The sequence below is a fragment of the Polypterus senegalus genome, chromosome 2 (assembly GCF_016835505.1).
Source record: "Polypterus senegalus isolate Bchr_013 chromosome 2, ASM1683550v1, whole genome shotgun sequence".
Taxonomy (NCBI): Eukaryota; Metazoa; Chordata; class Cladistia; order Polypteriformes; family Polypteridae; genus Polypterus; species Polypterus senegalus.
The window spans coordinates 230,942,018-231,014,106 of NC_053155.1; positions in this window are offsets into that span (position 1 = coordinate 230,942,018).

Here is a 72,089-nt window from a genome sequence, read left to right on the forward strand (position 1 = left end):
TTGGTGTGCAATTAATCCGTCACTGACCAATCAGTACTGCCACTCCCTATACACAGTTTGCGCGATCGCAAAGTGAAAGTAAAAAACAAGTGTGCATTCAAACGCGATTTTAATATTTCACATATTGACAGTGGCTCATCAATGCCCGAAAATAACATAATTACCCAGCTACATTTGCGAAAGAATGCAAAAGCATTGACATATATTTTTCCTTCCTATGATAGCCCGACGGGCAGGGCTGAGATAGATTTTGGTAGCCCGACTGGAAGACACAATAGCATCAGGACATCGGGCTAGCGATTTTGCGAGCCCTGTATTATAGTAATAATAATAGCAGCTTACTACTCAAAATGTGGAACACATGGCCTCGAACTGAGAATTTTAGGATTATAAGGCAGCAGTTCTTACCTCTGCACCATTCAAGAATACATATCAACTTCCTGTCAAATGACATTTGAGCTTGGGTTTTTTAACACATTGACAGCAACATGTAAATCGAATGATTTTTTTTCTTCGGTTATATTCTTGAATAAAAGTGCATGTGTTTATTTGATATTTGGACTAAAGTCTTCATACATTATACACTTCATGTCATTGTTAGTATAACATGGAAAATGTTCCGACTTTAGGTATGTGTTCAGCATTTCCTGCCTCACATTTCCTGCCATCCTCACTTACACAGATCATTGTGTATACACGAAACACACAAGAAATGTATGCATTCCAAATAACGATATATTATTTACCCTATACAACTCCAGGCACCTCACTGGCAGATAAAGAGACTTCAGCTCTGAGAATTTTATGACAGACTCAGCTCCGTCGGTGGTGGGGATGGGATAGCAGGCTGCTTACTGCTTGTGCTGATCGACAAATTTGCAAAACAAAAGATGTTGATGGAGAGGTGCGATGGAATTTAAGGTGGCCCGGGATTACAAGTATTTTTGTAGGCTTCAGGGATTCTAGTGTTATATCATTGAAAATTCATAAATGTTATGTAAAGGGTGTGATGGATGGCCACGGCCATTACCTGGCCAGGATGCCACCTGGATGAAAGTTCTGGTGGAGAAAGCAACCACGATACCTTACCTTCCCCAAGATGCTAGAGGACAGCCCCCATGGGTGACTGTGGCACCACGAATTCCCACAGGGCACGCTGGGAATTGGAGGTTTAATACATCCCTGTTAGAGTCCTTGGGGGTCATGAGGGGGAGCTGCTAAGACAGCAGAGCCCTGCTATATTGGGTTTCCATTACACCTTGCAGTAATTCCAATTAACCTTGATGAGCCACCTGGAGCACTCCCAGGTGTAACTTAAAAGGAGCCAGAGTCAGGGGAAGACGGGTAAAGCTTGCCTGTGGAGGAGTGGGGCTGGATCAAGGAAGAGAAAGAGATGGAAAGAAAGTGCTTTGGAACTGTAAATTGACACTTTATGCTGTACTGGGGAGCAAGGGAAAAGCAAAACAGTATTAAATTGGTCACCTAAATTATTAACATTCTACAGTATTTAAATGCTTATATATTTTGTGAAGATACATTATATCGAGTATTGACTAATAGCTTGTAATTCTATTTTAAAAAGTCACTTTTAAATTAATTACTGCATGTCACTACTTCAGCATCAATCCTTAAATTAAACTGTATGCAGCGTTATCTGTGCAATAATGCATATTCCACATCTTCCCAAAATTCTATAATTTTAATCGGGCATATTCTTGCCATTTATGCACCCAAATGGTCTCTGCAAATGAAAATACAGTAGTTGATGCACAATGAAAACAGGACGGGAATTATATCTTGAAGCACTTGTTTGTTGCAAACTTTCTTCCAGCATATTTTGCTGAAGTCCTATATAAGCATTTCATTATCCATCTCTATAATCTTAGGTGTTGTGCTGCCTAAGCTAATTTTACTTCATTGGAAAAGCTTCTAATATGAGCAATGTTTTCATATTAAGTTAGGACAGCTGCCTAGTTTAATCTTATTTTTGGTTCACAGGCTAATGGAACATACTGTGCAAGGGGCACCAGTCCATTGTAGGGCAAATTAATTTGCATATCTTCTCTCAGTCACCGTGGATGAATTTCATCTAGTGATTCATTTAAAAGGCATGCCTTTGGGATGTGAGAGGGAAACTAAGGTGCCCAGTCAAAATCTAATACAGGCATGGGGACAGCGTGCAATCTTCACAGCAACAATGGCCAGGCTGGAATTCCAGAGCTTACGACAGTAGGACTACTGGTAGTACATTAAAAATGTAAGCATTTAACCAGTAGACATGTTCCAATTAATGTGGGTAGATCTCTTGTGAGGCAGAATATTTCAATTGCTTTCTTTAAACATCTTAATTGTACAAGTTTGCTTATTTTATTTACAGTATATCCAAGAATCAAACACAAATTATACTACACTTTATTATAATGTTAAGATAAAACAACATCTTTGTGGCCCATTAGTTTAAATTAATATTTAAAATGAACATATCCCAACATTAGTTTAAATTAATTATTAAAATGAACATGTCCCAATGGCTTTGTATAATATCTTTGAAAATATTACATTTTAAGCTTTAAATTTAAAATGAACGACATGTTCTTTCCCAGATGCTACTTTAATATCTTTTAACATTTCTTTATTTATTTCTACTTTATAGTTCATTGAATATTCATATGGTTCCAGATGTAATTATTCATTTTACCATCTGTTGAACATTTGGTTGTAACTTCCATTGTTGGCACCTTTGCTTCCACTGAGACATCCAGCCAAGTGACCAGCTTTGTACTGAAACCTTGATGATTTCACTAAATGTTTGTATAACTTAATTTTACTTCAAATATATAATTCATTTTGAAAGCAGTAAATTGTTTAAGCAACTACAGTAACTCTTTGAAGCAATATCCCTTTACAATTTCATAAGTTTCTGAAGAATAAACTTTTCCAATTTTTCAGATATTTTTGGCATAAAATAGGTGATGAGCTATAATTCATTTTCTAGTATTGTCATACATGGAACATATAGTATATATTTTTAATACATGCAAGACTTTCTGCCCTAAGTAGCCTTTTGTTTTAGTTCATACTAATACTTTGTATTCAATAAACATAAATGGTAATATTTAAAAGGGATCAAGTCCTGAACATGTTTTTATTTATAAAAATCAGGTACTGATATGCATAATAAATAAAGGGAATAAATTAAAAACACAATTTATTAACTTGATTCATTAGCTCTTTTAATCAATTTAGAGTAAAATACAGTAATTTGCATGTAATACTGTAATTTAAATTAATGTGTACCTCTAGTGTTCTTTTGAAAATTGCCTTTTGGTCCTGTGTGTGAAGCAGAATATTTTATTTATATTAAAAATGTAAATTTGTACATTTTCTGTTAGACAGTTTGTTCTAAAAGAACAAGTAGCAGCATTTACTTTCAAATGTGCCACTATGCCCTTTTTTCTTCATTCACAGGAATATCATTTACAAACGGTAATATTTTTTTGAAGAAATCAAATATAATTTCACATTTTGTTCCATGATTTTTTAAAGCTGACAAATATCATTACATATTACCTTAAATAGCATAGTTCAGGATTTTCAGTTAGAGGTATGACATTATTACACAATGGGCACTCAATGCAATTTAACCTTCCTTTATTGTAGAAGCTCTTTCCTACTTTTCTGCTTGCCTTACAACTTTTGAACCCACTAGAAACATAAAACCATTATTAGATTATTGTCATTAAAACAATAAATGGATTAACATGAGCTGCCAGCTGCAGAAGTTACTAATGAGAAGTAAGAGTTAACATTAGAGTCAAACTGAACTGAAATCTTTTTTAAGTGGTCATGTGTTGTTGTGTAGGTACTCTATGTACTTTGTTACAAATGCCTATTTATTTATCATTACAAATTTTAGAATATACATATACTAGATTTTCCATGTGCACTGTACAATGATCTAAATGTTATTAAAAGACAGGCAGTAGCTTGTCAGAAACTAACAACTAACTAGAAGTTACACAAAATACTTTGCCTTCCATAAACTCAATAAGAGTAATTCTATACCCTGTAAATCTGTAATGTTAGAGTTTTCAATACTTCCGTCTCCTAATACATTTTCTTTCTTATTTTCAGCAATTGGAGTGTGCTCTCGTTTCTTAGCCTTCATGTGCATTTTCTACTTGGCACTCCATATGCCTGTAGCTAACATTAATTTTTTATTATTGTCATTTTTGCTGTTGAGATTCACTTGGGAACGCACCCTACAATTTGTAAAAACTTTGGTATGTCACACCCAGAAACAACAAATTCATACTTAAAAAATTGAAACTATCCTCTAGGAAATGTGAATTTTTAAGATTTAGGATGCCTAAATAAAAGGCATATTTGTCAAATTAATTCCCCATAGAGTTGTGTGGTTGGACAGAACAGTGAAGCATTTTTCAGGAACTGCTATTAGATGATTTTAAAAATAGTTTGATAGGAAATGTTGCAGTGTAACATAACATTTCTGCCTCATAACAATGTTCCATTATTTTCCTGAATGTAGTATCCTTGGGGGTGTTTTCTATATGTAGGCGGAAGTTACCACAAAGGGTAATGGTCTCCTTTCATAATGTAATGATAATACTGTCAGGTTAAATGATTATTCCAGATTGGTGAGGCATGAGTAAATGGTGGGATGGCTAGGAGCTTATATAAGAATGTTCATACCTTAGATCTAGCTCTGCCAGGAGAGACTCTGGTCCCTCACAACTTCATAATCAATATGAAAATGTTGAAAATGAAAAAGCTACAGAAAATGTGTATATACTAATTTTCTTTTTCTCATATAATATATATATATATATATATATATATATATATATATATATATATATATATATATATATATATACAGTATATATAAACTGCTCAAAAAAATTAAAGGAACACTTTGAAAACACATCAGATCTCAATGGGAAAAAGAAATCCTCCTGGTTATCTATACTGATATAGACTGGGTAATGTGTTAGGAACGAAAGGATGCCACATCGTTTGATGGAAATGAAAATGATCAACCTACAGAGCCCATAATTCAAAGACGCCCCAAAAATCAGAGTGAAAAAATTATGTGGCAGGCTAGTCCATTTTGCCAAAATTTAATTGCAGCAACTCAAAATTGTACGCAGCACTTTGTATGGCCCCTGTGTTCTTGTATACATGCTTGACAACATCGGTGCAATGCTTCTAATGAGATGACAGATGGTGTTGTGGAGGATCTCCTCCCAGATCTGGACCAGGGCATCACTGAGCTCCTGGACAGTCTGAGGTGCAACCTGGTGGCATTGGATGGACCAAAACATAATGTCCCAGAGGTGTTCTGTTGGATTTAGGTCAGGAAAGAGTGGTGGCCAGTCAATGGTATCAATTCCTTCATCCTCCAGGAACTGCCTGCATACTCTCACCACATGAGGCCAGGAATTGTCGTGCACCAGGAGCCACTGTACCAGCATAGGGTCTGACAATGGGTCCAAGGATTTCATCCTGATACCTAATGGCATCCAAGGTGCCTTTGTCAAGCCTGTAACGGTCTGTGTGACCCTCCATGGATATGCCTCCCCTTCTTCATCCTGGCGTTATGTCCCGCTTGATCGCAGGGTCCGCTCTCTTGCAACATCGTCTCCATTTGGCTCGGTCTAAAGCGTCTTCTGGGGTGACATTGGTGATTTTCATGTCTTCGCTGATCCGGTCCATCCACCGCTTCTTTGGTCTTCCTCGTGGTCGTCGTCCTGCGGGGTCGAGCCGCATTGCCGTTCAGCGCCACGAGTTCTGGTCACCGGGTGACATGCCCGTACCACCGCAGCCTTGCCTCTCGCATCTTTTCTACAATTGGCGCTATGCCCATTCGCCTTCGGATGTCGGCGTTCATGATACAGTCCCATCTTGTTAGGCCCAGGCTCCAGCGAAGCATACGCATCTCCATGGTGCTTAGGGCTTGTTCGTGCTTCGCAGAGGCTGGCCAGCACTCTGATCCATATAGGGCAACTGGGCGGACCACTGATTTGTAGATTTTTGACTTCAGGCTGTCCGGCATGCGGCGGTCGCAGAGCACGCCAGTGACTTGGCGCCACTTGGCCCATGCGGCGTTGATTCTTGCGCGGACGTCGGGTGACAGGTCACCGTCATGGCTGATGACAGCGCCAAGGTACTTGAATTCGGTAGTCTTCTTCAGGTCTTCCTCCCCGATCTTGATGGTACCATCGGTTTGCAGGCCACATTCCATGTATTCGGTCTTTTTAATATTCAACTTCATGCCGTTGGTGTCTAACCGGTCCTTCCACCGTTGGGCCTGTTGCTGTAGGGCTTGGCGTGTCTCGTCCGAGAGGAAGACGTCGTCCGCATACAGCAGCGCCCATGGGTGGGGGGTCTGGAGGTCCGCCGTTGCTGTGTCCATACACAAAATGAACAGGAGCGGCGATAGCGCTGATCCCTGGTGCACGCCCATTGATGGCGAAGGGCGGTGATGTTCCCACTGGGCACCTGACCATGCTGGTGACGTTGCGGTACAGGAGCTTGACCCAGTTGGCGTATACTTCTGGTACACCGTCGCCGTAACGCATGCCAGATGAGGTCATGAGGCACTCTATCAAACGCTTTCTCCAGGTCCAGGAAGGCCATATGGACACCTTTGTTCTTTTCTCGATGTTTCTCCAGTAGAAGGCGGGCGGCATGGATTGCATCGGTTGTTCCACAGCCTTTGACAAAGCCGCATTGATTTGGCGTGATGGTGGCGATATGGCGGAGGCGGGCGTCCAAGATCCGCTCGAATATCTTCATTGTGTGGCATAGGAGGCGGATTGGGCGATAGTTGGAGCACTCGGCCACGTCGCCTTTGCCTTTCCAAATGGGCACTGTTATGCTGGTGGTCCAGGCCTTGGGGACTTCGCCTTCTCTGACGATTTGGTTGAAGAGGTCGCATAGCGTCGCGGCTCCACGCTGCCCAAGCAGCTTCCACACTTCAGCAGGAATGTCATCAGGTCCGGTCGCCTTCCCGTTCTTCATCTTCTTGACAGCAGTTGTGACTTCTGCGATGGTAATTGGCGGGACGGGGCCAGAGACGGGGTCGGCACTGCTGATCGGCGGTGTGGGAATTCTTCGTTGCTCACTCTGGAGTAGTAATCGCCCAACGCTGGAGGATGGCGGGCGGGTCCGTAAGACTTGGTGTTGGTCGTCCTGAATGCTTGACCTGGCCGATATCCTGGGTCGAGCGATGGCATATTGGCAAGGCGATAGATCTTGTTCGCCCCTCCAGGCGTGTCCAACTCCTCGTAGAGCTTGCTATAGTGAGCGCTTTGCTTTGCGACAGCACTCTTCGCCACCAACTTGGATGTTCTGTATTGTTGGTAGTCTTCATCGTCTCTGGACTGGAGCCACTTCTTCAGGGCTTTCTTCTTCGCTTTGATGGGTTCTTGCACTTCTTCGTTCCACCACCATGTTTGTTTATCGATGAATTTTCTTCCCGGTTTCGTCCGTCCAAGGGTTGCGGACGCAGCTTCGGAGATCTGGCTGGAGATGGTATCCCAGGTGTCCGCTACTGGCTGGTCAGGGTCCACGTCCATGCGGGCGAGCTCTTTTGTAAGCTCTTGCTTCCACTCGCCGAGTCTCCACCATTTGATCTTTTCGGCGGTTGTTGTTCGTACCATTCGACGCTGGCCAAGGTCTAGGTGTAGGTCCATGACTAGCAGCGGTGTTGGGGGCGACGTTTGTTGATGGGATCACTTTTACGTCACGGACCAAGTTGAAGTGACACCTCCGAAAGAGCCAGTAGTCGATCTGGGTGTCTCGGCCGCCGCTGGAGTATGTTATCTGATGCATTTGCTTCTTTTTGAAGAAAGTGTTGACTATGGCGAAATCATGGGCCTCTGCGCAGTCCAGCGCTCGTGTGCCATCGTCGTTACGGGCTCCTCGTCCTTGGCCCCCATGGACCCGTTCGTATCCGGTTCGCTCTTGACCCACGTGGCCGTTGAGGTCGCCACCGACAGCTACGTGTTCTTCGGGGGCAAATGATCGTAGGTGGGCGTCGAGGCTTTCCCAGAATCGGTCTTTCTCGTCGTCGGGGCAATTGGTTTGGGGCGCGTAGCACGATACAACTCGGAACACGGCTGAGCCAGTGTCGATCTTGAGTGACATGAGGCGGTCTGAGACTCGGCTGACTTCTCGACGTTGTCTTGTAGCTTCTGGCAGATCACGATTCCCACGCCGTTTTGTGCTTGTGCGCCGCTGTAATACAGTTTGAAGCCTTCGCCGATGTCTCTGGCGTTTGATCCTTTCCATTTCGTCTCTTGAATACAGGCGATGTCGACACGACGGGTCTTGAGTGCGTCGGCCAACTTCGCGGCTTCTTCCGGTCATGGTGCCGATGTTGAGGGTCCCACACCGTAATCGTAGTCGTGGTCGGACTTGCTTCTTTAGCCTGTCCCGTCCTTGGGCAGGTAGCCTTCGTCCACTTCTCACGTCGCTCAGGCGAGGGCGCCGTCGCCTGCAGGGGACGCCCTAGCATCATCGTCCAAATGTTGAGCCGTTGTTGCATATGATGCGACTGAGGAGGGGTCCGTCGATCGGCGCGTCGCTCCGCCTGACGTCGACGACCCTCACCGTTGGCCAACTTCCCATAGGGTCGTTGTTTCCAGCCGGCACCGCGAGGAGGTGGTGATGGGATTTTGCCAGCCCATGGATATGCCTCCCCAGACAATCATTAACCCACCACCAAACTGCTCATGCTGAATGATGTTACAGGCAGCATAATGTTCTCCATGGCTTCTCCAGACCCTTTCACTTCTGTCACGTGCTCAGGGTGAACCTGCTCTCATCTGTAAAAAGCATATAGCCTCGTGCTACCAGTAGTGACACTGACTGTAGCCAAATGCAAAACTAGTGAAGAAACAGTCAGAAAAGATGAGGAGGGAAAAATGTCAGTGGCCTCCACCTGTTAAACCATTCCTGTTTTGGGGGTCATCTTATTGTTGCCCCTCTAGTGCATCTGTTGTTAATTTCATTAACACCACAGCAGCTGAAACTGATTAACAATCCCCTCTGCTAATTAAATGACAAGAATAATATCCCATAAGTTTCATTGACTTTATGCTATACTCTGATTAAAAAGTGTTCCTTTAATTCTTTTGGGCAGTATATATATATATATATATATATATATATATATATATATATATATATATATATATATATATATATATATATATATATATATATGTGGCGGGTGGCTGGGGGTGGTACCCAGCTGGGACACCCACGAGGACCGGAGGAGGGCTTGCGCCTCCTCCAGACCACGAGGGGGCGACGACCCTGGTTGTGTTTTGGGCCATGGGTAAAGGGCTTCGAAGCCCAACCCTGTAGGGGCCCGTGGCCACCGCCAGGGGGCGCCCTGGTGCCTGAAGAGCCCTGGACCTCAGCACTTCCGCCACATCAGGAAGTGCTGGGGGGAAAAAGCCTGGGGACACCCGGAGGGTCTCCGGGTGCGCAGCCGGCACTTACGCCACATGGGGGTGTGTCCTTGGAGGACTGCCAGGAAGCAGCTGGAGCCCATCCGGGCTGGTATATAAGGGGTCGCCTCCCTTCATTCGGGGGCAAATGTTGGGTGGAAGAGGATGGAGCTCAGAGAGAGGAGTGGAGACGGCCAGAAGGAAGGTACTGTGAAGAGTGGTCTAGACTTTGGGGGATCGGTGCTGGAGGCGATGGGTTGTGCACTGGACTATATTGTAGATAATTGTAAATAATAAATATGATTGTGTTGGGTGCAAAACCGTTGTCCGTCTGTCTGCGTGCTTCTTGCACAAGTTTTAGAATTTTTAAAACACTGAGCTCTGGCCAACCTAACAGCTTACTCTCCTGTCCTGTCTCCATCAGACTGTGTCTGTCCCAATTGCTGCTTCCGAACTGCTGAACCTGCTTGATGAAGAAGACTTTGTGTTCTTTTGACATGGAGAGTATAGCTGCACCACCATGTTTGGCAGTTGCTACCTGTGTGCTTATATGCTGATGATAATAACTTTGTGTCTGTACCTACCAGTTCTGTGATAAAGATTTTGTACCTTGGAAACCTGATCCCTTTTTTCAGTCTCTAATATACAGTATATATTGTAAGGTTTCTAAACTCTTTTGGGACAGCACACCGAAGAGTGCCCCGATGCATCTGTGGAAGACAGTCTATAAATGCCTGTCATTGATGGGTGATGCAAGGATCATTATAAATGCAGGGAACAGTGTTACTTGGTCACTAACCTGGCTACGACCCTGCCTGATTGTTGTGACTGTGTATAGGAGAGTGATAGATCCCGCTACAGTAAATATCTGTGCTGTTTCTGTTTCAAGCTGAATAAAGCTAGTTTTGCTAAAGTACTAAGACACACGTTACATCATAATATATATATATATATAAAATGCTCAAAAAAATTAAAGGAACACTTTGAAAACACATCAGATCTCAATGGGAAAAAAAATCATGCTGGCTATCTATACTAATATGGACTAGGTAATAATAATTCTATATTTATTTATCACATACATACTTACACAAACACGCAGAAAGTTAAGGGCCTTGCTCAAGGACCCAGCAGAGTAGCTTCTCTTTTGGCAGTGATGGGGATTCGAACCAGCAACCTTTGGGATGCCAGTGCAGTTCCTTAGCCTCAGAGCCTCCACTCCACCCACTGTGTTAGGAATGAAAGGATGCCATATTGTTTGATGTAAATGAAAATTACAGAGGGCTGAATTCAAAGACACCCCAAATATCAAAGTGAAAAAATGATGCGGCAGGCTAGTCCATTTTGCCGAAATTTCATTGTAGCAACTCAAAATTGTACTCAGTAGTTTGTATGACCCCCATGTGTTTGTATGCATGCCTAACAAAGTCAGGTCATGCTCTTAATAAGATGACAGACGGTGTCCTGGGGGATCTTCTCCCAGATCTGGACCAGGGCATCACTGAGCTCCTGGACAGTCTGAGGTGCAACCTGGCGGTGTCGGATGGATCAAAACATAATGTCCCAGAGGTGTTCTAGTGGATTTTGGTCAGGCGAGCGTGGGGCCAGTCAAAGGTATCAGTTGTTTCATCCTCCAGGCATTGCCTGCATACTCTCGCCACATGAGGCCATGCATTGTCATGCACCAGGAGGAACCCAGGATCCACTGCACCAGCATAGGGTTTAACAATGGGTCTAAGGATTTCATCCCGACACCTAATGGCAGTCAAGGTGCTGTTGTCTAGCCTGTAGAGGTCTGTGCTTCCCTCCATGGATATGCTTCCCCAGACCATCACTGACCCACTGCTAAACCAGTCATGCTGAACGATGTTATAGGCAGGTCACATAACGTTTTCCATGGCTTCTTCACACCCTTTCACATCTGTCACATGTGCTCAGGGTGAACCTGCTCTCATCTGTGAAAAGCATAGGGTGCCAGTGATGGACCTGTTAATTCTGGTATTCTATGGCAAATGCCAATGAAGCTCCACTGTGCCAGGCAGTGAGCTCAGCGCCCACTAGAGGATGTCAGGCCCACAAGCCACCCTCATGAAATAAGTTTCTGATTGTTTGGTCAGAGACATTCACACCAGTGGCCTGCTGGAGGTAATTTTGGACTTTCACGATTCTCAGGTAGACCTTCAATTCTAATATTATTCCTTCTGCATCCATCTTCCAGAGCAGCAAATCTGTCTCCGAGTTTCTTGCATTCAGAATTCACAGCTGTAGCTTTTCCATCTGCGTTAGATGCCAATTGTTCCGCTGTTTCAATTCAGGCTGTGAATGTCTGCTTAACGTCATCCAACTGATCGGCAGGTTTATTCAGTTTAGACGTATTTTCTTGGATGTGTTCCTCAATTTTCCCCAGCATACCTTTAAAGGTTGCGTTAAAACTATTGTATAGATGCATTTCCAGGTCTTTATTATCTTTCTTCATATTTTTATGCCTGTCTTTCTTAAGCTCACTTATGGCTGTGGCCGTGGCCGATGTGATCATTTCCTTCAGTTTGGAGAAATCGTTTTAGCTTTCGTGCTCTGCAGGTGGAGTGGCAACCCCGGTTACAGCCGATGTTTACGGCTCACAAGGAATGAATGAAAGCACGGGCGGCAAGGCTATTTCTGGCTTCAAGTGATCTGCTGGAATCGGCGAGCTCTCGTGACCTGCATTACTTGCAACTTTGCTCCCATTTTCACTCTTGACTGGAGAATTTGCAGTGGAGCAGGGTCCTGGGAAGTGTGTGCATTCGCCTGCCTGTTCTAGGTCAGCCTCTGAAAGGCCGTACCTCACACTTGGGCTTGATGTCTGTCTAGACTTGGATGTAGCTTTAAGTTTCCTTTCTGGTTCTTTCTGACCCCCTTTCTTGTTACTCATGTTTATATGTTGTAGTGGAAACAACTTGGGTCGGGTAAATACAGGATACCTCAAAATAATAAGTAATAAGTGAAAAAAATAAACCCGCTGCTAACGGAGCTCCGCTTCAGATATCCATCTCCCGTAACGGACGAGACCAATTCGTCTGGAGGTAATTTTGTAGACCTCCGGGAGTGCTCATCCTGTTACTCCTTGCCCAAAGGAGCACATACCGGTCCTGCTGATAGGATAAGGACATTCAACGGCCCTGTCCAGCTCTCCTAGAGTAACTGCCTGTCTCCTGGAATCTCCTCAGTGCGCTTGAGACTGTGCTGGGAGACACAGCAAACCTTCTGGCAATGGCACGTATTGATATGCCATCCTGGAAAAGGACTACCTGTGCAACCTCTGTAGGGTCCAGGTAACGCCTCATGCTACCAGTAGTGACGCTGGCCGTAGCCAAATGCAAAACTAGTGAAAAAACATTCAGAAAAGATGAGGAGGGAAAAATGTCAGTGGCCTCCACCTGTTAAAAATCATTAGTGCTTTGGGGGCCATTGTTGCTCCTCTAGTGCACCTGCTGTTAATTTCATTAACACCAAAGAAGATGAAACTGATTAACAACCCCTACTGCTGCTTAACTGACCAGATCAATATCCTAGAAGTTTTATTGACTTGATGCTATACTCTGATTTAAAAATGTTCCTTTAGCTTAAAATTTGCTCATATTAAAGACAGAAATACAGTTATTTAAATTTCACTCATACTCAAATTTTTGTATTTTAATGTTCTCAGCCATACAGTTACAATTCTAGAATGAAGCCAGATCTGAAGCCAGATCTTTTGATATTGTTTGAAACACAGATTCATTCTAAGTTCAAAGAATGGAGATCTTTACAATGTGCACACCTGATATTTTCACAGGCCAAGAATCACACAGACCCATATGTTTCTGGAGAGCTTCTTTTAGCAGGCAGCAGATGTCAGGTGTGCTTATTCAAATGTATCCACTTTATAAATTGTCTGCCTGACTCAAAAAAGGAAAAAAAAACACTGCAGTTATGGCTTAGAATTTACCAATAGGTTTTAAAACAGCCATTCCCATCACTGTTTTAATGTAATAATATCAGGATCCTGTGTTTAGAAATCTGAAATATTATCAGATATGTTAGTTTTAACACCTCTACATTTACAAATTCTTTGTTTTTATTACTGAGAGACAAATTATGACACACATAAAATGACACTGCAGTGATTATCAACAAAAGTTACATTTTTTTATTGTAATGAGCAATTAATTAATTAGAATTACTGTCTCACTGTTTTAGATTCAAGATTCAAATTTTGTCCTCTCTGGAGTTGTGCGTTCACCTTGCATTTGTGGTGTTTTATCCTGATACCCTGGTTTTCTTCCTTATAATAAAAATGTGCACAGTGTGCAACAACATTGTGCAAACAGTTGCTGGGAAAGAATGTGGAATTCCAATTTTTGGTAATGGAATGGGCTGTGATAGAAAAGCTAAAAAAGGAATGAATGACCAAAATAGTTAGTTCTCCTTAGCAAGCCATAGTTGTCATGAATATGGAATTCATCTGCAGTTGTTTACAATATTTTTTCTCATTCAATAAAGTTTTCTTATGGATGGTTTAATTTTTAATGTAATTTGTGCATTTTTGCACGGGCATGCTGACAAAATACATGTGCAATTCCACTCCTTATTCAGGAAAAGATTTTAGTCATCCCACGGGAGAAAGACTTTCCAAGACTAAGTTCAAAAAGATTATGGAGCCAATACTGGACAAAGGCAGAAATGTAACAACAGTTGCGTAAAGTGGAAGAGGAGCTTCCACCTGCAACTAAAGTCATTCAGATACTGAAGTAGCTTTGCACATGTACTTTGTCAGCATGCCCATGTCGATCAAACACAGGAAGCTGTGCCGTCTTGTTGGGACTTTACACTGTAGGAAGATAAGTAAATAAATAAACAACATATACATGTTTTTCATATAAAGACCATAACAAAACATAATCACAAACATAACTTTGCACGATACCTTGGCGAGCTCTGTAAGCCCTGCTGTTTCGTTGAAGGACATGTGGGGGGCAGACTGACTAGCAGGATGATGCCCAATCTCTTGCCGAATCCAAACGGTGCCATCTTTCGCCTTTATGCCTGGTGCAGCTGCGTTGTTCTTATGTGTGAGTGGACGTTTCCTGCAGGGAGGGCTTCTGTTTACTTTCTCTGATGTAGAGTGTGAAGGTGACTAAGAGCATAAAACTGAATAATAAAAAGAAAATGATAACTTTCAAAGTACCATAAATTTACATCAGCTGTTACAGACTTAAATCAAATGTAGGTGTTCATTGTACAATAGTAACAATAAGAGCAGCTCACTACTCAAAATGGTAATTCTGGGAGGCTCCCAGAATCGATCCTGCGACCTCTTGATTATGAGTCAGCAGTTCTTACCAGTACACCACCTAAGTGGTCACATCAGGGTTGTACCCTAACCAAATTTGCTCTTCTTCAGTTATACTCTTGAATAAAAGCGCAGTTGTTTTGTTATACGTTCATCTGTTGTTAAAGTGTTTATTGATATTTGGACTTCAGTCTTCACACATTATACACTTCATGTCAAAATTTTGTCATTAGCACTATAAAATGAAAAAAGTTTGTTTTAGGTTTGTATTCAACACATTTCTCACATTTCCTTTCATCCTAATTTACATAGATCGTTGTAGACCCTATATAACTCCAGGCACCTCACACCCAGATAAACAAGACTTGAACTGCAGTGGGGAGGATGGGATAGCAGGCTGCTTGCTGCTTGTACTGATTGAGACATTTACAAAACAAAAGATGCTACTGGAGAGGTGTGAAGGAATTGAAGGGATTAGAGTGTTAATAATAATAAAACAAACAGCTTGATCTGATTTGGCCTGAAATAAGGATGATTAAAAATCACCAGTGTGAGTCAGCATCAGATGTAACTGGAACAAAGGTCAAAAAGGTCTCTGAATTATACGGTCTTGCCACTTGTATATGGAGTTGACCACAAAATGGTAGTTGATCACATATGCCAGTCATTATTTCTCCCTCCAGTGTTCATCGATGAGTCTTATATCTGTTCATAGTGGCTGACTTAATATAAAGCAATGCCAAGAAGGCAGATAATTGCAGAGCAGCCATTGTGAATGCTGCTGAATGTAACAGAAGCCTTGACAACCAATCTGGATGAGATATTTGGAACAAACGGGCATAATTGACTGAATAATCTCTCTCTTGTCAAATTTCTCATATACTTAAAAACTTTTTAACTGGAGGTGGTACTTTAAATATTGGTAACCTGGAATGACCAAAAGAAATGAAAATGGTTTTGAGGTGTTTTCTTTACTAGAATTATTAAAAATGCCAAGAAATGAGGAAACAAAAAACAAAAGGTAAGTCTGTTAGGTTTTTAATTTTCGTAACTTTGATGTGTAGACTGTAATGGTTTCATGGTTTCTGTCTCATGAGAGCCAAATGTTCTGAACAACTTATCTGATTGACACAGTCTAACCTATGAAGCAATCTCATTATCTGAGTTTTGAATTTTTGAGATAATGGGCCATGACCTATCTGCACTTATTTTGATTAATACTGATTGCCAGGTTCAATAACATATTTAACTGACATCAGAATTGCAAATATGAAGCTTTCCTGTTGATGAATATTCTTTCATTTATGCCCATCAGGAACAGCTGAATATAAGAAATTAGAAATAAGGAAAACATGCAACACGCAGATATGATAAAGCATATTTTACTTGTTGATACCAGTCACAGAAGTGAAAAATGGGAACTGTTGTGATTTCTTGGTTTTACAGACAAGAGAGATAGGGAAAGCATGACATCAATGAATTAAAGAATAACTCCAAGAAATCAAAATACACAAGAAAATAATAATAAGTATTTCACATAATTTTCAAAAAAATATCAAAAGTGATAAACATGTAACAGGTATGAATGCTCAAAAATGGCTTAAACTAAAAAAACATTCAAAAAAAGGTTTAAGTATCCAATCCAAGAGCCCAAAAAGGACCACAGGATACAAATCTACAATAGCAAATTTAACTTGAGAGAAGAACAGAAAGGGAGCCAACAACACAGGGTACATATGTCAGTGCTTTAGCAGTTTGCCTGGGGCCTGCTAAGTCCTTAAACAGGTCCGCTGGTAGCAACATTGTTAGCTGCTCATCAGCATGCTGGGAGGTGCTGCCCCCTGGGCTCAATCTGAAAAGCAAAAAGAGAACAACAAGATAAAGGACACTTACAAACCGAGGAAGAATAGCTTTCAAAATGATAAACAGGAATCAGAAAATATCACAAATAAAATTTGGTAATTAACAAACACGGGTTCATTAACAATATACAAAAAGTAATACAAAAGATAGCAGAATAAACAAATGATAAGAAACAAAACAAAAATCTAGGGATAGAACCCCTGAAAAACCAAAGCTGGAACAAATGTATAAAAACATTTTCAGCATTTATACAACATAGTAAACATCTGAGGCCTCATGTATAAAACCAAAACGTGCATAAGCCATTTCATATACAATAGTTGGGATTTAGAAAACATGAACTTGGCATAAAAGTTGCCTTACAGTCACAACAAGTTTTGACCATCCATAAGTCCCATACAGATTTTTTGGTGTTGGCAAAATCATTGCACATTGCAATAACGTAATTTGGCAATAATGGATTCAATGAGGTTATCAGAAATAAGCTTGATGCATTAGGATTAAAAATTAAGACGGAAGTAAAAAACTTAGGGGTAACTGTTGACTGTAATCTGAATTTTAAATTGCATAATTATCAGACCACTAGGACAGCATTTTTTCACTTAAGAAACATAGCAAAAGTTAGACCTCTTATATCATTGAAAGATGCTGAGAAATTAATTCACGCTTTTGTTTTCAGTAGACTAGATTACTGTAATGCATTCCTCTCAGGACTACCCGAAAAAGACATAAATCACTTGCAACGAGTGCAGAATGCAGCAGCTAGAATCCTAACTAGGAAAAGAAAATCCAAACACATCTCTCCAGTTTTGATGTCTCTACACTGGTTGCCTGTGTCATTCAGGATTGACTTTAAAATACTGCTTATGGTTTATAAAGCCTTAAATAATCTCGATCCATTTTATATATCGGAATGTCTGACACCCTATATTCCAAATCGTAACCTTAGATCCTCAAATGAGTGTCTCCTTATAATTCCAAAAGCTAAACTTAAAAGAAGTGGTGAGGCGACCTTCTGCTGCTATGCACCTAAAATCTGGAATAGCCTGCCAATAGGAATTCGCCAGGCAAATACAGTAGAGCACTTTAAAAAACTGCTGAAAACACATTACTTTAACATGGCCTTTTTATAACTTCACTTTAACTTAATACTGATACTCTGTATGTTCAATTCATCATAATAACTATTCATAGTGGCTCCAAAATCCGTACTGACCCCAACTCTCTCTTCTGTTTCTTTTTCCGGTTTCTTTGTGGTACTCAAAGCATCATAATGCACCAGCATTGTTGGACTGAAAGCCAGAAGTCTACGTGACCATCATCATCAAGTCCTTCCATGAGAACCCTAAATACAAAGAGGACTGTTTGATTTATGCTAGGTAGATTGCCCAGAGGGGACTGGGCGGTCTCTTGGTCTGGAATCCCTACAGATTTTATTTTTTTTCTCCAGCCTCTGGAGTTTTTTTTGTTTTTTCTGTCCACCCTGGCCATCGGACCTTACTTATTCTATGTTAATTAATGTTGACTTATTTTTATTTTTTATTGTGTCTTCTATTTTTCTATTCTTCATTTTGTAAAGCACTTTGAGCTACATTTTTTTGTATGAATATGTGCTATATAAATAAATGTTGTTGTTGTTGTAACGTGTCAGTCACATTGCGATGTTCTTGAACTAAATTTATCACATACTGTATAACTGACATATTCTCTCAATACAACTGTCTTCAGTGTCGGTAGTAATGCGTAATGCATGTGCTTAATGTCAGTTGCTTTTACTGTGCAGCCTGTCTATTCTTTCTGTAAAAAAAGGATGTGCTGTGTGTTTTACAACATAATCGGCAATGGCAACATTAGCTGTTTTGGAGGATATCGCCAATGACAGGGTACTTAGGGACCACAATGATTTTTTGGTTCATGATGAAGACTGACATATAAGCCAGTATAGACTTCCTACAGCAATCCTCTTATAGTTAAATGCTGAAACTACAATATACAGTGACCATCATGCAGAAAGGTGTTAATCCTATTTACAGGGTTTTTTTTTTTTTTTTTTTTTTTTATTAATTTTATTGCAATCTATACAAATCAATCAAGTTTTTACAAAAAGAAAAATTGAGTTAAGGACAAATCGATCCCCACCCCTGAGAGAGAGAGCAAGCCAAACGGCGTGAAATTTAAGGCTTGTAAACATACCTAAATTAATAAATTCTCTGTGCTTTATGAGCTTATCTTAAAATATTACTGATTAAATCCTGCCATATTTTGAAAAAAGTCTGTACAGATCCTCTAACTGAGCATTTGATTTTTTCCAGTTTCAAATAATATAACACATCAGTTTCCCACTGACTTAAAAGAGGAGAGTTTGGGTTCTTCCAGTTTATCAGAATAAGTCTGCGTGCCAACAGTGTAGTGAATGCAATCACAATTTGTTTGTCTTTCTCCACTTTAAGCCCCTCTGGAAGAACCCCAAACACAGCTGTTAATGGGTTAGGAGGGATTGTGAGTCCAAGGCTATCTGAAAGGTAATTAAAAATTTTTGTCCAGAATAATGTTAATTTGGTGCAGGCCCAGAACATGTGACCTAGTGAGGCTGGGGCTTGGTTGCAGCGTTTGCAGGTTGGATCATGCCCTGGAAACATTTTGGAGAGTTTTAGTTGAGACAGATGTGCTAGATATATAATTTTAAGTTGTATAATTGTATGCTTTTCGCATATGGAGCTCGAGTGAATTCTCTGTATTGCTACTTTCCACTCCTTTTCTGATATATTAATTGAGAGATCTTTTTCCCAGTGTCCTCTTGGATCTTTGAAATCAAAATTGTAAAATGATTTTATATATTGTAGAGATTGTGTTTAAATCCTTGAGATTGAGCAATATTTTTCCGGCATGGATGAGGGTGCAAGATGAGGAAAATCTGGAAGGTTCTGTTTAACAAAGTTCCTGATTTGAAGATAGTGAAAGAAATGTGTAGATGGAATGTTAAATTTGGATTGTAATTGTTCATAGGATGCAAAGACGTTATCTATATAAAGATCTCTAAGCAAGTTAATTCCAATTTTTTTCCAGATATTAAAAACTGCGTATGTTTCCGAAGGTTGAAAGAGGTAGTTCTCTTGCAGGGGTGCCACAGATAGAAGCTTCTCCGTCTTAAAATGCTTTCTACATTGGTTCCAGATTCTAAGTGAGTGGAGCACAATTGGGTTATTAGTATATTGCGTGTGTTTATTGGAGCACAGAGCAAGGAATACAAAGAAGTACTGCAGGATTTTACTTCTATTGCGGACCAAGCCTGTGTATGTTCTTCTATTTGTGTCCAGGTTCTTATCACCTGTATATTTGCTGCCCAGTAATAAAACTGGAAGTTAGGTAGAGCCATGCCGTCTTCTGCCTTTTGTCTTTGTAGGGTCGCTCTTTTGATGCGTGGGTGTTTTAAATTCCAAATAAATGAGGTTATTGTTGAATCTAATTGCTTAAAGAATGATTTATTAATGTATGTACCTATTTACCTATTTTAACAACCGCACAGTATTTGGCGAGGAGGCACTTTTCAGTGTGAACAGTCTGACCTGGCAGGAATCTCACAGTCATCCATGAGCCACATCATGCCATCTGCATGGGATGGTATACTTAAGATGCTACCCAGATACATACAATATCCTTACTATCAGGGTGAGCAACACAAGGTCAAAAGGCAATACGCAGCTATTGCTGATTTATGTAATGTAGTCGGCACAATTTACTGCACACATTTTACAATAAAGTCACCAACACAGAATGCATTTGCATTAGTAGATAGAAAGCACTTTCATTCAATTAATAAACAACTAATATGTGATGCTCAAATATGTCTGGCTAACACTGTTGCATGTTTTAACCCCAGATACCCTTATTTTATCAACTAGTAGAGTGGAAAGCAGACTTTATGATGGCTGTCTTCTTGGTAAGGAACTTTAATTAATAGGATTGCAACTACGTATAGTATATTACAGATAATATGTTTAATCTTTCTTTCAGATAATAGTGGGTACAGCACTAGAGAGAAGGTATACTGTTGAATAGAATGGACCATTGCTTAATTACAAGGTTGATGGTGTTGTTTTTACTCAGTGGGTGGTATGCTGCTGAACAGCACATGGTTTGCTGCCATGTCATGGATTGTGTAGTACTGTACAGCATAGCGCAGTAACATGGATGGCCTCAGGACGTCAACACAATGGCAATTTAAAGACATCTGGACATTTTATGTTCAATGTAAAGAGACTAATATTGCAACATTGACATTTACTTGACAAAACAATTTCATTGTTTTTATAAGTTCAATAAGTATGTTCTTAATATCTTACAGTTCTGTGCATATAGTTTGCGTCAATTCACACTGTGTAATGGCGGTTTTCTGTGAACTGCATGATGGCACATTCTATTGCTGTCTCCACTGAGCTCTTGCATTCTTGATTTTTCTTTTATTTGTGACTCCAGCAGAGAGAACAGCAAAAAGAATATTTTTTCAATTCTCCACTCCAGTCAGTATTACCTCAAGTTCATATTCACTTAAGTTTCTTTTTCTGCCTTTTTTCTTCTGTACTTCCGTGGTTTATAGTAAAGAGATTGCTCAGGAACATGACCAAAGTTATATGGTGATTAGATTGTGAATATTTAAAAAAGGTAGTTTTAAGTCACATATTCTTACAGACAGGTAGTGACGTTGGGAGGTTAAAAGCATGTGCACAAACGCATAGACTTAAGCTGATCTGAGTTTTATAAAGAAACTTGGTGTGGCATGGGGTGTACCTACAGTTTTATAAATCTACTAGCAGACCACGTGCGATTCGCTGCAGTCGCTGTAGAGCTCAGCTCGGAGCGAAATGAAGTGAATGGAATGAGGTGAATGGGAGGGGAGATAATCATGTGACTCCCCCACCCGCCTTAACTCTCAATCCCTCCGCAAACACACAAACACAATCTCTCGGATCCCAACTCTCCTTTATATAAATCAGTAAAGGAGAGAGAACTAAACACTAAGGAAAAAGAACAGCAAGACCGCGCCACGTGCGGAGCTCAGCTCAGAGCGAAATGAAGTGAATGAAATGACGTGAATGGGAGGGGTGATGATCACGTGACTCCCCCACCCACCTTAACTCTCCATCCCTTCACAAACACACAAACACAATCTCTCGGATGCCAACTCTCCTTTATATAAATCAGTAAAGGAGAGGACTAAACACTAAGGAAAAAGAACGGTAGGACCGCGTCAGCTGCGGAGCTCAGCTCGGAGCGAAATCAAGTGAATAGAATGAGGTGAATGGGAGGGGAGATAATCATGTGACTCCCCCACCTGCCTTAACTCTCAATCCCTCCACAAACACACAAACACAATCTCTCGGATCCCAACTCTCCTTTATATAAATCAGTAAAGGAGAGAGGAGTAAACACTAAGGAAAAAGAACAGCAAGACCGCGCCACCTGCGGAGCTCAGCTCAGAGCGAAATGAAGTGAATGAAATGACGTGAATGGGAGGGGAGATGATCACGTGACTCCCCCACCCGCCTTAACTCTCCATCCCTTCACAAACACACAAACACAATCTCTCGGATCCCAACTCTCCTTTATATAAATCAGTAAAGGAGAGAGAACTAAACACTAAGGAAAAAGAACAGCAAGACCGCGCCACGTGCGGAGCTCAGCTCAGAGTGAAATGAAGTGAATGAAATGACGTGAATGGGAGGGGTGATGATCACGTGACTCCCCCACCCACCTTAACTCTCCATCCCTTCACAAACACACAAACACAATCTCTCGGATGCCAACTCTCCTTTATATAAATCAGTAAAGGAGAGAGGACTAAACACTAAGGAAAAAGAACGGTAGGACCGCGTCAGCTGCGGAGCTCAGCTCGGAGCGAAATCAAGTGAATAGAATGAGGTGAATGGGAGGGGAGATAATCATGTGACTCCCCCACCTGCCTTAACTCTCAATCCCTCCACAAACACACAAACACAATCTCTCGGATCCCAACTCTCCTTTATATAAATCAGTAAAGGAGAGAGGAGTAAACACTAAGGAAAAAGAACAGCAAGACCGCGCCACCTGCGGAGCTCAGCTCAGAGCGAAATGAAGTGAATGAAATGACGTGAATGGGAGGGGAGATGATCACGTGACTCCCCCACCCGCCTTAACTCTCCATCCCTTCACAAACACACAAACACAACCTCTCGGATCCCAACTCTCCTTTATATAAATCAGTAAAGGAGAGAGGACTAAACACTAAGGAAAAAGAACAGCAAGACCGCGCCACCTGCGGAGCTCAGCTCAGAGCGAAATGAAGTGAATGAAATGATGTGAATGGGAGGGGAGATGATCACGTGACTTCCCCAGCCGCCATAACTCTCTGTCCCTCCACAAACACAGTCTCTCAGATCCTAACTCTCCTTTATATATATAGATTTTTTTTGTGCATACACTGAAAGATTTTATACCTGAGGATCCTGGTGGGGAGAGAAAGGATTTATGCACACTGAGACTACAGAAAACATGTATGTAAAAACAGAAAAATTACATTGCCACAACAAAGATACACTATTCATACCCTTGGCATAAAAGTGTACAGCTTAGGGTTAGCTTAAAGGTGATACTGCTGTGCTCTTAAAATGTGTACAGAAAACAAAACAATAGCAAAATTCCACAGTAAAATCGACATTTACCAGTGATTTGAAAATGTGCCATAGATAAATCTGCTTCCAATGTAAAGAACAAAAGACCAGTGCTACACATTTCAGTTTTAAAACTAATCATTACATTAATTTCACCACCAGCCAATATAAAATATGCCATATTTAAAAATAAATTAAAACAACTGCATTAAACATGTAAAACAAAGATCCTAACAACTGTGATGCTGAAGCTGTACTTGAATGATGTCTTTCATAACCATAATATTACGACTGATACATAAATAATTATTCCATTTGTAATTTAAAATGTGTTCAGTTAAAGATATAATAAAAGTGAGGAACTTGAACAGGACTGATATTTTACCAGTAAAATTACTTCTGTTAGAATATAGTTTATGTTTGCACTGTTGGCAATAATTTGGTACTGTATGAGCAAGGCTTGGGGGGTTTAACAACAATAATGTAGACGGCAGAATTAATCAATAGCACTTAACAAAGTACCTTCACGCTGTAATATAACTACAACAGAAAGTTCAGTGCTTTATTTTTTGTGAATTACGTATATAATGAAGACTATGGTACCATCTAGCAGTAATTAGACTGAGACATATGTACACCACGCTATGCTCTTAAAGATTAACTGAAACTTTTTCCTCAAAAATTTATTTTTGTTCTAATAGGAATTGTAATGGTAAAGCTAATTTCCACTTAGTACTGTTATATTTGAACTAAGGTAATTCATTTACAAGCAGGCACAAGCTTAGACAGAAAAGAAAAAAAAAAAAGAAAACACAAAAAAACAAACTTCAAATTAACCTGAAAAGTTACAACATTCTGATGACAAGAGGTTTCTTTATGGTATCTACCACTAGAACTGCTAGTTTGTTTAACATTTGTGAAGATTTGTAACTGAAGATGTGATTTTGTGTTTTTTATATGTAAAATACAAACTAATAATGTGCTAATGATGATACAGAAGTACCAGAATGCTAAATTGTTTGGAATTGTATTCTGCTCATGCTGGAACTACTGTTCTGTGGAAAAAAGAAAATCTTGTGTTATTTATGTATATATTTTTAAATAACTCACTTAAAACGTAATGGTTTGTTGAGAATTCACCACATGGTATCAGAGAGTATTGCTGTTTGTAGTCCTCTTTTAGCAATAACACTTGGCTAATAACTGACGTTCAAATTAAACATTTTATGGAAATGTCACATCTCTCATACAAACTGCATTTTTGTTTACTAAAAAGGAAGTGTAAAATGGGCATAAATTGCTTACATTTAAATATAGAAATGTAGGCCTTAATGATGTGTTAAGACAACCACTGTTGAAAGGGAATTATTTGGTTATCTTCCAGCAGGACATGGTGTTTCATAATTGTTTTTGAAGACTATGTATATTGCAAATTTGCTAACAAACATGATACTATGTATAGCAAAATAATAAACCATGAGAATGGTGCAAATGATCATCAAAAATATAGCATATTTTCAATTAAATGAATACAAAAAAAATTCAAAGAGTTTGTTTGAACAACTGGAGCAAAAAATAAATTGGGACCCTATGCACAGTATTAAGATTAAAAATATCGACAATTTTGTAAGGAAAAATATTTCGGGTCATCATCATTGTATATTAATGCCTGTCAGTTTAAAAAGTAATACTGATTAAATGTGGCAGAAACAACAGAAGAAACAACAGAAGACCCTAGGATATCCCATGTATGCATTTCTAAGGTAGCTAAGACAAGAGACCAGGGTCTTCATGTATAATTTGTGCGTACGCACAAAAATGTTACGTACAAACGTTTCCACGTTAAAATCACGATGTACAAAACCTAAACTTGGCGTAAAGCCACACACATTTTCATGGTAGCTCCAATCCTGGCATATGCAAGTTCTCCACTCGGTTTCAAAGCAGAGCTACTGTTCCTGTGTGGTTACCCTTTCTTTTTTAGATCCACATCCCTGACGTTGGCTTTATCATATACACTGAAACTAACTGCATATTGTTTATTAGTTTAAGGCATCTGATTGTAATTAACATGTAACAATAAAATGGTCCAGGGAACAGCCAAAGTATTCCAAATACCATAGCTGCTTTAGTGTTGTTACTCTCACTGCACCTTCTTCTTTCAGCTGCTCCCATTAGGGGTTGCCACAGCAGATCATCTTGTTCCATATTACTCTCACTGCACCACTCAGAGTATTTATATCACTATATCTGAGTGGGAAATCACAGATCTACAGCAGCTGATTGGAAAGAGAATTATCGGTATATAGCATCAAGCACACACTGCCTCAGCCATGCTGTCTATTGAACTGCTCTCACACGGCAAACACTTTAAAGCCTTTCTTGTACGGACCTCGCGGTTCAGAAACAGTTTCATCCCAAGAACTATAAATGCACTCAATCAGTCCATCAAGTACTCCTTGTAGAACTGTTTGTATTTATTAATACAAACACCTCACTGTAAACTTGGACTACAGTTATAATATTGCACAATCTGAACCACTTTATAAAGTGTGTATTTACATATGATGACGATATCATTTTTAAGATGAAATTCAGCAAAATATGTTTATTATATTATACAGATAAAACTTTAACTTCATTTAAATAATTTATATTGTTAATAATTAAACATGTGAGGACATGGTGCCGCAGCGATAGCGAAAAGCTGGCACTACATTTACATATTGTTCCTGCCTTGTGCTGTATTCTTGCTGGTGCTAGCACGACACTGTAAGGATAGATGGATAGAATAATTAAACACATGCTACGAGGATATTTCAATGTTCCTTAAAAGTTTTGAGGAATCTGTGTTCTAAGCTTACAGATGGCTTAATGTCTATTACAGAGCTGATTGTATGGCGATTGGGTATTTGGAGAAAGAAAAGTAAGGATAGGAATTGGGGGCTAGTACGCTTGAAAGAGACAGTACTGCTACAATAAAATATTTCATCGAAGGTCGCACATGGCGCAGCAAGCATCTTGCATGAGATATGAACAATCAATGTGCCACCATGTTCCCATGTTTAATAACATGCTTCAATTCCTATCATCATGAAAATTATATCACATATACATCTCAGTATTTTAATTATTCAGAGAGTTGTAATATTACGAATGTAATGGATTCTGTGTCCTGTCGGAAGGAAGAGAAAGCCTGAAAGCACGTAGTGATTCACACACACAGAGCACATAGAAGATCAAATACAAAACAAAGCATTTAATGTGCTACATTAGCTACGATGGGATTTGAGAAACTAGTAATTTAAACGATTTTAAGATGAAGTTTATGATTTTCTACTTTAATGACAAAATAAACTACGTGATTAAAGTGGAAATTTCAAGATTAAAGTTGACATTTCGTGCTTTTTCCCCCACTGTGTGCCTTTTTTTTTTTCTCTGTACTCTAATAAGCTTTTAATACTGTATGACACTCAGACAGTGAGCTATGACTCGCCTTTTCACGGCGACTTTGATATGTGACAATATGTTATTTCAAGCACTGTGCGACTTTGTGAACTTGAGCTTTTGAGTTTCTCTGACAAGCTATGTCACTTGGTATTCACTGAAATTCTATTTTCACTCGTGCTTTTGCCATTGTCTTTTCACAGAAGGCTGAGCTTAAGGGCTATTTATATTGATTTAAATATTCAAAGAGGCATAATTCTGGAAAGGAGTTGGGGTGGGACAGCAGGCACGTGCATTAAATTTTCACACTAACTGGAATTTATATAGCGGAAGAACGTGAAAGTTGGCGTTCACACAGATTTATGCATCTGGATTTTTTTGTGTGTATGAACATTTCCGTTTTTGTGCTTACGCCATGTTATAGTGTGAGTTCTATGCAAGGCATTATACATGAGGTATCAGGATATCCTGTAAATGTTAGTACAGTATAAAAGTTACAATTCAATATATAATTGGGCTATTTCAAAATAATATATAAACCATTGTATTCATCTTTAATTTCTAGTTCTAGCTGATTTTTTGTTTGCTTCATTTCTGGATGAGTTTTCCTGAAGTGCCCTGGTTTCTTCCCACAATCCAAACATGCACATGTTAAAATTGTCCTAGTAAGTGTGATAGTGGATGTATGCATACATGAGCTTTGTGATGGTCTGATGTCACAAATAGCAGCAGATTTGGCCATAAGTCTGAGCCTGACAGGATAATGGAAGGAAACATAGATGGACAGCAGCAGAAGGATTCACGTCTAGGTTAAAAAAGCAAACAACTGATTCATATACATTGTGGAATACATAATTATTTTATTTTTCTTTTATCATTTAATTAGTTGTTGTAACTGAATAGTTTTTATGGTTTTTATGGTAGAAAAAAAGAAAAGTTTATCCTTTTAAATTTTTGTAACCTAAAATTACTGTTTATCATTGCTAATCTGGAAATTATTTTGTCTTTTCTGTAAAGCTTATAGAAAAAAAAAATACTGATGTTATCAATTATTTGTATCATTAAGAGGATTTTAAAATTTTAAAGTCTTGATATCTGTGTGGTTAAACCCTGTAAAATATATTTTTGATTAAGGAGGTTTCAAATAATAAATAATGTGTGATTTAGGTGAGAACAATTTATTGCAGGTAAAATGACCATATCTAAAGGAGGATAAGTGATTGCATCAGTTGTATATGTATATGTATATTCTTTGGTATCATTCTTTTCAGAATTTATCGAACTTTAATGTGATTTTGTTAGATTTTCAGATTCTTATTCTGTTTTTAAATTATAAACTAAAAATATCAAGAACTCACATCCCACGAGACAAGACTTTGTACCAAGAGATTTAACCATTCCCAGGGCCGGAAATAAAAGACAAAGGGTAATGCAGCTGCTGTACAGGTTTTTAAATGTTCGAAACAGCAGCAATCCAGCAGCTGATTGAGCAAAGAGGAGGTAAAAAAGAGGGGGTTTCAGAGGAGCGACCGTGTGTCTTTGGGGTGCGTTCAGCCCCTCTCTTCACAACGTGAGCAGCAGAGACATGAAGTGTCTGTGCGTAGCACAGGCCAGGGGGGTTGATGAGCGAAGTGAGCAGGGGCCAACCCCCTAGTGTATATGTATATATATTGTAAAAGGAATAGGCTCGACACACTTAAAAAGGTTTGGGGCAGCCACCCGTATATTATTCCTGGCTGCAAAAGGTTTTTTAGATAGTACAGAGATGTTTTCAGTACAGAGTGCAAAACAGAACCGTCGAGGATTTGTAAAGATGACAGTTTTAAGGGACCAGACAGGAAGTGACGTAAGGGAATTAGAAGTGATGTTCTTCAGACGTCAGATTGGGTGCCGGAAGTGATATTCTTCTGGGAAACGAAAGTGATATTCTTTTGGGCACCAGAACCGGAAGTTACGTCATCTGCTCTAAATCAGACAGGTTTTCCCACGGCTGGTCGGCAGAGATAACAGGAAAAGGTTTAATGCACCCTGCCACCCCCTGGCCTGGCGTAGAATTGCCTTTGCTTGGTCCATACAACGTCCTTCTAGTATGTGACAATATATATATATAGTTAGGTAGCAGAAGATATGTATTGAACGTGTGATTCATTTTCTTATTATGCAGCATAAAACAATAAACTGTTGAATTCTTTGTAGTTTTCAGTCTATACTAATAAAAGGCAAAGCCTTCACTGAGTGACTGACTGACTCACTCACTCATCACTAATTCTCCAACTTGCCGTGTATGTAGAAGGCTGAAATTTGGCAGGCTCATTCCTTACAGGTTACTTACAAAAGTTAAGCAGGTTTCATTTTGAAATTCTACGCGTAATGGTCATAACTGAATCCTACTTACTGTATGTACATATATACAGTACGTCCATAGCCTGCAGCTCGGTAGCCGTGTGAGGCGACGTTGCGTCCCTCATCACCACACCTCCCACGTAATTGGCTGCCTGCCTATATTGTGTCCCCCATCCCCATGCCTCCCACATAATTGACTGCCTGCCCATATAAGGCCGTCCATCGCTCCGGTCTCTTCATTCCCTTCTTTGCTTCGCCACGGTATTCACGTCTCCCTGCTGATATCTGCAGCATTTTTATTTAATCCACAGCTTCTCTGCTGTTTTATTGTTCATTTATTACGATGTCACTTCAGCACAAGTCCTGAAAATACTAACATAATTGAAACAAACCATGAAACTCAAACTGATTATGACAGCAGCAATCCAAGCTGTGAGAAAACAGTAAAAAGGAGGCGTGTCAGACGTCGTGGTACATTTTCTGATGCAGCTAGACAGAAACAACTTCGTGACGCTGCCACCAAATACTCGCAGAAAAATCCACACGTTAACAGACACGCTGCCGCTAAATACTTGCAGAAAATCCACAAGTTAATAGACATGCTGTCGCTAAATACTCGCAGGCAAATCGACAACTTAATAGAGACGCTGCCACTAAATACTCGCAGGCAAATCCACAAGTTCATAGAGAAGCTGTTGCTAAATATTCGTAGGCAAATCCACAAGTTAATACCAGGAATGCCTGTTAAACATCGTAGATTCACGAGTAGCGATTTGGGTAGTGAGATGTCTATCGAGGTGATCACCATCGATTAAAGAACTGTCACTTACCGAGTGGTACCATGCCCGGAGATGCCGCCTGCCTTTTACATTCTCTGTGTTACATATTGCACGGCCATATCAGGCTCAATCTTGATATCCGGAGGAACATTGTGTCTTGTGTATTGATTGACTGGGACAGGTTCAAGGTGTGTACTGATGACGGTACAGGAGATAATTATACTACACAGGAGCACTATAAGAGTGAAATGCTTAAGCCCTTCACCTATGCTTCTGCATGTGAGTTGATGACTGCCGCTGAATTGTTCGGTTGTCGCTTTCAAGTGTACCGAAATGGCCAAATATTTTACATCTTTGGAGAACTGCCAATGGCACTTAAACATCTTAGATTCACAGGTGACAATTTGAGTAGTGGACACTTTGATGTTTATGAATGTTTCAACTCTCAAAAGCTGGATGCGAAGTTATCGAGGAAGCCGGTTGTATGCTTTTAACACTTGACAGATGCCGAATTTCACTTCAACACAAGTCCTGCAAATACTAACGTAATTGAAACAAACCATGAAACTCAAACCAATTATGACAGCAGCAATCCAAGCTGTGAGAAAACAGTAAAAAGGAGGTGTCTCAGACGTCGTGGTACATTTTCTGATGCAGCTAGACTGAAACAACTTTGTGACACTGCCGCCAAACACTCGCAGAAAAATCCACAAGTTAATAGACACGCTGTCGCTAAATGCTAGCAGGCAAATCCACAAGTTCATGGAGACGCTGTCGCTAAATAATCACAGAAAAATCCACAAGTTAATAGACATGCTGTCGCTAAATACTCACAGGCAATTCCACAACTTAATACCGGGAATGTCTGTTAAACATCTTAGATTCACGAGTAGCGCTTTGGGTAGTGAACACTTCGATGAATGAAACCTGTTATCTCTACAACGGTTGACAAACACGGAATGTAACTTGAACACAACACATCCTCTAAATACGAACCTGATTGAAAGAAATAATGATAATCAAATCCTTAATGACAGCAACACTCATAACAGTGACAAAACAATTACACTGACAATCATGTTACGTTATTTTTAAAATGTTTCCTTTTCTTTTTCATAACTTATTTAACACACTACTTCTCCGCTGCGAAGCGCGGGTATTTTGCTAGTTAAATATGTTGCAAAATCTTACATCTTTTTACAGCCATCCTGCCTAATTGCCACTGTTATTTCATCAGCTCAGCTTAAACAAGATGGACAATGAATTGCTTCATAATAAGGAAGTGTTTTGGTTGTTTTCATCTAAAAAGGCCATTTAGTTAATGTGACTACTGGTAGTATCTAATTGCTTACTATGACAACATGAACAGGTTGTCATTTATCTTTTTAAACCTTTTATAACCATATATAGGTATATTAAGTATTAAGTAATAGGTTAAAAAATGTTATAACTATATAAAAACATTCTTTAATTATTATGTCTATGATCTTTTAAAACAGGGTGGCTGTGGAGAGTGTTTAAATAACAAGAATGCAAAACTGACTAGTGAAATTAAGTCTAACAGATAGAAACAGAAATACCATAGGTTATATTAAATCATTTCTTACCTGGCTCAAAACATAATATCCATATTTTAGGTATAACTATTACAAGAAAACAGGACAACAAAATGTAATGGACCTCACCGTGCCTAGACATGCTGTCGCTAACATTCTTCATCAAAAATTTGACCCTTGTCAATATCTCATTGGTCAGACACAGGTTCTAGGGATATGACATTCCTTGCAACTGACCCAACAAAAAAGAGGGCCATATGGAACATACCTATGGCATACATTGAGGAGAAATATATGCAACCACTGCATCCTACCACTGGTTCTGAGGAGGAGCTTCCCCGTGGAATGCCCTCTGAAACAGGGTGATGGGCATTTTGCTGAACAGCCAACTCTTCTGCAGGGGTTAGGTCTGGACCACGTGGACCTCCACCTGTGTTTTGCTTGTCTGCCTTCTTATTAGCTTTAAAATTAATGTTTTTTATATTATACATGATTCTTTATGTCAACAATTCTTTAAATGGTTATATACCAATATTTACCAGCTTGAAGTAAATTCTTGTACTTCACTTTAACCTGTTCCCATGCTCTCCTTGTGCTCACTTTGATCTGGAATAATGACATATTAAATAATAATTAATCTGACACATAGGAAATGAAATGCTGCATTCTGTAAGTACAATGTGCACTATATAAGCATTCAATTTGTCGACCACTTTTTGCCAGCTGTCTTTTCTGGTTTCGGCTGCTTTTGCAGCGTTACCCCCTGTGCATATTAAATCTTGAAATTCTTCATATCCTTCGAGTAAAAGGTCCTGCTCCACTTGTGTGAAAAAATGCCCCCGTTCTTTTGTCATTTTGTTGCAGCCTATCAAAGACTTGCTGATCATGTTTTCTAGACTCAATATATATATATGGGCTTTTCAATCAGCGATGACGCGTGCAATCATCTCAGATGATTGGATCCAGCTAGACTAATCTACTACACAGCTGCGTTTGAAAAACTGACTCATACTGGAAGAGTTTCACCAGCACTAACTCATCCAAGATGAGGCATCTGATCTCGGATGATTTAAGTGATGTATGGAAAATACCCCCCTGGACTCTGCACCAGTGTTAAAATTTTAGACTTAATTCAGCACCTCACCATGAACTCATTTCCTGTCCTGCTGTACTCATCTGCCTTATATGTCTCATTCGCAAATTAAAGGGTCTATAGAACAGAAGTAGTTCAACATTAACAATGGAATAAAGATATGTTTTGGGTATTTTCAATATAATATGTATGCAGATGATCATCAAAATAGTCTCTAAGGCTGTAACAACAAGGAACACTTCCTCATCTATCACTATAATAACTTTTAGTTTGTCAGTACAAATAAACAAATCAGTTTGATATTTACTCCCTTGATAAAACATTCAATTTATGAGGAAGATCTTTACCAGCAGGCAGTTTACATTCCATGGACCAAACAGTAGCTTGTGTTTTGTAAAATTTTCCCTGTTGACTGTTTACAGCTCCCAGTTGCCATGTAATTTTGGTGTTTTTTTTTTTGGCTAAGGTTATCTTGATATTCTTGAAACATTTGGTTTTTTTTTTGAAAAATTATGCTTAGCTTCAAAATGCATGCACTTCATATGGATATTACAAATGGATACACTACATAAAGTGCATCACTGGAGCATTCTTTTTCATGCAGCAGGGCTAATCTATACTAATAAAAGGCAAAGCCCTCACTCACTCACTCACTCACTCACTGACTCATCACTAATTCTCCAACTTCCCGTGTGGGTGGAAGGCTGAAATTTGGCAGGTTCATTCCTTACAGCTTCCTTACAAAAGTTGGGCAGGTTTTATATCGAAATTCTACGCGTAATGGTCATAACTGGAAGCTGTTTTTTTCCATTTACTGTAATGGAGATGAGCTTGAACGCCGTGGGGGCGGAGTTTCGTGTGACATCATCATGGCTCCCACGTAATCACGCAGTACATAGAAAACCAGGAAGACCTGCAAAAAGCGCTGAAGAAAACATGCATTATATAATTGAGAAGGCAGCGAAACAATAAGAAGCGAGCGAGTGACATATACAACCATGTTCATGAGTTCTGCTACTTCGGAAACAAAGCACGATGTAAACCTACACTTTAAATTAAGTTCATAGACAGGCTGCCACTGGCGTTTGTAATTTAGTGCCTGCCCATATAAGGCCGTCCGTCAGCGGCAATCCAATAGCAAACTCTCACTAAATATTCACGGGTGAAGGACTGTGTTTATGGAGAGGAAGATGAGATGGTCAGGGTGGTGTTTGACACAAACTCAGCGAAACTGCGAGAGAAAGTTTTAAGTGCCAGGACTAAGGTAACATTAAATACAGCCACGGACATAGCACGAGATGGCACCAGCACAGCTAGGAACCTTCGATGCATGTACACCGAGCGGCTCACGTGAACTGACGCGAGTGCACAGATAAAACGCAACAGTTCCAAAGCGCTGAACAAAACCGAATTACACAATTGAAAAGGCAGCAAAAATATGAAGCGTCTGATAAGCATATTCATAAATCCAGCTACTGCGGAAACAAAGCACACGGTGGAAAAAGTCAATGTCCCGCTAAAGGAAGACAGTGTAAAAAACCCGTGCATGCAGTGTGTCAGGTCTCAGATAAAGAAGAAGACGAGCTGTTTATTGATGCAGTAAGAAACGAATCGATGAAAGAAACCTGTCATCTTTACAACGATTGACAAACACGGAATGTAACTTGAACACAACACATCCTACAAATACGAGCCTGATTGAAAGAAATAATGATAATCAAATCCTTGATGACAGCAACACTCAGTAACACTCACAAAACAAATACTGTATATTGACAGTCATGTTACGTTATTTTTAAAATGTTCCCTTTTCTTTTTCTAGCTTTTTTAACACACTACTTCTCTGCTGCGATACACGGGTATATATATATGTATATATATATCCGATCTACATACTCGAATAATGGATACTTTATTCGCCATCAATGATTGTTTTGGTAAAGCCATACTCAGTGTATTCATTAGATGAACGGTAAAAAAGTAAGAGCGAGGGAGGATGCAGGCTGTAGTGCTTGGCGTCAACTCTATCTGAATTGCGCGATCACATTTGAAAAATATATCTTTTCAAGTTCTATTTAGTCCATATTTGTCAAACTCAAGGGCCACGGGCCACATCCGCCCAGCGTGTAATTATATCCGCCCGCAGATCATTTTATATACTGTATTATTGTTATTAATGGCCCAGGTATATGAAGCGCTGGTAACACAATAAACTACAGATCCCATAATGCAGCGCTTCAGCTGCCTTGCCGAACTCTTACCGCGTTAATCAAGTCTAGCTTATGATGCTGCAAGTTATTGCGAAGCTAGCTCACACGATGCTGGAGAGAAAAGTTCATTCTGAAAATAGAGCCTTTAAAAACCGATGGGAGGCTGAGTATATGTTTACTGAACCCGTGTGTCTCATTTGTGGAGCTAATGTGGCTGTAATTACAGAATTTAATCTAAGACGGCACTATGACACAAAACATCAGGGTAACCTGAATGCAATGCAGAAGATACAGAAAGCAGAATAATTAAATAAGAATCTGACACTTCAGCGGACGTTTTACCCGTGCACAATCACAAAGTGATTTCAAGTGAAGCTGCTTTTATGGGAGACACAAATGCACCTTGCCCCACTTTCCCTGTTGCCAAGTAATGTTAAACCAAGTCGTCACTACGGTGTTCCCAAATCGCACTTTGCTGATAAACTGAGCGCACTGAGTTTGCACGGCGCTTTGGTGACTTTGAAGAACAAAAAAAGTCCGTCTACATGCGGCTCGAACCTTGTGCATGTTTGGTAGCACATATCTGTGTGAGAAGCTTTTCTCAGTGATAAAGACTAACAAAACAGCACACAGGAGTCGCCTCACTGATGAGCACCTGCAATCCATCCTGAGAATCTCCACAACACAGAACCTCACACCAAACATAAACGAACTTGTTGCCAAAAAAGATGCCAGGCGTCCAGCTCTAAAATGACATATGAGCAAAGACAACTGAATGATTTGATTTGTTATTGCTGAAAGGAACACATTTTATTTATATTTCCAGGTTTTGTTATGCAGCATGTTCATATTTGAATTTGTATAATTTTGACAGGATATATTTTTATGGAGAGCAAAATCTTTTGGGATATTTAAAATCTAAGTTTATTTTTATATAAAATTACATAAGAGTAAAGAAATTTGAATGTTTGTTCTTTTAATGTTTACTTTATTTCTAACTTGTATAATTTAGACAGGATATATTTTTATGGAGAGCAAAATATTATAAGTTATTTAAGGTTTGAGTTGATTTATTCAGGAATAATATTCCTGTCTGTTTTTACCATTCCTACCAAAGATATTTCTGTCGACTAAATAAAAATTCCTTCTATTTAAAATTTAAATAGAACTTGAACAAATCGATAGTTCATAATATCCACGCAGACTTGCGTAAGAGCGGAGTTATCCATTTTAACAAGCAGCGTATTGCACTGATCTGAAATAGCTGTGTGTGTGTATATGTAGATATGTATGTATATGTATATATATGTTTATATATGTGTGTGTGTATGTATATGTATATATATATGTATGTATATATGTGTATATGTATAGATATGTATATATATATGTTTATGTGTGTGTGTGTAAATATATATATATATTGTGGCCCCCGGGCCGGCCGCCCAGGAGGACGTGAGGAGGGCTTGTGCCTCCTCCAGACCGCGAGGGCGTCCGTCCTGGTTCTGTTGGGGCCACGGGTTGAGGCATGGAAGCCCTTCCCTGTGGGCCCGTGGTCACCGCCAGGCGGCGCCCCGATGCCGGTTTATCCCGTGCGGTTGCCGGTCGGGGCAGGAGCCCGGCCGGGACGCCTTGGAGGACCGGAGGAGGGCGAGTGCCTCCTCCAGACAGAGTGGGGGCGTCCGTCCTGGTTAGGCAGGGGCCTCGGGTACAGGGCTTTGAAGCCCAGCCCTGTAGGGACCCGTGGCCACCGCCAGGCGGCGCCCCGGTGCCTAATTATCCGGGAGCCGGCACTTCCGCCACACCAGGAAGTGCCGGGGAAGACTTTGTGTGGCGCCGGAGGCTGCCAGGAAGGCAGCGACACTTCCGCCACGCTGGGGCGGGGCCAAGGAACAGATGGCGGAAGCACCTGGGGCTCATCCGGGGCATTATTTAAGGGGCCGCCTCCCTCCAGTCATTGGTGGAAGTCGGGAGGAAGTAGACGGAACTGGAGAGAGAGGACGGGAGGCGGCCAGGAAGGCACAAGAGACTGTGGGCCTGGACTTGGGGAAATCGGTGCAAGAAGGCACTGGGGGTGCACGTGAGCCATTTTGTAAATAATATTAGTGTAAATAAATGGTGTGTGGTGAAACAATGTTGTCCGTCTGTCTGTGCCGGGGCCAGGTTTCACAATATATATATGACAACAACACTCATCACTCACAACAGTGACAAAACAATTGACAAGTGACAATCATGTTACGTTATTTTCAAAATGTTTCCTTTTCTTTTCATTGCTTCTTTAACACACTACTTCTCGCTAAGCTGGTATTTTGCTAGTACTATATAAAAGAAAAAGGCAACTTTCCTTTCTTTACTTTTTTCCTTTTATCCCAAACCAAAGCCTTTCTCGCAACACTGCAGAGGACACAAACTAATTTTCTTTAAATGCCGGTAAGGCACATTACCAGAGGCACAAATTTGAACGTTCACATAGAAAATGTAATTTCTATACCACAGCCGTCGTGTAGCGCCTTTCAAAAGGGATCTACTACCGAGAGATGATCCATATATATTTTAGCTGCTGTTAGTTACTTACCTGTTGTGTTACACAGTCTTTAAAATGTAGTTTACCCGCAACCACTCCAGTAGTGCTCAATGTACCTGTACTTCTTAAAACGTTAATGTTTTACTGTTTAATAACTTATAGACTATATTTTATTATTTCTCCCTTGCACTCAGTGACCAAAGCTATACACACACATATATAAAAGCTATACACACAAGTATATGTATGTGTATATATATATATGTATGTATGTGTATATATATATATATATATATATATATATTGTCACAAAACGAGACAAAGACAGAAAAAGGTTTGGGGCAGCCACCCATGTAATTCGGTATCCCGGCTGCAACTTCGTTTTTCTTTTAAATACCAGCACTGAAGTGCTTACAACAGAGTCCAAAACAAGACTGACACAGAAGGGAAAAGGGAAGGCTTTTAAAGGGGAGACAGGAAGTGAGGTCATAAGGGTCGGGCACGTGTTCATTGTTCATTGGTTTAGTCCCGGATGTGACATCAGGGGCCGGAGCTGGCAAGGTCTGTCTCCATTGGCTCGGTCCCAGAAGTGACGCCCAGAGAGACAGGTGGAACCTCCCGGTTAGGTCTACAGGGAAGTGAGAAAGAGAGTTAGTGCGCTCTGCCACATCCCGCATGGCTCAGAACTGCCTTCACTGAGCCCTTTAGCTGCCTCCCATGCGCGCGTGTGTGACAAGGCCCCCTCAGCCCAGACCCGCGGGTCGGGCGACCTTAACCGAGAGGTCGTAAACCCGAGAGAGAGCATCGGCGTTGGCATGGAGAGCACCCCGACGATGAACGAGCGAAAACTTGTACGGCTGCAGGTCAAGAAACCACCGGGTGACCCGCTGGATTCGACTCCTTGTGCAGGGCCATCCACTGTAGAGGTGCATGGTCCGTGACAAGGGTGAACTCACGCCCAACAGGTAGTACCTCAGCTGAGTGATCGCCCATTTAATCGCCAGAGCCCCTCTCCACCGCCGCATACCTGGTCTCCCGTCCAACAGTTTCCGCTCAGGAACATGACGGGTGTTCACACCATCGACACTTTGGCTCAGCACGGCTCCCAGGCCTGTGTCCGGCGTCCGCCTGGAGGATGAAAGGCAAAGAAAAGTTAGGTGCCATCAAAATAGGTGCGGACGTAAGGGCCTTCTTCAAGTCACCAAATGCAGTGTCTGTTTTTGCAGTCCATACCACAATGTTCGGGCCCTCTTCTTTGTTAAATCAGTCAAGGCGCCGCTTTCTCCAAAACCGGGTACAAACCGGGCGGTAGTACCCGCTAACCCGAAAGGCTTGGACCTGCCGCTTGGTTCATGGACGGGCCATTTCAGAATGGCATCAATTTTGGAGCACTGTGGCCTTACGGTCCCCGACCCACCAGGTAGCCTAAATATTTGGCCTCGCTTAATCCAAAGAAACATTTCTTGGGATTAATCCGGAGCCCGGCCTCACCAAGTGTCCGTAATACCGCTTGGACATGCTGTAGGTGTTCCTTCCATGTGCTGGAATAGATGACCACGCCATCTAGGTAGGCAGCACTGTATGAGTTATGAGGTCAAGCACTTTGTCCACCAGACGCTGAAAGGTTGCTGGAGCCCCGTAACCCAAATGGAAGGACACGATACTGCCAGTGTCCGCTAGGGGTACTAAACGCGTTTTTCCTTCGGAGTCCGTTAAAGGAACCTGCCAGTACCCTTTGTCATGTCAAGTGTGGTCAGGTATTGAGCCTGTCCAAGCCTCTCGAGGAGGTCGCCCACGCGTGGCATTGGATAGGCATCAAATTGGGAGACTTGGTTGCCGACGGAAGTCATTGCAGAACCTCCAACTCCGCCAGGCTTACCGACGAGCACAATGGGGCTGGACCAGGGACTATAACTCTCCTCAATTACACCTAGTTCCAGCATGCGCTTGATCTCAAGCTCCACTTCAGCCTTTTTGCCTCGGGAAGACGGTACGGCGTTCTCGACAACAACCCCGGCTCTGTCACAATGTTGTGCTCAATCAGAGAGGTCCTTCCGGGTGTTCACTGACTACCTCTCGAACGGTCCGGATAACTGTTTCCAGCTCCTGCCGCTGCCTGGGTCTCAAGTCTGCGCCAAAGTTAAGGTCGTGTGTGTGAGCGAAGAGTGAGCGGGCTGGCCGGAGGAGGGATCGGGTCCCTGTCCTTCCACGGTTTCAGCAGGTTCACATGATATACCGCTCCTTTGGCCGACGCATTGGGTTGACTCACCAAATAGTCGACCAGTCCCTTCCTCTCCTTAACTTCAGAGGGGCCCTGCCAGTGGGCAAGCAACTTAGAGTGGGAGGTAGGCACTAGGACCATGACCCGATCTCCGGGTGGAACTCCCAAGAGACGTGCCGCGTTGTAGTAGCGAACCTGTGCTGCTTGAGCCTCCTCCATGTGACTTTTAAGGACAGGCCAATCTTTCCAAATCTATCGCAGAACTGCGCGATATACTCCAGTATGTTAGTGGTGGGAAGAGCCTCTTCTTCCCAGCCTTCTTTCAAAATATCCAATATGCCCCGAGGTTGTCGCCCATACAGTAGTTCAAAGGGGGAGAACCCCGTGGAGGCTTGTGGGACTTCCCGATAGGCAAAAAGGACGAGGGGGAGGAGCTGATCCCAGTTCCTTCCATCCTCGCTGACCACCTTACGTAGCATTTGCTTGAGAGTTTGATTAAACCTCTCTACTAATCCGCCGGTTTGAGGATGATACACCGAGGTTTTAAATGCTTTATTTTCAGTAATCTGGCAGTCTCCTTGAACGCTCCGAGGTGAAGGGGTCCCCTGGTCTGTCAAGACTTCTTTGGGGATCCCCACGCCAATACCCCTAGTAATTCCCGCGCATGGCTTTAGAGGTAGCTGAGCGCAACGGAACAGCTTCGGGTATCGTAGCATAATCCACGAGGACTAAAATGTACTTGTGTCCTCGGCTGAGGGCTCTAGAGGTCCCACCAGGTCGACCCGATTCTGTGGAAGGGAACGCCAATCAAGGGAATAGGAACAAGAGGAGCACGGTCCCTCCTAGGAATCTGTCGCAGTTGACACTCCGGCAGGAAGCGCAAAAGCGGCTAACCTCCTCATTAATTCCTGGCCAGTAAAACCGGAGCTTGATCCGCTCCAGAGTTTTTCGGTGCCCAGGTGGCCACCTAGGAGGTGGGCGTGTGCTAGCTCGCAGACCTGCCGCCGAAGGTACGCTGCACTAGCAGCAGCCTCGCCTCCTGCCCGCCATGCATTGCTACACGGTAAAGGAGGTCATTATCTAACACAAAGTAGGGGCCCTGTGGCATCGACTGACTAGTGCGCTGGCCATTGACAAGGACCACTGCATTTTTTACAAACTTCAGGGAGTCGTCATTCCATTGCTCCCTTTGAAAGAAGCCGGCGCTTTTAAATTGAAACCGCAACACGGAGAGAGGGTCAGCGCCGACCTCAATGGGCGTGGTTTCCTCCCGCCCGCCGGCGCTGGTGGATGACGGTCAGCCTGCGACGCCCGGAGTTGCCACGCCAGCCAGGACGGCTGCTTCACCTCTCTGCCGGCTGATTACACGGCGTGGAGGCAGCTTGAGACGGTTCATCTCCGCCCATAACGAGGCCCAACTTAACCCCGGAGTGGTATGTGTCTCACCGCTTTTAATGTCAGACCAGTCCCGCCCTAGTATCACCGGGTGTGGAGGATCAGGAAGGATTGCCACGGTTACTTTCTGGACTGATCCTCCGTAGCTAATGACACAAGCGGCGGTGCTGTACCAGCTGGTTTCCCGTGGACACAGGTTATACTGGTCTTGAATTTTAGCCATTGTCGCGTAGCACAAAACGGCGGGCAACAATGGAAATGTTGCTGCCGGAATCGAGCAGAGCGAAGTTTTAAACCCGCTAACGATCACCACGCCTGTATGCGGGACCGCCAACGGGTTTGTCAGAGCACACCAAGCCCTCCTCCCTCCACCTGCATTCCTCCTCGCCTCCAAGCGGTTTTGCGTGCCAGCGCCGCCGACGCCGATGCAAGCTCCGGTTATACAGGGAGGGGCTAGGTCTTGGGACATACCCGCTGAGTTTGGCAGAAGGACGGTTCTGCTCTCCCAGAGTGTGAGGCCGCCTCTGTGTTTCCAGAAGCTCTATGAGCCCTGACATGTTCAGAACTGCACGCCCCAGACCGGCTGGGTGAAGCCCTGGGGAAGTGCTTTCAGGAGCAGATAGCACGCTACCTGCTCAATGACCTGGTAGGGCTTGTTTTCCAAGGGCCGTAGCCACTGCCATACTTTTGCCCATAAGGACCAGGCTTGTTTACTGGTCGGCCTCTCAGGGTCCAACCTTCACTTGTTATTTTACTCACCTGCCAGTCTGGGGCACCCCAAGGTGGTAAAGGGGCTGTGGTTTCACTGGGGGCAGGCACTCTCCCCAAGAGAGCATACTGAGTCCCTCTTGTCTCCCCCCAGGGCAGCCCACGGTGAGCCCCACCCGCACACCCCTGGCCTCTAGATGGCCTAGTTCTGCGTGCTGGGAGCGGAGCCCGCACCGGTCTCGCCAACCACGGGCACCCTCCCGCCTGAATACTCGGCCCCGCACGCCCCACCTGGGTGTTTTGCAGGTCCTGTCCCCTTCTCTTCTGGGACTTCTCCATCCTGCCGACTACGCCACTGTCACAAAACGAGACAAAGACAGAAAAAGGTTTGGGGCAGCCACCCATGTAATTCGGTATCCCGGCTGCAACTTCGTTTTTCTTTTAAATATCAGCACTGAAGTGCTTACAACAGAGTCCAAAACAAGACTGACACAGAAGGGAAAAGGGAAGGCTTTTAAAGGGGGAGACAGGAAGTGAGGTCATAAGGGTCGGGCACGTGTTCATCGTTCATTGGTTTAGTCCCGGATGTGACATCAGGGGGGCCGGAGCTGGCAAGGTCTGTCTCCATTGGCTCGGTCCCAGAAGTGACGTCCAGAGAGACAGGTGGAACCTCCCGGGTTAGGTCTACAGGGAAGTGAGAAAGAGAGTTAGTGCGCTCTGCCACATCCCGGCATGGCTCAGAACTGCCTTCACTCAAGCCCTTTAGCTGCCTCCCATCCGCGCGTGTGTGACAATATATACACACACACACCCCTATCTACATTATATATACACACACATACATACGTACGTACATACATACATACATACACACATATATATAATTTGTGTGTGTGTATGTATGTATGTGTGTGTATATATGATGTAGATATATGTATATATATATATATATATATGTGTGTATATGTAGATATGTATATAGATATGTAGATATGAAGATATGTATGTGTATATATGTATATATATATATATATGTATGTATGTATGTATGTATGTATGTGTATGTGGTGTGTGTGTGTGTGTGTGTGTGTACTGTATATATATGACAGCAGCAATCCAAGCTGTGAGAAAACAGTAAAAAGGAGGCGTGTCAGACGTCGTGGTACATTTTCTGATGCAGCTAGACGAAAAAAACTTTGTGACGCTGCCGCCAAATACACAAAACAATTACTTTGACAATCATGTTACATTATTTTAAAATGTTTCCTTTTCTTTTTCATAACTTCTTTAACACACTACATCTCCGCTGCCAAGCGCGGGTATATATATATATATATATATATAGATAGATAGATAGATAGATAGATAGATAGATAGATAGATAGATAGATAGATAGGAGAACAACACTCATATCAATGACAAAACAATTACATTAACAATCATGTTACGTTATTTTTAAAATTTTTCCTTTTCTTTTTCGTACCTTCTTTAACACACTACTTCTCCGCTGTGAAGCGCGGGTATTCTGCTAGTGAATCATAAAACGACTTTTAGGTAGCAGATTCTTATGAGAAAGCAAATTCTTCAATCAGTGATTTGGTCAACTACCATATGGTTATAAAAGATTGTTAAACCTTTAATCAAATCAGGAGCAAAGATGGCATCTATAGTCTGTATCAACAGGATAACAGTATTGATCAATTCCTTCTACTCGATCAGCAAAAAGTAATGGCATATTGCACAAAAAGCATAAATCCTTGAATCCATTATCCCGTTCTACTAATTTGGGACCATTCCTCCTTTCTAGGTATTCATTATCAAAATAATATATTCTATCATTAATTTCTTGACAGCTGGTAACATTTTCCTGTATATACTTCAAAATAAGTTTATTTTTAACTAGCAAAATACCCACGCTTTGCAGTGGAGAAGTAGTGTGTTAAAGAAGTTAAGAACAAGAAAAGGAAACATTTTAAAAATAACGTAACATGATTGTCAATGTAATTGTTTTGTGACTGTTATGAGTGTTGCTGTCATCAAGGATTTGATTATCATTATTTCTTTCAATCAGGTTCGTATTTGGAGGATGTGTCGTGTTCAAGTTATATTCTGTGTTTTTCAACCATTGTAAAGATAACAGGTTTCATTCATTGAAGTGTTCACTACACAAATCGGTACTCATGAATCCAAGAAATCTAACAGGCATTCCCGGTATTAAGTTGTGGATTTATCTGCGAATATTTAGTGGCAGCGTGTCTATGAACTTAATTTAAACTTAAGCTTTACACCTTGCTTTCCTATTGATATGTCTACAAAGGCTTGTTCAGATTCAGATGGTTGTTCCTTTCCTACTGCATCAATAAACAGCTCGTCTTCCTCTTTATCTGAGACATCACACACTGCATGCACGGGTTTACCTTTCCCAGTCCTGCCAACTTTAGCGAAGTGGTTCAATTTACCACATTTTTTACACTTTCTTCCTTTAGCTGAACATTGATTTTTTCCACCGTGTGCTTTATTTCCGCAGTAGCTGCACTTATGAATATGTTTGTATGCGTCACACACTTCATATTCTTTTGCTGCCTTCTCAATTGTGTAATGCATTTTTTGTTCAGCGCTCTTTGGAGGTCTTGCTTTTTCTGTGCGTACTGCATTCACAGTCTGTTCACGTAAGCCGCTCGGAGTACATGCATCGAAGTTTCTCAGCTGTGGTTCTACTATCTCGTGCGATCTTGCGATGTCCACGGCTTTATTTAATGTTAGATCAGACCCGGCACTTAAAAGTTTCTCTCACACTTTCGCTGAGTTTGTGCCAAACACTATTCTATCCCTGACCATCTCATCTTCGTTTGCATAAGCACAGTCCTTCACCAGCAATTTTAACTCCGTTACAAAGTGATCAAAAGTCTCGTTTATACTCTGCGTCCTCTCAGTAAACTTGTATCTCGCAAATATCGTATTCGTCTTAGACATGACAAACGCCAGCGTGTCTATGAACTTAATTTAAACTTAAGCTTTACACCTTGCTTTCCCAATCGTTTGCATAAGCACAGTCCTTCACCAGCAATTTTAACTCTGTTATAAAGTGATCAAAAGTCTCGTTTATACCCTACTTCTTCTCATTAAACTTGTATCTTGCGAATACCGTATTCGTCATAGGCATGACAAACGCCTGCAGCAGCGTGTCTATGAACTTAATTTAAACTTAAAGTTTACACCGTGCTTCGTTTCCGCAGTAGCTGCACTTATGAATATGCTTGTATGCGTCACTCGCTTCATATTCTTTTGCTGCCTTCTCAATTGTGTAATGCATTTTTTGTTCAGCGCTCTTTGGAGCTCTTGCTTGTTCTCTGCGTAGTGCGTTCACAGTCAGTTCACGTAAACCGCTCGGAGTACATGCATCAAAGATTCTCAGCTGTGCTGTGCTATGTCCACTGCTTTATTTAATGTTAGCTACGACCCAACACTTAAAAGAATCTCTCGCACTTTCGCTGATTTTGTGCCAAACACTAGTCTATCCCTGACCATTTCATCTTCGTTTGCATAAGCACAGTCCTTCACCCGCGAATATTTAGCGGCAGCGTGTCTATTGGATTGCTGCTGACGGACGACATTATATGGTCAGGCACTCAATTACGTGGGAGGCATGACGATGAGGGACGCAACTATGCCTCACACGGCGACCGAGCTGCAGGCTATGGCCATATATATGTACGTAAGTAGGTTCCAGTTATGACCGTTACGCGTATAATTTCAAAATGAAACCTGCCTAACTTTTGTAAGTAAGCTGTAAGGAATGAGCCTGCCAAATTTCAGCCTTCTACCTACACGGGAAGTTGGAGAATTAGTGATGAGTCAGTGATTCAGTCAGTCAGTGAGTCAGTCAGTCAGTGAGTGAGGGCTTTGCCTTTTATTAGTATAGATGACACTACTATGACATCATGCACAATATCTATGGAAAAAAAAACAAATGTGTGAAAATACAATAGTGTAGTTAGAAGACAATCACACTTTGCATATTGTACACATTAGACTGTGTTAGTCTAATACCCAAAAGTATTTGATTTATCTCTGGAGATCTTTTCTATCTGTGAGGCAGAAGCAACATCAATTCTTCCCACTAAATGACTTATCAAATCCAAATGCATAAAACATTACCTTTGAGATGACTATTACTGAGGCTCAGCTTAAATAAAATGGAGACTAAAGCACTGTTTGTTAAAAGAAAGCATATTTAGTGTAAACTTAGGAATGAAAGTACCAGATAGTTTTAAATGTTTGCTGCATTTTAATGTTAGACATTTTTAATACCTGACATGTTTTTTAAGTCAGTGTTTTCAATTACCTTACATAAAAAATGTAAAAAAGTCTGTTGTACAAATTCACTCATTATTTGGTTTCACATGAATGACCTCCGCCCCTGCAGTACTTAAAAACTGAAATTTTAAAATACAGCAAAAGTCTTGTTTTTTAATGTTGCTGTGCCAGTCTATACAAAGTTAAACAAGTGAATATTTTTATACTTGGCTACTTTAAAACTGTAAAAGTTATACATATGCACAAAGTTTTGCATAATTATATATTAAACTGCAAAAATAACAACTGCCTAACTGAAAATCTTTAGATGCTGGTTATTGACAGGCAGGGTGTAGAATCAGGTTTACACAGCAGTGGAAATTGATCAAAACAGTGTCAAAACAAAATATACTAGTGATTTTGACACACTCTTTACTGTGTATGTGCTTAATCATCATTGTTGTTTGTTTTCATGAATAGATTTACAACTGTATGAATAATATGAGTTGTCTTAAGAATTACCCTTCATATTTCAGTATGTAGCTCAGTTGTTTTAGTACAAAATGCCTGATTAAAAATTGGATATCTTTAATTTACAACTCTGAAAAATTTGATCTACAAGCTGCATATGTAGAAATTCATCATAATGTTAAAATCTTTAACATTATGTATAAAAATAAAACAAAAATAGGTACCTAATATCCAGAAATCATGAGCTAAATACTGTAAATAGTTTGTTGTTATTTAACAGATAAGGCAATAGCCATGATTTCTTTGATCTACTATTTATTAGTTTGCTAACCAACTTAAACACCCGATCATTCTATAAAAACATCATTTGTGCTTCCCATTTCAGATAGTTTGAAATCTAAGTAATTAACTTCATTAACATTTGCAGTGGACCATCTGTTGGAATGTATTTGGTAATGCATGTATTTGTCATTCCAACAAATGGTGCATCACAAATATTTGTAGTAAAAAAATACATTACTACATGCATTTTATTACTACATTACTACTTCCTTGCAATGCATATGTCTTTCTTACATACCATTTAGGATGGGATTTATAAAAGCAGTGTTAATGTTTGTGAATCACACCTATTGGAATGACAAATGCAGTGCAGGTGTTTGTGACATGCCTGTAATGAATTATTATTATTATTATTATTATTATTATTATTATTATTATCTGTTGGAATGACAGAGACATAGCAATGGACGAACACAAAGACACCCAAACGCATATCCTTTTATTAAGGTGGATATTAAAACCAATTACATTATTGCATTCATATTCAGGGGGCTGTGGGATTTCAGAATGTAAGAAGGATTTTTTTCATGATAGTGCACGTCATAAGATAACAGTATGTATAAAAAAGATAAAACAAAAATTAGAAAATTACATGCATGTATAAAAGGAGGCCCTTGCAGTGTGAGAAATGTGAATATAAAAAGTATACATACACTTACTGAAATTTTAACATGTATCAATGTATAGACTGAAAGGTTAAAATCTACAAAACTCATGCCAGTGTTACTAGACTCAAACAGGAGTATCTGAATTGGTGTCAGGACTGCATGGCTGAATGGATAATTAATTTTTTTTGATGCTTCTCGTTGTTATATTATTGTCAAGAATACATTAGTATCTGAATTTAAAATTTTTCTTCTTGTTCTGGTGTGATTTTAATCTTTACTGCTTGTTATTTTCACTTTTCCTCCTTTTGGGCACTTCCGTTTTGTGATGTAGGACATCATGTATTTTTGGCACTGTATTGTGAACTGTATTTAGTACTGGTACTGTAGTAGTGCTCAAGCATAAAAATAATCTCTAAGGAAAATAAATTCTGTTTTAAGAATGTGTTTCAGTGTTTTGACTTTGAGTTGATTTTGTTCTGTTAATGTGTTGAAAGATAAAATGACTTCTGTGTATTGACTGTTCTGCTCTGCAGTTAATACAAAAAACCTTTAAAATCTCTGCTGCTCACACTACTGTGCCTTTTCACCCTTGCCAGAACTTTTCTTTCCTTCTCGTACTTAATTTTGCAGTGCTATATAGGGGATTAGAAGATCAGTAGCCTCTTAACTTAGCTTTGTGTTACCCCGAGAAACGTTTAAAAAGCTTACACAAAACCTTCATAAATCTCCATTCCAGAAAAGTGAAACATGCATCTTTAGACTTTGTGCAAAAAATAATGTTTTTTTTTTTTAATTAACGACTGCTATAAACAAGGAACAGTACATTAACCTGCATGAACCCACAACAAAAATGGGATTAGTCATCAGGAATACTTGAACAATTCTCAATATGCTACTGTCTCTGTGGGACATATTGCCAGGTCATAAAAAGTGAGACAGAGCCACGTAGCATGAATGTGAATGGGAGAGAGATAGAGGGATGAAGTGAGGGGCCCACAATGCATTGCAATCTTCTCCTGTCACAAGAACCTATGAATCCCTTGGTAGTCTCCCACCACTGTAAGCTAACAGAAGCAAAATAAAAGAATGCCTGAGACACAGATGAGAGGACAAAATGGAAAAAAGCCTTGAAATATGGAACTGGAAAAATAAGCCAAATATAACCAGCAGCAAAGTTTTAGGGACTTTCTCAGCATGCCCCCAACCTCTCAGAGCAAGGGACTGCAGCAGGGTCGGCAGCCTATTTATTATGACCACTTATAATGGTGAGGAGCTAAACTTTAAATTACTTATTATACAGCAACCACAGTGGTGAAGGGTAAGTTGAAGGTTTAGGACAATGGTGTTAATGTTCACTGATAAAAAAGACAATATCGCAATTAGAAGAATTCACTTTCAATTTGTTCCATTTAGTTTAATGTAACAAATGATCTAAACTGGTTCATGCTTTATTTTACATGTTTACTGACTTTCAAGAACATGAAGAGTAAGATAACGTTAGGCAGTAAACAGTGCATAGGAGTTTAATTAGTGCAAAAACATATCTTAGTACATTTGTTAGACCTTCACATATTGATTATTTTTTGTAAAGATTCATCCAAATGCTGCATTTTAAAAGCAGCAGAGCAGCTGGTAAGAGGCAGGATAAAAGCCAAAAAACCCGAACAGCTGCAGGAGTAGCAGAGAGTCAGAGTTAGAGTGCAGCATCTGCACAGCCTAGGCTTTTATGTTGGTCAGTTTCTCAAGTCCTAGGGTCCCCATGTGGTTGCAGGTTTTTATTACAACCAGTTTAACAATCAGTGAACCATTTCACCTTTAACTGATCTTATTAATTAGCTTATTTTTATCTTGTCAAATTTTGAATTCAAAAAAGCGCATTAGTGCAAGGTTTATAAGAAATTAGGAAATATTAGTATTTTTACTACATCATTATATACAGTATTTAACTCTGTCATCTTTTTAATTCACTTTTTCTATGGAGTTTGCTGTCTTAATTTTATGTGAATACTGATAATTAATGACAAGCACAGCAAGCCAAATGTCATTACATGCTAAAGGACAGCAGCTATTTCAGTATCTTGCTCTCTTGTGTGCTTGTTAGTAAATAATGATTTAAGTAAGCAGCACGTTGAAAAGAATTAAATATTAAAAACAAAAACAATTAATTCTCATCTAACACTTTAAAATTCTTGCTTCATGGAGTAAAAATGTATTATACTGTAACTAGTTTGTGATGTCTGGACTGATACAAAAAACCAGCTGTGAAATAACAGTGTGCTTAATAAGGTAGGAGTTCAATTAACCTCCTAAAACATTATGTTTACCTCTGGAAAAATATGCTGAATTTTCTTCAACAACTGAAAAGGTTTCGTATGTATGACAGAAACGTGTAACATCAAAACATCAACATACTGTATATACAGTAGGAAAGGTATGCCTAGTCCACTGCTGTACTGATGCACTTTTGGTACATGTCCATCTTGTGATTGTGCATAGCCCGATATTGCAGTCGGGACAGTAGAAGCATGTTTCTTTGCACACTTTTCTTATAACATTTTATCTGCTTCTTGCGCTTGAGAGGGTAAAATGTCAGTGCCTGATCCACACGGTCGATGATCCCCATATGCTATTTATAGGCTACTATATCTCAAGACATAGTGACTTACACATTTTCCCAGACATGAACAATAGTTGTTGCATTATGAAGAGTGCTTAAGGGTCTAATGTATTTCTCATCTTTTTACTTGGTCGGTATTATTTTGCATTTTGCCCGGTTTGGTCAAACAGTGACATTTCCCTCAGTTTCACCGTCTGTGTTGACGTCTCATGACACAATTCACAATTGTTATCACTATCGCTTGATTCAGGTTATGGTTCATTTTCAGTTTGTTCTAAAACTGCTTTACAGCTTCTCATTTACACATCATTGTGTTTTGGTTGAACACTCTGCCCCAATCATTGAATATTGATGAGCTTCCTTAGACTGCAAAATACGCAGAAATATTCATGATTTTTGCATCATAATATTATTTTATCTGCTACATGGCAACAGAATACTGTCCCAAAAGTTATTTGAGCTTAACACTGTAAAGCGGGTCATTATACATTATTACAAGTTTGACTCACTTTGACATACTTACATTGAATTTCTTGTTTGGAGAGAAAACTATCAAGTCAGACCTAAGAATTGAACATAAGAACCACTCTATTACAATACTTTACATACTAATCAGTGGGGAATTGCATGTGTACATATAATAATGGCAAGTTTCCAAATAATGTGTGGTGGGCCATTCTGGAGGAATGTCCAGGGCCAATTTTTGATCCTAGTCCATATCTGATCCAAAAGACTGTCATCAATTACATTAATCCACACTCATTGTCATATGGCTGTAAACATACAGCAGGATGTGAACTAAGTCCACTAAGAAGTGGAGGACCTGCCCTAATTATTATTATGACTTCTACAGTATATTAAAATAATTAAATTAAAAGTTGAAAAATAAACTTTGTATTGAGTTTAGTTGCTGACATGGGTATAGCCTGTTATCTCCTATAGATGTCCCTGGATTTTTTTTCAATTAAATGTAAGAAACTAAATTTATGAAACTAGCCAGAAAAAACTCTTGGGGGCCAAGTGTTTTAGAGTATAAGCTGAAGAGGCTTCAGATCAAAGTCATGCATTCAAACTGCACATTCAACAAAAGACACAACAACATACATTTACATTTTGACCTCTTTTAAGCATTTTTGCACAAAACACAAGATAGCACCACTGGTTTGTATTGCACACAACCACATTCTGGAAAAAAAAGACTCCGAAAATGTGGCTACAGCCCCGTGCAAGGTAAAGCTACCATTTTTTTTTGGCTAAGTACAGACAAACTCTCCATAATTAGTGTAGTGGTGCAATACTGTCTTTGATATCCATTGAAACATAATGCATTAAATACCTGGGACAAGAAGATTCAGTGTTCTGTTCTTCATGTAACCATTGCCAACAGAAGCCATGTATTTGAAGCCTTTTTTAAACTGATTATAATGACTGAAAAAACATGCAGCCTAGTAGGATTTCTGGAAATGTGCCATAAATTCAAGCAAGGCCAAGACAAAGGTGATGTTGTATCTAAGCTATCAAGAAAACAAAAGCAGAAGGAAATAAGGATTATTTTGAAAAAGTTTACAAAACTGTCAAACTTCTCTTAGAGCTTGGGTTGCAATTTTGCAGACATAATGAGGGCAAGAAATGTGAAAATAAAAGGGATTTTCTCAAAATGTGTGATTTTTTTTATTATTTTTATTGATTTTATTGATTTATGACAGATTTCAAAGTAGTGTAAGCCAGTTGCTACAGTTGCACCAGCCCCTCGAGTCAGAATGAAGTTATTAAAATTTGTGCACATATGGTCTGCAAGAAATTCAAACAGCAACCACTGACAGCAGATAAAGCCAAGTCTAGTAAAACAGAGCAGCCCTCAGTGTGTAGAAAACCTGGAGAACATGGAATTATTCTTGTGCTTTGTTGATTTCTCAAAATTTCAAAGGATATTTATAACAGAAATAAGAAAGCATTCCATATTTATGGAGTAAAAGTAGAGTAGTAAGTACTAAGTGAAATGGATGATCCTACATCTATACATATAGATTTCATAGAGATGTGCAGTAATATACAGTGGATTCAGAAGGTATTCATTTACCTTCACTTTCTGCAAATGTTATTGTGTTGTATATTGATTTTTGCCCATCAGTCTACACTCAATAACCCATAATGACAAAGTGAAAACATGTTTTCAGAATGGTTTCAAATTTAATTAAAATCAAAAACTGAAACCTCTCATTCAAGTAAGTATTCAGACACTTAATTAAGTACTTTGAAGAAGTCCCTTTGGCTGTAATTTCAGCTTTGAATCTTTTGGTTAAATCGATAGATTGGATGGGAAGTGCCCATAAACTGCCATCTTCAGGTCTCTCTACAGATGTTCTATGGGGTTTGTGTGTGGGTTTTGACTACAGCACTCAAGGACAGTCAGAGACTTGTCCTGAAACCAGCATTTTTTTGGCTGTCTGCTTCAGGTCATTACCATTACCAAGGTCATGTGTAGTCTGGACCAGGTTTTCCTCAAAGACCTCTCTATGTTTGGCTGCATTCTTTCTTCCCTAAATTCTGACAAGTCTTTCTGTCCATGCTACTGAAAAGCTCTCCCACAGCATGGTGCTGCCACCACCATGCTTCACTGTAGAGATGGTATTAGGCAGATGATGAGCCATGCCTGGTCTTTGCCAGACATAGTGCTTGACGTTCTACACTGAGAGTTCATTTTTTGTCTCATAAGACCACAGAATCTTTTTCCTCATGCTCTCAGAGTCCTTTAAATGGCACTCGACAAACTCCAACCATAAATTAGCTACCAAACACACCTAGTTGAGGAAGTAATGCTGAGAGGGTCATCCTATCAACAGATCCTCTCATCTCAGACAACAATTTCTGAAGCTCTGTTAGAGTGAACATTGGGTTGTTGAAGAAATATCCCTGAACATAGCCAATCTTTCCTGGTTATTCAGTTTGGCTAAACTCTAGTAAGAGTCCTGGTGGTTCCAAATATCCTCTGTTTCATCATAATTGAGGCCACTGTGCATCTGGGAATCTTCAAAGCTTTAGAAACAGTTTTATACCGTTTCACTGATCAGTGCTTCACCACAATTTGATCTTGGTGGTCTTGGTGGTCCTTTGGACTTCCTTGCTTGTTCTAATATGCAATGTGAATTGTGGGACCTTATATTCTAAGGTGTGTGCCTTTCTTAATAATGTCCATTCACTTCAGTTTGCCACTCGTGGACTCCATTCAAGTTCTAGACACATATCTAAGATAAGTAGAGCAAACTGGATGCACCTGAGCACCATTTGGAGTGCCACATCAAAGTGTATGAATACTTATATAAATTACAGAATTCAGTTTTTGATTTTTAATAAATTTGCAGACCTTTTTATAAAAATGTTCTGTGGGTTAATAATTCTTTTTAATTCTCTGCATTTATATAGCACTTTTCTCACTACTCAAATCCCTCATCAATTGCAGGTTAAGGGCCTTGCTCAAGGACCCAGCAGAGCACAGTCCCTATTGGCATTTACGGGATCCAAACTGGCAACCTTCCGATTGCCAGCGCAGATCCCTAGCCTTAGAGCCACCAAAAATGTCACATTCATCAATTTAAAATTACATTGTTTATATACTTTCTGAGTGAATTGTATACAGTATATGTTTTAACATTTGAATCATTATGTTTTATGGTGACATCCTCATTATCATCCTTTAGAAAATCATCATTAAGCTGTGAATATATTTTAATGTAAGAAAATGGTGTATGTTTAAAATTTTGATTTACTGAACATAAATATGCCATGTATACCATAATTTTACTTTTGTGTACATAATAGCATGCATAGAAGCACTATGTATGACAGCAGCACTCCTATAAATTGCCCATCAATGAAAATACATTAACTGGACTGACTAAGCATGAAAAACAGACGAATAAAAGCCTGTGATTTATATCACAATTTATAAATGAAAAATATACATTAGCAATAGTAGTGTTGAGTCTTTCAGAATTAAAACAGACTAGTTGAAAAGGTATGACTACCTTTGTTAAATATGCTATTTGCTTAATTTTAATTAATACTGTAGATGATTAACCAGGTTTACATACTGTGACGGAATGCCTAGTTGGCAAGAGGTGCCACAGAGAGAGAAATTACTAAAAAGACATATGCCAGACTAATGGCCTGCAGTAGACACCAGAGAAGAGACAGAGGGTACCATACTAACAGTAAAAGAGCAGTAAACAGTAACAGTGCACTCTGGCATGTCAGTGTGGGAATTCAAGAGCTTAAGGCCATGCTTATGTAGCCATGGTTCATCCAGGGTGCCAGAGGTATAGAGGTTAGGCAACCTAGCAGATGGCTAACTATCTATTTGGGAGCAGATAAACAGTGAAAGAGAGATCGAGGAGGGCAAACAAGACAACATAAACTGATATATGAGAGTGTCGGCCTTTAAATCTGAAAACCTTGACAAGCAGTTTATAATCATCAACCGTTTCAAGTTTTTCCTTATTGTGTTGCTCCGTGTTCCTCATTCATGTTGAGACAGAGAAAGTTCTAAGGTTATAAGGAAAGTTCTTCCTTATGAGAAATTTACATATAGGGGGCCTCATCAGGTATCACCATGAAGAATAGAAGATTACATTTTGGATAAAGGTAATATTTCAGAATAGGTTATATAGCATGAGATATTAGGAAATTAATGTTCCGGAGGAAAAATGGATATTGAAGGAAAGCAGTCTTATTTTCTGTGTGGTTAAAGCAGAACCTTAATCAAAGCATCATGTCTACCAGATAAATGAAAGTAATCTGTAAGTTGCTACATTCCTTGTATGATAAGAATACACAGGAGACACCAAACATTTTGGGCCGCCACCAGTATAATATGCCATGGCTGCAAATGGGTAATATTTGTTGAGTAGTGTTCAGTACAAAGTCCAACAAAGAAATGATTCATAGGTGCAAAGATGGCGGTTTTAAAGGGAAATTACATCATCATGGGTGCCAGGACCAGAAGTAACATCATTATGGGACCTGGAACTGGAAGTAGCATCATCATGAGCTCCAGGAAATTGTGGGTTTCTCATTAATGGTGTGCAAGAGGATTGAGAGAGAAAGTCAGTGCACCTCACCACCCCCGGTCTGCTGTGTAATTATCACTATTCAGGCCCATTAGCTGCCTCCCATTCGCATGTGTGTGACACTTGGTTGTAGTGTTTGTTATTCTATTGGTAACAGCAATAATCCATGTAAATTATTGTTGGGCATGTCAAAATTGGACTGAGAAATTAAATAAGGAGTAAGGAACCTCAGTTTTCTTTGCAGGGCTTACCTAGCTTTGTCTGTTGCTATCTGGTGGAAGAAGAGACTGTTATTTTGTGGGGAATATCACTCTACTTGGTTTATTGTGTGTATTAATTGTTGTTTTTTATCTGTGTAATTATTTATAATGTAAAACAAAAATCACTTCAAACATCTTTCCTGACAGTCATTCAACGCAGTATAAGTGTACAAACTGACAGATGTCAATTAACGGAACTTGAAAAAATGTGAAATCCATTAACTGTATGGAACAGGGAGATGATGTCTGAGGTACAGGATAACCCATCAGTACTTCATATAGGAAATGTGCTTTCTTTCTGGAAAAATATACACCGAAGTTGCAAGAAGGAAAAGGATTCTTCAGTGGATCTGTGCAAGAACTGTTGATAATCGGTATGAATGATTTAGATAAAGTACGTAAATCCAGAAAATCCATTGAAGAGCAAATGGATACAATAGAATAAAACAAAATCGTAATAAAATAGACCATAAAAATGTCTTTTTTATTTTTAGGGCATTCTCCTCTTTGAATGCAGAAGCAAGCAAGTTTGAAGATGTCTGCATAGCATAACATTTGGGTGTGTTTGAAGATGTAGTTAACTGTTCAAACGTGTTGGGGATTAAAAGCCTCTTCAGGTCAAATGTCCAGTGACCTTGGAATAAAGAGATAAGCTACAGGCAAGAGCGTAGATGGAAGGAGGAAGAAAGGCCACTGCATAGCAGAAGAGTATTGTGCTTAGGAGGTGCTTATGCATGAAGTCATTTGCACTTTTGGGAAGAGGATCAGCCACAGAAGGTGGTAGTTAGAAACTACCATATAGATGCTGCAGGTGAGCCTTTATTATCAGCAATGGGTTTGCCCTTTTATATTCTCCATGTTTTAAGCCCTTACTTTTTGTAATAAAATTCATTTTTATCTGCACCTTGTCTAGCTCATCTTCATGTCAAATAAAACTAACCAGTTCATTAACCAAAATTAAGTAGGGGTGACTACTACTCAATGTTGTAAATAAAACATGAAATAAAACATTCTGGCAGCATCACTTGCAAGCCAAGAACCAAACACAGATGAGTCATCAGCCCATCATGGCTCTATATTAATTAAAGTAGATTCAAACAAACTGCCTTAGTTATTATTCATTTTCTAATTTCCCTGTTATCCATGTTTTGTTTGTAAGTTATGTCTCAGAGGAAGATGCAGAGAGAAAAGAATAATAGAAAAAAGAGGGAGGGAGAGTTAGTGACACAGCAAATTGTATATAAGATTTTAATAATTTCCATTCTGATAGCTTTTAATGAGATAAATAGCAAAATGTTCCCTCAAAACACTAACATGATCTGTAAGAAATGATGTACTGTTTACTGGACAGTAATTAAAGAAAAACATGTTTTTACCCTTGAAAAGAAAATAACATTAGAAAAGAGCACTATTTAGAGAAAGAGAAAACAATAAAAACTACTTAGTAAAATAATTATTTAAAGATTTCATGTTTTTGTTTCTATTTGGGGTTTCAGTTGTGTAGCCAACCAGAAGCTGACTGGAAAACTATGTTGTCTTACATAGCAACAGTCAAAACAATATAGCTACTAAAATTCTTACAGAATTAAAGCTCATGACAAAGTGATGCTGATAACTGACTACAAGTAAAGAGTCTGTTTACTGGCTAGTTGTTATAAAAATTAGTTCTTTCTCAGTTCATGTGAACATCCTGAAGAGGAAAAGCTGAGCAGCCCTAAACAATAGACCAGACAGGTAGTGTGGTATAGCGACCTCATGACCCCCCATGCTCTCCCAATCCATCTACTGACTTCATAGGAAGAGCCACCAGAGACATGAATGTCACTGCAAAAGTAAGTAAACCTCTCGACAAGGTCGACGCTCTCTCTGCAAACAAGCAAAGAGGAGGTAAAAAAAAATACTGTATTTGTTTCACATTGTATCACAATTTAAGAGGGGGTTTCGGAGGAATGACCACATCTCCTTGGGGTATGTTCAGCCCCCCTCTTCACAATGGCGCGTATCGGAGGCAGGGTTGGGGTTGGAGTTGGCAAGTGAAAGAGCAGGGAGCATTGCCCCCTAGTGTCTATTAATAATTATACCTCATCCTTATTTTTTATTGCCTTGCATACACACACCAGTTCAAACCTCATACTGAGTGCTTAGAGATCATACTGAAGTGAGTGTCCTTCAGCTACAGGGAAATTATCCTCTATCACTGAAAATCACATATCAGAATAAACAGAGATTCTAGCGGAATCAATATGTGATAGAAAAGCTACAATTAAGATCTGCCCTTCCCGTTTAATTTAGGTAAAGCCCACCTATGAAACTGATGCCACTAGAATCTCTACTGTTTAGTATGTGATTCTTGATGATGGAAGGAGTGTTGTTTAACCTATTCAATACTATATTTATGGAAGTCACTATGTGACCAGACCATTAGAGATAAGGATTATGTATCCGTTGAATTACTTCATCTTAAATATAATCGTCCAATAACACTCTTTTTTTGTATGAAAATTTTCACTAAAAGTAACTTGCCTAACTTCCCTCATCTTCACTTGAAGTAACATTGGGCAGTTTTGATGAAGATAGGGTTACTATTTCTTAGTTCTAACAACACATTTCAAAGAATTTCTCCTTATATGATCTTAAGGGGTAAATGGCAAGATATATTTCCAATAGAATTTTAAATAAGGAATTACATTCAGCAACTGTAAAATATATCCTTCTTCAGTGGGTGCTGTAATTCAGCTTAAAACCATACATTACTCACATACAACCTTTTTTAAAGCTTTCTAAAATATATCAGGACAAGATGTAAGTTGTGAAAAATGATATGAAATACTTGTCTGGCTAGTTTATATATCTGAATTAAGAATATTTTGGGTTAAAATGTTACATATGACTCAGCTATGGATCTAACGTTCTGTCCAGTTCTCTAACAGCAATACTTTTAAGTAACATCAGATAGAATAATATTGCACATTGAAAAATCTAGTGTGGTATCCAAAACTACATTGCTTTCACAAACACTAATTTTGCTTAGCTTGAAGAATTCTGCATTCACTATCACAGCTTTCTGGGAAAATAATACTGTATATTATATGTATATATGTCCTGCGGTGGGTTGGCACCCTGCCAAGGATTGCCAAGGATTGGTTCCTGCCTTGTGCCCTGTGTTAGCTGAGATTGGCTCCAGCAGACCCCTGTGACCCTGTGTTCGGATTCAGCGGGTTGGAAAATGGATGGATATGTATATATAAGAACTTTTTAGGTTTCTAGCAGGAATTGCATTCTAAAACAAATGTACCAGATTGTGCTACCAAAGCTTTTCGTCTGTTTTAAAACATATGAGGATCCATTTCAAACAGGACTTTTCTCTTATATCTACTCTCTATATATAAAATCCTAAGCCTAAAAGTGCAACGATTTTATGTGATTTTTTATGTCACATTTTTTTGTCACACTTTAAATTTGGCTTATTTTAAAATCTACATATATATGTTTGGATTCATTCTTTTCAGAATTTAAAAAAACTTAAATGTGATGTTGCTAGATTTTCAGATTCTTATTCCATTTTTAAATTCTAAACTAAAATATCAAGAACTAATGTCCTGTGAGATGAGACTTTGTGCCAACAGATTTAACCACGCCTGGGGCCAAAAATAAAAGACAAAGAATAGATGACAAAGACAGCTGCTGCACAGGCTTTTAAATGTCTGAAGTGCCACACGAGATATAGATCATGTGGCACGGCAGCAGCAGCAAGCTAGCAACTGATCGCGCAAAGAGGAGGTAAAAATAAACTGTATTTGTTTCCCATTGTATCACTGTTTAAGACGGGGTTTCGGAGTAGCAACCGCATCTCCTCTTCACAACACAAGTAAGCCCCCTAGTTTGGATATAAAGGATTTTTTTTTTTTTCGAATAGAATATTTGCATTTCATTATTGATGTCTTTCATTGAATTGTACTTACCTTTTGCGTCTTTGTTATCTTCATTTAAAAAAGAAAAGATTTTTAAAGGGGGCAAAAAACATAGCTGGATGTAAACCAAGAGGTCAGGAAAACAAGAAACTTACTGCATGTGTGAGGGAATGCCTTGTGCTGGTGCTCCAAAATGTCTTGAACGCTGAATGATGGTCAAAATACAATCTTAAATAGTGTCACGGTTATCAAATGAAACCATGTGACAAAATAATACAATCATTTTATAGAAATGTAGAGTAGCACAGTAGCAATAAAAAGGTCAAGGAGGAGGTGAAGAGTATTGGGAACAGCAAAAGGTGAGCTAGAACATGCTGATAGTGAAATGGCAAATGCTATGAACCTGTAAGTTTATGTCTGTAAAGAAGTTGATAACCTCCCAAAGGCAATAGGGATTACTAAGTACGTAATTGGATTTGCAAATAGTCCTGAGAGAGGCACTGCTTAGATTAAAAGGTGGAAATCAAACAAATCACCGGGACCAGATAACATTTACTCATAAACACTTAAGGAAGTTAGTGAGTACATATCTAAACCCTTGGCACATATTTTTAAGGCCTCTTTAATCTAGGAGATAAACAGTATCACATAGTGTGCAGAGACAGACATGTGAATGTTTTAAAAGAAAAGTGCAACAGCTGAAGAGAATCTCAGAAGATCAAAGGGATGCTCTAAATTATGCTGAAAGTCTCCTGTTAGTCATCAGTTAGAGAGAGGGGATTTATATGAGTTATCTAGCTAGAGTGGTGGATTAGCAACAGCAGTTTTAAGGACTAAGCAAACTGAATTTTTAAGCTTAATAAAGCACTTTGCCATGGTGTTTTATGAGAAAATAACATATAAAATAAGTGTTTTATTGATTATTTGAACAAGAAAGGACACTAAGGCTGTAGGAATCTGTGGTATCCAGGGTGAACTTCTCCAGGCTCGTGGGAAGGCTGTCCTCCTTGCATTGTAAGCAATCTTTGCTTCCATTGGATAAATGGGTATCATCCCAACTGACTAGAAAACAGGATTTGTGATCGCCTGGATTGCGACAACTACAGACGGATAACACTTCTCTCAGTGCTGGGTAGGGTCCTTGCTAGGGTCATCTTCAATACAATCCATGATCACTTGCTCACCTACCAGCGACTGGAACAGTCTGGCTTTATGCCTAAGAAGTCTACTATCGTCTTCATTCTGGCACTGAGGGTTCTCATATAGGGCAAACACAAACATCAGCAAAGTTTCTTTGCAGCCTTAGTCGATTTTTGTGAAGCGTTCGACTCAGTTGATTGAGCTGCCCTGTGGGACATCTTGAGACTGTGCAGGATCCACTCATAGTTGACGGATATCATGGCCAGCCTGTACACTGGTACTGTGAGTGCTGTGCAGAATGGAGACAAAACCTCTTCATTTTTCCCAGTTGATCCTGGGGTTCGTTAGGGGTGTGTTCTTGCTCCTACTCTGTTCAATGCTTGCATGGACTGGGCGTTAAGCAGTGTTGTTGGGTCTAGCAGCTGAGGGGCATCTGTTGGTGAAGAAAGATTTATTGATCTTGACTTTGCTGATGATGCTGTTATCTTTGTGGACTCAATGGAGGCTCTGATCGGGGCACTTGACAGACTGAGTGAGGAGTCTGAGTTTCTGGGCTTGCGAGTATCTTGGATAATAACCAAGATCCAAGCCTTTAATGACGTCTTTGGCACAGCCATAGGCAGTGTGTCTCTCTGTGGAGAGAATGTCAACCTGTCTTTACTTACTTTTGCAGCGACATTCATGTCTCTGGTGACTCTTTCTATGAAATCAGTAGACGGATTGTGAGAGCATGGAGAGTCATGATGTCACTGGAAAGGGGAGTGTGGTGCTCCTGATATCTTTGCAAAAGGACAAACGTTCAAGATTTTAGAGCCTTTGTGCTTCCTATTTCACTATATGGTTACAAGACATGGATGCTATCCAGTGATCTGAGATGAACACTGGACTCCTTCGGTACTGTGTCTCTTTGGAGAATCCTTGGGTACAGTTGGTTTGAGTTTGTGTCAAATGAGAGGTTGCTCATAAAGTCCCAAATAAGGAGCATTACCTGCATTATGAAGGAGCATCAGTTATGGCACTATGGCCATGTGGTGTAATTTCCCAAGGGTGATCTGGCTCACAGATTCCTCATTGTTGAAGACCTAAGCGGATGAACCAGGCCAAGGGGACACCTGGCTGTGGCAGATAGATGGTCATTTCCACAACATTTGTGTTGTTAATCACAAATGCTTAAGCTCATCATTTTAAAACCTGATAGAGAGTGAGCACATGGGAGACAGCTTAAGGGCAAGGGTTGGCACGGTGGTCTAATGCCTTCTAACTCTTCCTCCCTCTGCAGAATGCAAGATTGACAGCCACTCCAATGCTGAAGTCACTTCTGTTGTCCACCCTTCTGGAACCACCTATTCCTGCCGAACGTCCTTTATAACACGGAAGTCGGCCATCTTGTTCAGTTCTATTTTTTTTACTTGTGTCAGGAAAGACATTTCCACAACTTTTTTCGTGATTTTTGTGTCATTTTTAAACCTTCAATTTTAGGGTGTATCCTTTTACAAGAGTAAATCACTGCTTAAGTCTCAAGTTAAAATTGCTGGCTGCTTCAGACCAAGATGGATAGCAGGTCTGGGTCTTTGCTGATAAACTGTGTCAGTGAATTAATGAAGTATTGTGTAATGTAAGGTTTTATTTATAACATGTTTTAAATAACAAAGGGATACTCAAAATATAAAATATCCAATAACTGCTACAACAAGTATTTAGTGCAGTAAATTCAATCCCCATTTTCTCAACTATAGTAACAATACCGCAACACTCAGTTATCTACTAAATGGCAGTCACTAAGTGAAATTAACAAAAGAAATAAAATTATAAAATACGAAATGACTAAAAGTATTGTAAAATCATAATACTACTTTTTGAAAAGAGAAAAGCAACTAAGTTAATTGTTTAGCTATTAATATTAGTAAAAACCCAATAATTCATTAAAATGACCAAAAATAACAAATGGACTTGCAAAGAAACTGATTATTGTATAATGCAGCATTTCTCAACCTTTAAGTATTTGTGACCCGAGTTTTCATAACAGTTTTAATCGCGTCCCCCCTAACATTTTTTTTAAATGTAGATGCATATTTTATTATACCTACTTAACTTTTATCGACATTTATCTAACTCTATAGTTATTGTTCTAGTATCAGAATGTAGTTTAAGTTCATTTGTTTTGGTTTCAGCAGATGTTTTTTTCATATTTTTGATTCTTGTTTTCTTTTTTTCACGTCTTTGCGCACCCCTTTTTGTTACTTTGCGCCCGCCTAGAGAGGGCCGCCCCACAGGTTGAGAACCACTGGTATAATGTATTTTGTATAATAGAAATATCAAAGGTGGTACTAAGATTTTAAATTTAGTCTCAAGATACACAGAAAGAAAATTGGCTCGTCAGGTACAGATAAACCTAACCTTAAATTGGTTTTACAGTCAAGCATTTTACTGCTAATCAACTCTATCAGCATGATGGAAGCTGTAGTTTTGCTCCATCCTTGCTACTTGCCATCAGAGGTGGGTAGTAACGAGTTACATTTACTCCATTACAATTACTTGAGTAACCTTTTAAATATTTGTACTTCAACGAGTAATTCTACTGCACCATACTTTTTACTTTTACTTGAGTACATTTGTGAAAAAGAAACGCTACTCTTACTCCGCTACATTGGGCAACACTCGACTTGTTACTTTTTTCCATTTGCACATTTATATGTGCTATATTTTAGTCGGAGAGAAGTCACCAGTGGATCTACTGAATGACTGTTTCACCAGTCAGACATAGTAACAATAATCACATGACTCCGTTTCACCAATCAGACATAGCAACAATAACCACATGACTCAGTTTCATCAAACAGATGTAGCAACAATAATCACATGACTTCATTTCACTATTCATACGTAGCCATGCAGTCACATGACCACACACAATCTTCCTGCGTCTGGAGCCTGTGAGAGACTTTTTAGTCATACAGGGCTCCTGATCACTGATTAATGGTAACAGCTTCACTGCAGGAAACTTGAGAGCCAACTCCTGCTGAAGCTTAAACATCACTTTACTGAATGCAGAACAAGCACGTTTTAACCAAACATGCTGTAGCAGTAGGGGGCACTGTCGCTCCCTTGAACCCTCAGGTACCACGTCAAACACCAGGTAAAAGTGCAATAATTCTTTATTATAATAATTATGTGCACTAAGCACCCTCCACTCCACACTGTACTCACAAATAAACAATAATAAATCAATAAATCACAATCCTCCACTCCCAGACACGTTGCCCTCCTACCACCCAGCTCAGCTCGCTGTCTGGGAGTTTCCACAGTCCTTTTATAGTTCACGACTCAGAAGTGCTCCTTATCCTGAAGTCCATGTGACTTCCTAGCACTTCCGGGTCAAATCAAAACTCTTCTTTCTTCTTCAGCCTGGAAGCACTTTATTCCTTCCATCCTCATGACCAGCAAGTACTTCTGGGCTGTAGGAACACCAAATGTCTCTGTGCCTCCCTGCAGTGTCCCCTGGCGGCCCCGACGTTATCCAGCAGGGCTGTGTATTACAACTCCAAAGTCCATGATGCCCTGCTGGAATTCAGTCATTCAGTCATTGAGTCATTTTTTGGGTGACTACTTTTTACTTCTACTTGAGTAATATTATTTTGAAGTTACGCTACTCTTACTTGAGTACAATTTTTGGCTACTCTGCTTGCCACTCAATCAGCCTCTTTGTGCACCATAGAAACTGAACACCACAACACAGTCCTTGTTGCATGCCCAGTGGCTGAAAACTTCTGCCCACAGACCAACTGCAGTTTCCTTTCTAAACCAACACCGTATTTTTATCAATTAAGGGAGCTGCAGCTTTCCAGTGTAATAAATTAATTCAAACATCTTTCAGCTGCAGTTTGGTAATATTAGTTCTTTACAATAATACTGTTCAAATAATGCAGCCGTGAGGTTGTTTTCAGTGTAATATAAATACTAAGCACATATTTCTTCTTACAGAGTACTTATAGAGTGACCCGTACATATTTCCTTTCCTCATTCATTAATAATTGCTGATAAGATACTTTTTAAAAAGTCCTTTCCTGTTTCATTCATTTTCAGGTAAGAGACTTTTTTTTAACATTTACATTTAGTTTACCTCAAGCAGCAGGAGATGTGAAATGGCGTATGCGTGCCTCACCCAGAGTTTTAGAGATATAAGCAGTTGTCAGACTAGTAAAAAAGGAAAATATACAAAATATATAAGATGAAGTAAACTCTCTTAAGCTCAATTTAAAACAGTAAACCAATCCATAATTGAAGTTGTACTCAAATGAAGATTCACCTATGCATTTCAAAGGGAGATGGTGATATTTCAAAAGTGAGCAAAGCACACTCTTTTCAAGACATCCCAATGAAAATGGAGCAGTCATAACAAATTTCCTTGTAGATTATTAAGTGTGCCAAATTTCAACAAAATTAGTCCACTGGGAGATGGACAGACAGACAAGTGGCTGTCATAGTAGTTGCTTTTTGTATCATATCTGAATGCACCCTAAAAAAGCTGACAGTAAGATCTAATTAAGACTACAATTTGCCTCTTTTTAAATAGTGTCTTGGAAGTTAGGTGAGATAAACAGATGGAGAGAAGCCTACAAGACTCAAGGGGATCTCTGAAGACTTAATCTCTATTCATGGTTGATTGCAGACTTTTATTTTTTAAGATATCTGCATTATAAGCTCATTAGTTCAGAATGTGCTGTATTATTGCAAGTTGGGTTTTAAAGAATACTAGTTTTTTAAAGGCATGGAGTAAGTAGCTTTAGGTGAAATCATTTTAACATGCAAAGAAATAAAAGCCCTTAAACATTGCTTTCATGAAATATGTTTAAAATGTGCAGGTCACAACTATTGAAAAACTGAAATATCCACTTCCATGGGTTATACATTAAGTTACTGAGTTAATATTACATTCTTTTCAGGGTTATTTACTATTCGAGAATGTCTTTTAAGTTTGGGTCTACATAACAGTCCTTGTCTGACATTATATATTCTGTATATGTATATTAAATTTGAGATATATGTATATACAAACTGTATATGCAATTGCATATCTCCAGCTCTTGACCAGTCAATCACTTTTACTGTTTTCTATAAGACATAAAAACAAATAGAATGAGAACAATTTCCTCAAATAATACCAAATGTACAAAAGACTATTAACCTGAATGACAGTCTGTCTCATTTGGTTAAGAAGACAATCAATAATATACCAACAGAAATGAATAACTCACATCTACTTCTGATGAATCTTGACAGGAAGATAGTTCAAGCTTCCATTGTATGTATTACCTAACAGAACAAAAATAAGAAAGTCTTTGATTTTTTTTCTTTTATTTTACTGAATAATTTATTTTGAGTTCAGCTTATGGGTTAGTATACTTTTCTTGAAGGCACACAATATCAGTTCAAAGTGCAAAAAATTAGAAAAGTAATGAAAAGAAATAATGTCAGCTACTTATTTTAGGAAATGAAGCCATACCAGATGTGCCAAAAGTACTCTTTTATCACAATTCACAAAAAATGAATAAACCATTTGACTGTAAAAGTAACATGTAGAGCACAACTGGCAATGAATTCATAATGGAATTCGTTTATATGGAGCCTGTTTGCATTTGAAAGGAAAAATCCACAAAAGATAGATTTTATTTGTATTTAAACATTTTTTTTAATTATTCATAAGCACTTATTTACTTATGTGTAGGAACTGCAATTAAAACATTTTATAGATCATTGAGTTGGTGACTTAAATCACTTTTGTCGTCTATACTAGTGCCACAGTAAAGCATTTGTCAATTATTTTATTATTTCTTTAAATGCTTACCACTTCACTTGATAGTAAAAATGCTCTGCTAATACCTAAATTAAGAACTACTGTTTACCAATTACTATTTCAGCAGGGTCACATGTAAACTATTTTTCATGTTTATTTGATTATATTTTCCTTAAATTGCATCTTTTTTAATTTCTCTCAATGCATTTGCAGCCATATTTTTTCAGCTAATATTGGACAATCTTAGAAAACACAAAAATGCTGCTAAAAATGAAAGAGAGTTTAAGAAAGGAGATAGCTTCATTGCAAAGCAAAGCTATTTCCTACTCTCAAGTGAGAGTAAATTTGCTCAACATTCAATACATAAATAAGCCATTTAGTGTTACTGTGACTCAGCCTTGTCTGATGTTACAAAATCTATGATCTCCAGCCATAAAAAGTTTTTGACACTCTGACACACTCCAATGAACACTTTATTCAAAAGGTGCTACTTTGCAACTCATGAGATTTTAACCCTCCAACGAAGGTCTAAAATCCTTCGTCAGAATCCAGTAACTGCTTAGGCTCATTTTGGAAGTTGATGAGAAATCCTCAAATACCAAAAACAAGCTGAACCAGTGGCTTTTAAACAGGAGCAGGTTGAATTACAATCAATCCACTGTATTCCATCATGATTCAGAGATGATAGTGCTGCAAAGTGAGAACTTACACATAAGATCCACACATTCAGTCAGGAAAGTAAGGCTCACAAAGTTAAGAAATGTGGGGTGCAAAGAAGGATCTGAGCAGGACAATTTGATTCTTCTTTTGGCATAATTATGGCTGAAGTGGTACTCTAAACTTGGGAAATTAGATTATGTAGGAGCATTAAGTACTGTATCTGCAGGGCGTGCACATTCAATTAGGTATTCCTCGACTAGATGCTACATTTCTGAGGTTTTTTTTTGGACTGTCTCTTTGTTCTGGAGGAGATATCACTTTTGACATGTCAAAGACCAGTGTTTTCCCCAACTTCAGTGCCACAATTGCTCAGTGAGGATTCTGGCCATTAATCAAATGAAGTGGTGAATGTACTTCTGCATTTACTTTATCATCTGGTTTACTCTATTACTGGGTTGTGGGGAGATGGTGTCTGTTGCTACCACATTGATTACAACGCAGAAATTAACCATACTTAGATATACTAACAAAGACATACATGTAGAGGTGATAGTTAACCTATAGCTGTAAAACCTAAAATAAATCCCAGGTGAACACATGAGAAATGTGTATGCTCAACACAGAAACTGTCATGCCCTAAAATGAAACCCCAGTTTCAGAACTGAGAATCGACAGTGATAACTATTACACCACTATTGCACCGATAATACCTCTTTAAATTCAGATGAGTATCATATTATGCAAATTATATGGGCACATCCAATATTTTTTAATAACACTCAGTTGTTTAGCCCTGCAGTTACATAAGTGCTCATCACCATAATCATCAGGTCATGTCATTCTCTATCATGCTTCTGTACTTTTGTCTGTATTCTGCCAGTCTCTTAAAGTATCCGTAGTTATTCATATTCCAGTATTTTGCAGGGCTGTCAAACCACCTTTGTCTCAGCGTTCTTTTTTGTTACCATTTTGCCATTAATTCTTCCTTCCAAAATCTTTATTATCATATATTCTCTTGACCAACCTATGGCATGACCTGCAAAGGGCATTTTCTAGTTGCTAAATACTTTTGAAAATGCTTTTCAGTACCTGTTCTCCCCAGAACGAATTTATCGACTTTTTGCTGCCAGCTGATCCTGAGCATTTATCAGTACAAGCATAGCTCAAAATGTTGCAGGCTTTTGATTGGTTATTTGTTAGAAATCCATGACTCTCCACCATAGCAGAAGGTTGAGATTAAATGATGTCATAGTAGTCATTTCTTCATTTTCATATTTAAAGCTCCTTAAATAAGTTATTTTTGCTGCCACAAGGCTTCTTTAGCCAAGCCAGTTTTTTGTTTTTATTTCTTTTTGGCTTCTTCCATCTCTTGTAATCCAGCTTCAGCCTTCTACTTGTTCAAATGTTATTCAATCAGAGACTTAACGATTTGTGTCTAGTAACTACCACAATCTTTGTCTTTTAAACACTCAGTTCTTTTCTATTTTGTTCTACAATTTGTACTTTAGTCTGTATCATTTTGTGACGATCACTTTCATTTCTGTCAAAAGAGCTTTAACATTATCTTAAATAATGCTGTTTATGTTGTGATCCCCTATTTTCAGGCCATTAATTTCTTCTAAGCCTTCAGTTATCAAATATTCACTATATATTTGAACAACTGTGAAAAGAACAAACCATTAGGCTCAACAAACTCTCCAATCCTTTTCACCTTCTTTGTACAAAATAATATGGAGTTGAGATTTGAAGGTCTCTAAAGACCTACTCTCTACCACTCTACTTGGTAATTCATTCAATGTGTCTATGATTCCTTATATTGTTTAGCTCTAACACACACATCCTCACACCAGTATGTGTTTCATGTCAATGTCTTTTATACCTTGGGAATACAAGTTATTATATTCATACAATTTATCACGGTTTACTTTTCCAGAAGCCTTTCAATGGCCAATAAAACAAAGCTAGACCTTCCTTCTCAAATCCAGTTTCCTTTCACAAGCTACTTTTAGTTAGAAAAATGCCTACCTTGTGGCTCACTGTTCTAAGTTAACGTCTAATAAATTCAGTATTTAAAGATTAATTCACATTAAATTAAAAAGACATCTACAGTTGGTATTCAATGACTTTGGTCTTCTGAGCAGACCAGCGTAATATTGATGCATGTAAACATTCTATTTTAATAAATTGTGCAGATACAGTACAGAGGAGAGACGAGTGACAATGTATCATTTTTGTATGAAATATATCCTAGTTAGGTTAGGCATGAAAATACCAAAACAATTAGAACATGTACAACTTTCTTGGAATCCATCTTGAGAGGAGCAAAACTGTTTATGTTCTTTTCAAAAATATTCATTGGCAAATCTACATATACATAGTAAAATATTCTAGTTGGTTTGGCTTATGCTATTCACTAACTGGAAAAAGATTTCACTGAGGAACCTAAATGCAAAAATTTCAGCATTTAACCTGTGAATGTGGTTTAAGGGTTTCACTCAGACAACTTCAAAAACATCCTCCCAAGGGGTGTGAACTGTTGTAATTTACAAAATTGGACTTTCTAAACATTTCAATGATGAGAAAAATATAAACAGAAGATTGACTGCATTGAAAGACCTTCTCTCATAAACATTCTGTTTACCAGTCATTGAAAAGGTTCAATTTTAGATTAAAGTAAAACTTAAACAAGTACACCATTTTCAGCTCTGAAGTACAAGGTGCCTGAAGCAAGAATCTCTTAATAAGAATTAAGTTCAGAAGATTCAATTCTGTCTCTGAAAAATAAACAGCCAGTTTCTTGCAATCACTTATATGTTTGCTCAGATTGTTACCCAGAATTGCTCCCATCTTGCATTTTATAATCCTGGAAAAGAGCCTGGTTCCTTAAAACCTTGTAGTGGAAAAAAACTGGTTTAAAAATGGATGGATGGATGGCCTTTAGCATCCCTAAAGAAATATGCTGCATTGTGTTCTCCTATTTTGGATTTAGAAGGCATCTGTGACATTTTAATGTCTGTTAGATAGATTGTTATTGCTTCACCCATTCTACAGTGCAGCATATTTAGATGTCAATGTAATTTATGCGTGCACTTTCAAAAAAATACATTTGCGATCTTGTAGATATTTTTCACTCGCTATTAAATGGTCTACAGATTATTAGCATGGCACTGGGAAATTCTTATTTAAAATTAGTTTAAATTTAAACCAATTTAAAGTTGTTTAAAGATTTGTACAAAAATATAAGGAAACAAACCCCGTTTAACACTTGTACCACCTTTTTTCGGCTCCATAAAATAGCCTATTCAATGTGGAAAAAGGTTGGCCAAAGTTGGACTGAGTATAGTTTCCTGTGTGAGTACTCCCTGTAAAGCAACAAGAGTGGGGTTTAAAAAAATGATTAAAAGATGATGTGACATACAAAGCTATGAGTCAAATAGTTACTTCTACCAATTAATTGGATGGAAATCTATAATAATTTATTGACTACTCTCAAACCATATTCATTGTATAAGAAGTAACATACCATACCATAATGTTTACAAATATGCCTGACTCAGTTCAGTGTCACAAGGACAAACTTCATTATAGTCAGTTAATTCATGAAGACTGTTTTTGGGAAATAATGTAGCATAACTTTTTATTGCTTAATAAAGAGACTCAACCCACATTTGCAAAATATTGCATGAAATGGATTACCTATCAAGGTTAGATCATTGGTTGGAAATATATGGGATACAATCAGTCCCACAAAATACTTCTACGGCTATGCAATAAAAATGAGATGCTGATAAAAAAGTGTTTTACATACAAACAAGCAGGCAATCAAATGGATTAGAATAAATTATAATCTTTTCTTATTATCATTCTGGCCTTGTTTTATTGTGACATCAAATATTTGGAAAAAGCATCCAAGGAAGGTGATATTTTCAGAGCCATCAACAGAGTAATAACCCATCTTGACATCACTCATGTGATGCTCAACATTCAACATCATCATCCTATTGACATTAGTAGCAAAGTACCAGAGAGTCCTTGGTTTAAATACCACACCGTGAGACAGACCTAGGACTTGCTGACTGATAGACAACAGTCATTCTGACTTGGGAACTGCACATCTAACAGTGTGACATCAACAATAGAGGACCCCAGGGTTCTGTGCACAGCTCATTACTATTTGCCTTGTTTGTATAATATGTATTTCATGAAGTAAACTCTGTCATTACAATTACTAATGACACAGCAGTAATAGGTCTGATTTTCAACATCCATACTGATTGGTGCAATGGCAACAATGGGTCCCTTCCTGTTAGCAAATCAAAGGATATAATTTTGTATTTCAGGAGGATTTGTGGGGGGTCACTCAGACACTGACATTAATGAGACTGCTGTGGAAAAAGTGGGTACCTTTAAACTTCATGGTTGTGATTCTCTTGTTCAGTCCAGTACAGCCCACAGGGATTTCTTTCAATTAGATAGTCATTTTGCCTCTAATTGGCATATATATTTTTAAATTAGCCACTCTTTTTATTCTTATTCTGCATTAAGAAACATTGGTATTTTTGTCAAAATATGAAATGGTTAACTCTGTTTTATCCTTTTCTAATTAATTTACCCTTTTCTGTGTAATTTGCTCCCTCAATTGTATCCTAATAATGACAGTTAACAACTAGCAGATTAGACACCAAAACACGCAACACTGAATGCTGAAATGCCACAAGTTGCTCATTAGCAAATAACTGGAACACCTGGAGAAGTGGACTGAAAAAAAAGACGTCTGTGATACAGATCTTCAAAGCAAAGATAAAATAACACAAAATTATCCCAAGTAAAATGCCTTAATGCTATCTAGATTCCCAAAAAACTTTGACAAATCCAGTTTCATAATTTCTGACATAAAAACATGTATATTGAGAAATAACAGTTTACTTAATGAAGGAAAGAAACCAATTAAAAACAAAATGTATTTTATAACTGTAGTGGACCTCCAGGACTAAACATGAGAACAACTATTTTAAGGGTCCACAATATTAATTAGCTCTCACTTATTTTTTTTTTTAATATGCTATATTAATCCCCAAGGAAGTAATTGTCTTTTCACATGGCCTTTGGGGGTCAAAGCACAGGGTCAGCCCTCATGCAGTGCCCTTGGAGGAATTTTCAGGTTAAGGGCCTTGCTCAATGGCCCAATGGAGTAGGATCCCTTCTGGCAGTAACAGGAGTTGAGCCGGCATCCTTCCAGATACCAGTGTAGATCCTTAGCCACAGAGCCACCACTATCCTGCCTCAACATCCCTTTCACTTATATTACAGCTAAGTAAAGTCAGCCAGTCTCCCCTCGATC